The 54,421-nt window shown below is 38.3% G+C and overlaps 1 protein-coding gene across 1 annotated transcript; it reads right to left on the bottom strand.

The window, feature by feature from the left end:
- Positions 1 to 4,196: 4,196 nt before the first annotated feature.
- On the bottom strand, positions 4,197 to 52,096 carry slc9a2 (solute carrier family 9 member 2). Its single transcript, XM_028800649.2, has 12 exons — positions 51,582 to 52,096; positions 38,557 to 39,020; positions 32,864 to 33,114; positions 32,443 to 32,660; positions 26,475 to 26,674; positions 25,159 to 25,248; positions 22,828 to 22,898; positions 21,133 to 21,297; positions 17,592 to 17,691; positions 16,551 to 16,673; positions 13,946 to 14,033; positions 4,197 to 6,030 (listed from the first exon to the last, which is right to left on the bottom strand). Exons 1-12 carry the CDS (start codon positions 51,853 to 51,855, stop codon positions 5,639 to 5,641), a joined length of 2,436 nt encoding a protein of 811 aa, XP_028656482.1. The 5' UTR covers positions 51,856 to 52,096; the 3' UTR covers positions 4,197 to 5,638.
- Between the last annotated feature and the right edge of the window lie 2,325 nt (positions 52,097 to 54,421).

Below are 54,421 nucleotides of genomic sequence, written 5' to 3'. Positions count from 1 at the left end.
GAAATTGCGAAAATTTTTAATTTTGAATACAGTGGTTTAGAAAACGAGTGAAGGTATTATAGGGTGAGGGGACGGCTGAAATTAAATGGCACAATGGCGGCTTCGCCTCAAGAACCGGGCCTGCAACAGAGCAAATATTTCAAACAAAAGCACCGAGAGCCTTTTTTAGCACTACAGACTCAAATCTATAGGAATCTTAATGTACTTTTCACAGACCTGTGTCAGTGTGTGCGTTTTTCAGAATACAGTATCCCAAAAATGTACCTCAACTGGTCCAATGGAAGTGTGTTGCTGGTGCAGCAGGGTTAAGAAATGTGACATACAGTATGACGCTAGCGCTACATTTTGAGGTTAAATTTAACACTGCATCGTTAAATCTGTATGACTAGTGAAGGGTCTGTGTGCATTTACAAAATAAAAAAGGTCTAGGTTATTCCCAAGCTGAAAAGAAAACAATGAAGGATATACTGTACAATGTTTGGGCGCTGTAGCATTCACTACGCAGTGCTGGATTAACCATATAAAACAAGTAAGCACGTGCTTAGGGCATCAAGGGTAAAGGGGGCACCACAAAAATTTTTCATTGCCGAATTTATCACATAAATTATTGAATTCATTAAATTTATAGCCATTTTCAAAATTTAATGAAAAATGAATAATGCCTCCTGTACCTCCCTATCCCGTCACAGTCAAATAACATTCTTTTTATTTCTGTATTTAACAGATCCCAAGAATTAAGAACTTTATATGTGCACCATAAGTTCAGTGCAACAGAAAATGTAAAAACAGGATTCAGTCATGCAGAACTTTTCCAAATGTAGACATTGCCTTTCATATATTTTTAACATTAATGGTCACAAACTGCTCAGCTGAGCGCTCATTTTCTCAGCTGAAATATATTAAAAATCCCCTCAGAACAACCATGCATCAAGGCAGGCTGGATGCCTTATCACTATTATGTATAGAAGCAGATGTGTTATGTAAGATTGATTATGAAGATCTAACTAATCAAACTAAGAGTTTGCAAGGAAAAAAAGTAGGAGAAAATGATTAAGATAAAAATAAAATGAAGCATGCAAAAATAAATATTATTTTCCTTATTAATAATAATAATACATTTTATTTATATAGCGCCTTTCCCATGCTCAAGGCACTTAGAGAATATAATAAAGAACGGCAGCGTATACAGTATATAGCATTGTACAAACCAGATAAATAAATAAAGAAGATTATGACAGTGAATTCTGAAAAAAAAAAAAGAAACGGACAACATAATTGATGGTCTAGCACACAAACGCACAGGTTACATTAGCATCTTGACAGAGAAGTAAACTGAGAGAAGGGTAATAAAGTCAAATAGAGCTAAAAGCCTTCCTGAACAGATGAGTTTTGAGTTGTTTTTTAAAAGAATTCATGGAGTCAGCTGACCTGATTAATTTTGGTAGGTCATTCCAGAGTCTGGGCGCTATACAGCTGAAGGCCCTGTCACCCATGGAGAGTAGATTAGTGAGGGGCACAACAAGGTTGCCAGAATCAGAGGACCTTAGTGGGCGGGCAGGCACATAGTGATGGAGAAGGTCACTGATGTAGTTTGGTGCAAGGTTATTTAAGGCTTTGTAAGTTATTAGTAGGATTTTATATTCGATTCTGTAGGACACAGGGAGCCAGTGAAGACGGAGCAGGATGGGTGTGATGTGCTCGCTGCTGCTGGTTCGAGTAAGGAGTCTTGCAGCTGAGTTTTGAATAATCTGGAGCTGTGATATAAGATTAGAAGGGGCACCTGCCAGTAGGGAATTACAATAATCGATGCGGGATGTGATAAAAGCATGGACAAATTTCTCAGCATTAGAAAAGGAGAGGAAGGAGCGAACACGGGATATGTTGCGGAGGTGAAAGTAAGAAAGTTTCTTAATGTGATTTATGTGGGCGGAATAAGAGAGGGAGGAATCAAAAATGACACCAAGATTTTTTACAGTAGAGGCAGGTCTGATGAGATCACTGCCAAGATAGACTGGGAAGGAGCTCATTTTATTAAGTTGCATTTTAGTTCCAATTTGCAGGAGTTCAGTTTTATTGCAATTTAATTTTAAAGAGTTCTGCTCCATCCAGGTTTTAATTTCACTAAGGCAGGTTGTGAGCTGAGAAAGCTCTGATGAAGTTCCACTTTTAACACTGAAATAGAGTTGAGTTTCATCTGCATAAAAATGATAACCCAGTCCATAGCTACAGATAATATGGCCAAGGGGAAGCATGTAAATACAGAAAAGCAGAGGACCGAGGACAGAGCCTTGAGGGACTCCTTGTGTGACTGGCGCTGAGCTGGATCTGCTCTTGCCAAGACTAACAAACTCTTGCTTATCAGTCAGATAGGACTTGAACCACTGGAGGGCAGTGCCAGAGATACCCAGCATGTTCTCCATTCTGGACAGTAGGATGTCATGTCTGACAGTGTCAAATGCTGCACTGAGGTCTAACAGAATTAATATGCTGGTTTGTCCAGAGTCTGCTGCCATAAGCAAATCATTGGTTACCCGTAGCAGAGCAGTTTCACAGCTGTGCCGCGCCCTGAAACGAGACTGAAAGGGTTCCATCAAATTATAAGAGGTTAGGTAATTGGTGAGTTGGGAAGCTACAACACGCTCAAGAACTTTTGACAGGAAAGGTATGTGGGAAATAGGCCAGAAATTGTTAAGATTGTCAGCATCAAGACCAGACTTTTTTAACATTGGGGTTACAGAAGCAATTTTAAAGTGAGCGGCACAGAGCCAGTGTCAAGGGATGAGTTTATTATTGTTGTAACAGTCGGGATTATGGCATGAAGGCAGGATTTAAGTAGTGTGGTGGGGATGGGGTCCAGTACACAAGTAGTCGGCCTCATCTTACAAAGCAGGTTATTAACAAACGCAGATGTGACTGGTGAGAACTTAGAGAAGGAGCTGGATGGAGTGGGAAAACAGGGAGAGATATAAACAGATGATGTATTTATGTTAGTTGAATTATTTAGATCATTAATTTTGTTACGGAAAAAGTGGAGGAATTCCTCACAGACTTCAGTAGAAGAGGTAGTTGGGCCAGATGCGGCCTTCTTACTATAAGTATGTTTTTGTTTAATTTTGAATTTTCGATAATAAAATAAAATTTTATTTTCTAGTTTGTTATTGTTTTAATATTTTGAATTACTAATGTAAAGGGGCACCAAAATTACTTAGTGCTTAGGGCATCTAAAGGTCTTAATCCGGCCCTGATTACGTGTGTGACTGTGAAAAGGAAAATGCAGGTTACATATACAAGAAAGTAAGGAGGAAACAAAAACGGGGAAGATAAAGATGTGAAAGGTAAGGGTAAGAGTGAGACGTTGCCGTTCATTCTTGACAGTACAGCTGTCCCCAAACACTGACTGCCTCTGTGAGCGAGGTGAGGAATTTTCAGAATCCTAACTGACATCTGCACCCAGCATGACGTTCCTCCACAATGACATCTATTCCTGTGGTCTCCAGCCTTTCTGGGCACACATTAAAATTATTTTGAAATAGCTTTTTGATATGTCTGAACAATATACATTTATTTGTTTGTTTGTTTCATTTATTTTTATTTACATATCTATTGATTTATTGGCCTGTGAGTCTGTACCCTTGTTTTTATGTCCCTGCTGGTGTATGCCTCAGAATTTCCCCTTGGGATGATACATCTTGCCTGAAGAAGGGGCCTGATTTGCCTCGAAAGCTTGCATATTGTAATCTTTTTAGTAAGCCAATAGAAGGTGTCATTTTGCTTGACTTTTCACCACATTCATAATGGCTAACACGGTACAGCACCCTAGTACCCTTGGGATTAATAAAATTTATCTAGTATAATCTAGTCAAGTCCATTTGAAATATCATTGTTACTTGGACTGATGTCATTTCCTAATCACAAAATCTCTGCAATATGTATTAATGTGATTAATGCATTTTATATAATATATAATACCCTGTTGCTTGGAAATCAGGCATAGTTTACCATTTAATTTTAGTTTGTATCTTGTCAGTCAGACTCTGCAGCATTCCAGTTATCACAGTTTCTTCTCATATGTAAACAATGGCTGACTTCCTTTTATGTATTTAATATTAACACCAGTTACTTCAAATGACTGAAATTCGTGTTGTGACACGTGAGTTGTTGTCTTGCACTCCAAAGACAAGGCTTAGTCTCAGTACTTTAGTAAAACCAGCTTTATTCAACTCGAAACAGGAACAGCAAGGTTATTTATTGTAGTGGGATCTACCATTCTACTATACAGACACAGCAAGCAGGCAGAGTTGGGGCCAAGTGTGGCCAAGTTATAATGTTCCCTGCATCACCCATCGGGCAACCAGTGCTTTGTGCGTGGCAGCGGTCAACTTTTAGTTGCTTCTTTGGCACTGCGAACCTGCGAGCCTTGGCGACGGACAAGTAACCATCAACAGACGTGGCAGTGTCGTTCCATTGGGGAAGGTCTCAAAAGAGACAATCGCACTTCTGCGTGTCACCCTGTTGGGGAAGGTCTAAAAAGGTCTCACAATGTATACAGTGGTAAGTGAATAGGGAGAACTTATTTCAACCTTGAATTCTGAGTAGAAAAAACCCACTTGTTGCAGCCTGTGGAACAGGGAGGAGCGGGATGTTGGTGATGCACCATCACAAACCATTTTCATTGGGCATTCCTTAGCCAGCTTTCCTGTTTAACACAATGTTTAATGGTAAGGATTATGCTGTAGCAAAGTCACTCAGTCTCAGAAAATGTGACAAGCAAATCTGACATATTTAATGTGTCACTTTTGTCATACTTAAAAATATATCCATCCACCCATTTTCTAAGCCTGCTGTATACTAGGGAAGCTCCAGACAAAGTGCCAGTCCATCTCAGTTTGAACACCCTGACACACACTTCAGCCAATCTAACATCGGCAATCCACATAACAGGCATGTCTTTGGACTGAGGGTGGAAACTGGAGCACCCAGAGGAAATGAAGGTGGACATGGGGAAAACGTGCAAACTGGGCGGAGTGGTGGCTCTGAGGCTAGAGATCTGCACTGGCAATCGGAAGGTTGCCGGTTCGAATCCCGTCAATGCCATTAGGGACTCTGCTCTGTTGGGCCCTTAAGCAAGGCCCTTAACCTGCAATTGCTGAGCGCTTTGAGTAGTGAGAAAAGCGCTATATAAATGCAAAAAATTATTATTATTATTACATACAGGGTAGACTTGGGATGTGAACCTGGCCTACCTTTTGCGAGACAGTGGGTTCAAACGTCAAGACACCTATAGTGTTTTCAAAGGCCTACTACCGCTAGCATTGTCGGAGCGTTAAATCCATTCCTCCATCTCCCACATCCCAGGGTCATTACAAATATAATAAGATTATAATGCTTTGCCTTGAAAGTAAGCAGTCCTGTAGTTTAATACAGTTGTCATCTTTAATTTATGAGAACACTTTAAGGTTCATTGCTTATAAAAAAAGTTTCCATAAAACACATCTTCCTCATAGTTGTGAGCATGTTTTCTTTCTTTATATAATTATGGTAAAAACATCATAACATTTTAATCATATTTTCAGGACTTGTATGTGAGAGGAAGTGTTATACAGGAATTAAATATTATATTAAATGTAATTAAACCATTTTAAGGTTTAAACTGATCCCCTGCTCTTTTAAGCAAGGGGTGAACAGCTTCTGTGTCACTGTTTTCTTCAGATGTTCGATCTGCAGCTGCTACATGTCTTAGCTGAAGCATCTGTTCATCATCTTCATTCTGCAATGCTTTCTCGTTGACTGATCCAAACCGTCGCCTTGGTGTAAGAACTACTTTATTTGACTTTGCTAATACTGGACTTGAATCATTGCGGCGAGTACTGTTTCTTCCTTGATTCACAAAATCTACAATAGGAGCCCTTCGTGTGTCTATGCGAACTTCATCCACAGTGTCCAGTGTGTATCTCTTGGGTTGATACAAAGCTCGTGGTTGTGGGTGGGGCTTTGCAGGAGGATAGTCAATTTCAGAGTCTTCTTCATCCGCTGAAAAGAAGGTAACAAAAAATGTAAAGGAGTGTAGGGAATGCTAGTAACTTACAAATTCTAAAACTTTTTTTTTCTTCCTAACTTTCAAACACGTTTTAATTAAATAAATCAAGGTGCAACTTACAATTGAACGTTTGCCTAATTCCAGCCTTCCCTAGACAGCTGCCTTAGAAAGATTAACAGTATTGTTAAAGATTGTTTTGTGTTAATATATACTGTATATAAACCTCATGTAATCATTCAGGATGGACAGTGTTATAAGGTAAATCTAGTTATTACTTATTATCTTAGCGATTGATTCTTGACAAATATTTATCATCAGTTTCTGACATGTGGTATAGTGGGAATCATATACAGTACAATACATTCTGTAATTGCATTTTTCTTCCTACTTTCTTTGTCACCAGTTTTCTTCTGCTTTCAGCTCTTTCAGGACCTTTATTTAAAGGGTAAGCACATCATCGTGTGCTCTAATGATTTCTTTTTGCCCCTTTGCAAATTTGGCGATCATAGTGTACCAATATATGGTCACTCAGACAATATAAATGAATCAATTAAAAGTATTGTACAAGTATTCTATTTTGAAAAAAAGCACTGAGAAAGAATAATAATAATACATTTTACTATAAAACACCTTTCCCATGTTCATGGCACTAAAGTAAATATCATTTTTCTTATTTTTTTGTCTGCCTCCATTATCTTCAGTAATTTATTGAAACTGATGAAGGTGCACAAACAAGGCTCCAACTAATTAGTCTCATTAGCACCTAGAATCTGCTGATCAGTAAGCAAGAGTACTATACCTGTGAATGAAACAAGCAAGATAAATGTTATAATTAACAGCAAAAGTACCTGACCAAACCAACAGAAAAACTGCAAAATCCTTTGAGTAAAGCAAACGCCTCAACAGCTAAAAGGACATGTTGCCTCTTCTTCACACTACGTCTTGAAGAAAAAAATCAATTCCTAGTCAAAGCAATTGGGCTTGCTCAGGCTTACCTGTCCTCCCTTGCTTATCCTTCTAGCAATGTTTTTTCTGAAGTTTTTTTGTATCTAAATATATAGATATACATTTAAGGAATTAAGCTCTAATAGGGCACAAAAGAGAATGAATATATTAGCATGAAGAGTCTAGAATAATTCTCTGCACAACCACATGGATCACACTGATTGAGCAGAATTTCTTAAGTGAAATCTCATACTTGAGAGCATGGGTGGAAATTAAGCCGAAAGCTAGGAAGCACTTCTTCAATCGGAGGGTTGTGGGAATTTTTAACAAAATACCATGTCATGGAGTTAAAGCAGAAACATATTGATTAGAAATTGAAGTGGTAAACAAAAGGCAAAATCTCTTTAATAGAAATTTTAAAGACGTCATGTATAAATGGTGTATATTCACAAAAATGTTGCATACGCCCATTTCCACGCTCACTTCTAGATGTATAAAAAGTAAATTTGGTGTAAAGCCACACACATTTTCCTGGCAGCTTCACGCCATGTATATGCACTTTTCTGCTCGGTTTTCCTAACTGGTGGCACCCAGCGTCAAAGCAGTGCTACTGTTTCTGTGTTGTTTCCCTTCTTTTTCATATAATAGTTAATACACTGAAATTAATTGCATATTGTTTACAAATTTAATTAATTTGTTTGTAATCATTCTGTAACAATATAATGGTGCACAGAATGGATAAACTATTCCAGCTACCATAGCTGCTTTATCATTGTTTGAAGACAATCGCAAATGGAATAATTAGAAGAAAGTGAGTATTTATAGATGATGATGACTGGCTACTAAGTCGATTTCGATTTCCAAGAGCTATCATCTTGGAGCTGTGTGCTGAATTGGCGCAGGCCTTACAAAGGCAGACTTTGAGGAATTGTGCCGTACCTGCCCTTTGCAAGTTCTGTCGACTCTCAGGGTTTTAGCCACAGGAGCTTTTCAACGTGAACTTGCTGACCAATCGGATATTTCACAAACATCACTGAGTCATGCCATGCCAACTGTTTAGGATGATATTATGTGCTTGTCATCCAGATATTTAAAATTTCCTTACACTGTGGTTGAACTGACAAACATTAAAGTGCAATTCGCCACAATGTCTGGTATTCCAAATGTAATCGGATTGGTCAACTGCACGCACATTGCTATTGCAACAGCGCAGGACAAGAATGAGCTGGCAGTGCGTCATCCATAGCTGGAAAGCATGTAAAAACTTCAACTCCGCACAGACACAGGTGCTTTTTCCACCTAGTGTGGCAAAAGGCAATCAGTTCTTATAAGGATAGCGAGTCATCTCAAAGAGCAATGTAAAGAGCAGAGAAGGTATCCATTGTGACGCTTGGTGCCAACTCTACACTATAAAGGCGCCTTCAGAGAATGAATTTGCTTGTGTAAATAGAAAGCATTTCCACGCTATTATTGTGCTGCTCTATAGTGCACAGAAAGTGTGTCGCATTGTGCAAGCATGTAGTGTGCTGTATAATGTGGCACACAAGCATGGCTTGCCCGTACCTAAAGAGATGCGGTATAATGACCCTGACCCACCAAATGATCAGCCAAATCGGACAGTGTTACAACTTTATTTGAATGTAATTAGCAGAATGTAAAAACAGGTAATCTGATGCAGCGTTTATTTTTTAATCAATTCATTTAATTTGTGGTCAATATCATATAGTACAGCCGTTATATTCCTTAGTTCATTGGCCACATCTCTTAAAGCATCCACTATTGCATTTTGTGACTCCAGAACAGCATCTGTCAGCACACAGCCAGATAGTTGCCCAGTGGTTTCCGAGGCAGAGGTGTGTGTACAGCCAGCACTCAAAGATGTGCTCTCCACAGCAGCACCATCACCACGTGGATTTGTGTCCTGCAGCATGGGGGTCAGCTTTTGTAATATTGTCTGAAATTTAATAAACAGACGGTGGGTTGCGACTCGCTTTTCACGTCACATTTGATATCTGACCACTTCTTTTTTATTTTGGGGACTGTGCAACTTTCTGAACTTGACCTTTTGAGTGTCTCCACCACAGTGTATCACTCAATCACTTTCATTTTGTTGTTTATACCACTGCTTAAGCCAACAAATAGTATGTTTTTCTTTGCCTCCGCATTGCATTCACTGAAATTCTTATTTTTTCTTCATGCTTTTGCTGTTTTAACAAAACACTGAACAAAAGAGGCTATTTATATTGATTTGCATATTCAAATGCAAAATTCTGGGAGGAGTCGTGGTGAGGCTGTAGATGCATGCATGTTTGTTAAATTTCGTGTTCATTGGGAATTACAAAGGGGAAGTACATGGAACTCACGTTTTAAAAAGGAGATTCTGGTCCACCATACGGCGTCTCAGGAGGGGGAAGCAGTGTAGTTTCAACACTGTTTATGGTGGGGAGGGTGCGCTGCTGACCTCGACTCAGGACGTTGTGGGTCGGTGGGGGGAATACTTCGAAGACCTCCTCAGTCCCACTAACATACCTTCCAATGAGGAAGCAGAGCCTGGGGACTCAGAGGTGGGCTCCCCCATCTCTGGGACTGAGGTCACCGAGGTGGTCAAAAAACTCCTTGGTGGCAGGGCCCCGGGGGTGGATGAGATACGGCCGGAGTTCCTCAAGGCTCTGAATGTTGTAGGGCTGTCTTGGATGATGCGTCTCTGCAACATTGCATGGACATCAGGGACAGTGCCTCTGGATTGGCAGACCGGGGTGGTGGTCCCCCTCTTTAAGAAAGTGGACCAGAGGGTGTGTTCCAACTACAGAGGGATCACACTCCTCAGCCTCCCTGGAAAAGTCTATTTGGGGGTCCTGGAGAGGAGGGTCCGTTGGATAGTCAAGCCTCGGATTCAGGAGGAACAGTGTGGTTTTCGTCCTGGTCGTGGAACAGTGGACCTGCTCTACACCCTTAGCAGAGTCCTGGAGGGTGCATGGGAGTTTGCCCAACCTACATGTGTTTTGTGGACTTGGAAAAGGCATTCGACCGTGTCCCTCGGGGAATCCTGTGGGGGGTACTCCGAGAGTATGGGGTACTGGACTCCCTGATAAGGGCTGTTCGGTCCCTGTACGATCAGTGCCAGAGCTTGGTCCGCATTGCCGGCAGTAAGTCGAACCCATTTCCAGTGAGAGTTGGACTCCGCCAGGGCTGCCCTTTGTCACCAATTCTGTTCATAACTTTTATGGACAGAATTTCAAGGCGCATCCAGGGCATTGAGGGGGTCCGGTTTGGTGGACTCAGGATTGGGTTACTACTTTTTGCAGATGATGTTGTCCTGTTTGCTTCATCAAGCCGTGATCTTCAGCTCTCTCTGGATTGGTTCGCATCCGAGTGTGAAGCGGCTGGGATGGGAATCAGCACCTCCAAATCCGAGACCATGGTCCTCAGCCGGAAAAGGGTGGAGTGCCCTCTCAGGGTTGGTAGCGAGATCCTGCCCCAAGTGGAGGAGTTCAAGTATCTTGGGATCTTGTTCACAAGTGAGGGAAGAATGGAGAGTGAGATCGACAGGCGGATCGGTGCGGCATCCACAGTAAGGTGGGCTCTGCATCGGTCTGTCGTGGTGAAAAAGGAGCTGAGCCGCAAGGCAAAGCTCTGAATTTACCAGTCGATCTACGTTCCTACCCTCACCTATGGTCATGAGCTATGGGTAGTGACCGAAAGAACGAGATCGCGAATACAAGCGGCTGAAATGAGTTTCCTCCGCAGGGTGTCTGGGCTCTCCCTTAAAGATAGGGTGAGAAGCTCAGTCATCCGGGAGGGGCTCAGAGTAGAGCCGCTGCTCCTCCGCATCGAGAGGAGTCAGATGAGGTGGCTCGGGCATCTGATCAGGATGCCTCCTGGACGCCTCCCTGGTGAGGTGTTCCGGGCACGTCTAACCGGGAGGAGGCTCAGGGGAAGACCCAGGACACGCTTGAGAGACTATGTCTCTCGGCTGGCCTGGGAACGCCTTGGGATTCCCCCGGAAGAGCTAGAAGAAGTGGCCGGGGAGAGGGAAGTCTGGGTATCTCTGCTCAAGCTGCTGCCCCTGCGACCCGACCTCGGATAAGCGGAAGAGAATGGATGGATGGATGGAAGTACATGGAACCTGATGCATGCATAGTTTTATGCATTTGGATTTTTTCATGTGCACGCACATTTCTAGTTTTGTCCGTACACCGTGTTTTAGTGTGAATTCTACAACATGGCATAATATATGAGGACCCTGATCTCTTTAAGCCTCTGCCCCAGAAAGTGCTTACAGTTCATCCATGCCACATCATTAGACTTGTTATGCTACCACAGTTTTTATGATGATGGACAATAACAGTGAGGCTGTAGATATTAATGATGTAGCAGATCAGTCAGAAAGGTGCAGTGACAGCAACCTGTCCCTGAACACTGCCCAGTGTAGTGATACATGTTAGGGTCTGTGGTAGTGCACATTCTGAAAATAAAAAAAGTGTGCTTAGGTTTCAGGAGGGTGTGCATGGTTGAGGAGTTGAGCAGCTGCAGAGTGTTTGGCACTCTGCAAGGCATAATTAAGATGCCATACATACATGAGCCTGAGGTGAACAAGGAAAGAATGAGAATAAAGAATTGAGGAAGTAAGGAGGAAGAAAAGAATGGATATCAAAATCGGTTGGGGCAAGTATGAAGAGAAAGCAGCAAAGGGGTCAGGAAAAACCCCATTGTGGAGCAGTGTGATGGGTGCTCTGGTGGTAGATCAGATTGCTCCTGCTGTACTGTAGACAGTAGCAGTGATCAGGACTTCAACAGATCCCACAGATGCCAAGATAAAAGGGTAGATGGAGCCAGGCTCAGTGCATCCTGGTGGATGATGGCTGGGAGTTGAGGAGGGTCTCCTAGGGATCTAGTAGATGACAAGGTGATAGGGAAGACAGAGTCAGGCCCCTCATATCTCAGTGGACGTTGAAGAGCCCAGGACTGAAGTCAGAGGAACAGGGCCTTTGTCCCACTGAGCATATCTGGGAGGTGGGTGAATGGGGCGAGATGACAGTGAGAGAGAGCAAGCACTGGACAGATGATTTGAAAAGACTGATTCTGGCTTGTTTTTATCTTTGATTTTAATGTATTATTTATTGTTATTTCTTTGAACTTTTATTTCCTCACTGGAACAATTGTTTTTATTGGGATTATTTATTTATCTATGAAAAAGAAATTGAACTGCACTTTTGTTGTTGGACATTTTGTAAATAAAAGCACTTTGCCCCATTCAGGTTGTTCTGTGTTCTCGTTCGCCCTAGTGTATCTTGGTTTCATGATTCTCAGTGTGCCAGCTGTGGGCAACCCAGCCATCACACCCAGACAAAATTATGTATTCTTGACTTCATGACAGAGAAATCCCAATCCTGGTCAGAGTTAATTGAGCATCACTGAAAACTTTTACTTGCTAGAGATTCTTTCAGTTAAATATTGTCATCGATAAATTGCAAAATCAGTCATACAGGTAAATATTTTAGCTTTATTGAAGTCTTTGTTTTCCTTCCATTTCCCATGCATTTTTAACAGTGTTGCTAAACTCTACTTGTTTGTTTCCTTCATTATATTAGAGACTCAATGTGTACAACAGCCATTCAGGGTTATACCAACAGTTCTTAATTTAATGGCTCAGTAATGAAGAACATTGTTGAGGGTACATTTGATCATTTTTGATGTTCTTAACACTACAAGGATGTCTACATTGATGTTAAAAGTAAGTACACCTATGTTTCTTCTATAGTGTTACATTTCAAGACATGACTAACGCTCATCTGGTCTTCAGCATGTCATTCAGTCATTTAAATTTAATGACAAACAGTACATAACAAATTTTACTGTGTCATTTTTTCAGCAAAAAGTAAATCAACATGTAGAAGCATGTCTAGACAATTTAAGAACTCCCTTACTGCCTCCAAATCAGTTCATAAGGTATTTAAATACAGGTGCTGTTAATCAAGTGCACTCAGAATGTGCTGCCCCCTCAAAATCAAAGGAAAACCTTTGGCAGTTTGGTTCGGAGTAGTCAGGTCAATTACAAGGTGTACATTCACATTGGGGAAGTGATTAAGACCATTTCCCAACAATCTGAATTTCATTTTGCGGTAAGAAAGATTATATACACATGAAGAACATTCAAGACAGTTGCTAGTTTCTTTCTTCAGAAGTGGACATACCAGCAAGCCCACCCAAAGATCTAACTGTATAATTCTCAAAGAAATCAGAGATAACTGAAGCTTCTTCCAGGGATCTGTAGATCTCTTTCAACATGGTGAATGTTACAGTCCATTACTCCACTATCAGAAAAAGACTAAACAATTGTGGATTATTGAGACCACCACGAATTCCTCTCTATACCAGAGTATTCTAAAAGAAAATGTGAGTACATCTGCCCAACAGCTTTAGCTTAGCCAAAACAGAATCATAGTCCTGTTTCACAATCCAAAGCAGACCCACCTCTTTGTTGCAAATGTAGTGACAAAGCAGAGTCTGTTATGTTCTGTTTTTCGTCTGAGGTAAGATTCACAAGTATGTGAAAGCATAATTTGAAGCAGAATGTATTAACGTTTTTATGTCACAGTAAGCACATGTGCACTACATGCATGTAAAGATACAGTCTGATTGAAAACTTTGAAAAATTATTTCTTTGCATGACATAGTGCTCACTGCGACTTTGGCTTTCATCTTGACAGTGTTATTCTCTTTAACCTATTTTCTATAAGTACTGTATATTAAAGTATTTCCTGATAAATGCTATTCTTGAAGACTTCTATGAAAAAGATTATTGATGACGGTTGTAATAGAAATAATTACAATGCCACATCAAAAACTCAGTGAATTTCCATAGCCAGAGATCAAAACACATTTTTCTAAGCTATCCAAGTCAAACTGCATCTTTAAACACAATTAAATTTCTCAGTACCACTACAAAAACACATGTATTACCTGAGGAATTGATTTTTCTCTGTTTCAGTTTTTTCTGAAGACTTTGGTCCGTAGGAAGTGAAAGGTATCTCTGAGACTTCGTTGGCTTCTGAGAAGAGAGAGATTGATAATGTAAAATTCACCATAGGCAGTCAGAGAGATAAAGGCAGATGAAATACAATTTAATACAGATTCAGACAGAGTAGTTCCAGGTTTTTCACTGCAATCAATTGCTTAAATCATGGTTCAATCAATACATTAGAATGAAGACGAATAGAATTGAAATGATATACATTCTTGGATAGAGGAAAAGGTAGGAAAACATGATGATGATGAGGCTGTTCTAAACCCTCACTCCAAACATTAAGTGAAAATATTGCAGAAGAGACTGTGAATCAGGTGGTACTATTATTGTTTATAAATAACATGAAATCAAGGGGAAGCTTGCTCCATCTTAAACGTAGGTGTGTTTAATGAATTTAGACAATTTGAAATTTGCTTCCCGGGTCCTCCCTACGTGGAGTTTGCATGTTCTTCCTGTGTCTGTGTGGGTTTCGTCCCACAGTCCAAAGACATGCAAGTTAGGTTCATTGGCGATTCTAAATTGTCCTAAGTGTGTGTGTGTGTGTGTGTGTGTGTGCACCCTGCGGCGGGCTGGTGCCCTGCCTGGGGTTTGTTTCCTGCCTTGGGCCCTGTGTTGGCTGGGATTGGCTCCAGCAGACCCCCATGACCCTGTAGTTAGGATATAGCAGGTTGGATAATGGATGGATGGATAGATAAAATTTGATCGATTGTTCAAAGATAGGTTCCCCTTTTTGGAATCTTCCTTTAAAAAGTTATGCCAATCCCAAATTTTTACTGTACCATTTACCTAATCTTGGCTATACTGAACTAGTATATGCAGAGAAAAACCAACACAGACCTGCAGAGAACATGTTGTGACAGAGATTGGGCGCTCTCGCTCCCTTGAATCCATAGACAACACGTCAGACACCAGATAAAAGTCCAAATATTGACTTTATTGTAATAAATATGTGCACAAAGCACCTTCCTCTCCACAATACTCATACAATAACAATACACTAATCACAACACTCCACCACTCCCAGACGCGTTGCCACCCTTCTACCCCGCTCAGCTCAACTCTGGGATCTCCCACAGTCCATTATATAGTCCGTGACCCGGAAGTGTTTTGCTCTCTCTGTCCATGTGACTAGGAACACTTCCGGGTCAGATAAAAACCCTTCTTCTTCATGCTGGAAGTACATCATTCCTCCTGTCGCTGTGACTAAGACGTACTTCCTGGTTATAGGGCACGTAAGAGTCTCTGGGCCTCCCTGCAGCATCCTCTAGCGGCCCGCATGGTATCCAGCAGGGCTCTGGATAAAAACTCCTTTGTCCAGGATTCCCTGCTGGCCTTCGGGGCACCTCCATGCTGCAGGGAGAGCTCCACCAGGCGGCCTGGGGGTATTGGCCGGGATGAACGGCTGGCCATATATCACAATGTACATTCTGCACACACAACAACATGGGATCATACTCGAATACAAGATTCTGGATCCATGAGGCATGAGCACTAACCACTATCCTGCTATGCATAATAATAACAAAACTAATACAAGACAATGTGCTAAACAAACAACTTAACATTCTCAGACCAATTTAATCCAATTCAGGCTCACAGGGATCAAAAGCTTATCCTGGCAGCACTGGAAAGGGCACCAGGCCATGAAAGTACCCACTCAAAAAACATAGAATCCCAAATAGCAAACACTTATTTTTCTGGGACAAAAACCCCCACATTGACAAGGAGAGAATTTTGGGCGTATGCGGCAGCAGTGCTTACCCCTGAACCATATTTTCAGGGTAAAAATAAAAAAGAGTAAAACCAGACCAATATGGAGATATGCGAAACGATACTTGCAATTGTGGTTTTCAAATAAGTAATTCTTAAATGTCTTCATTTATTGAGGTTTTCTATTAATCCAGCTTCTAGGGTAATTTAGCGCCTAAGTCAATTATGGTGAAATCAGGCACAATTACAAAGTATTTATCTTAGATTAGGTACCAGTTCTTCAAAAGGCCCAATCACTCACATCGGGCTACGTTATTCCCCAGTTAATCAAACATACATTGGGAGAATGTTCAAACACCACAATGGCAGATTCTTGAAACTGTGAGCCAGTATCACTAACCATTACACCAGCATAATTGTAACATAAACCAAAATGTGATCTTACAATGTAGGACCCTTTTTCAAACTTGTATACTAGTATATAGTTTTTGTGATCGCTTTCTTTGAGCAATGAAAGAGTTTTTTTGTGTATTTCTAATAACTAGTATTATATCTGATGATCTGTTTAAGCTCTCTGAACTGTTCCCATTGCTGAGCACTATGTAGAAAAAAGTGGAATATAATTTAATTGAGTAATTCATTGACAATGAATGAGTTTTCACAGCAGAGATGCTGCATGTCACTCACATTGGTATTTAGATTTTGACATGTACTTCTTCCAGGAAAGCCGTTAAACAGACTATGGTCAGTATAAAATGAAACAGTTGTCAGTAGATGATTGTACAGTATATGCTATATCTGTGCAGCTTGTTAAATGTTCTTTATACTTACAGGCTTTTGAGCCAACATTGTGCCACTCCTCCTCAAGCTCCTTCTGATGCTTGCATGTCTGCGGATAAGGATCTCTTGTGCCCGATTTTCTTCTGGCAAAGAATGTCGAGTGTAAGACAATGTCTGAAAAAATATCAGTTATGTTTTTATTATAAAAAATCAGCACCTCCTATTATTTAGCAATAGTAAGTACACAAGCCCACAGAGTGCCACTTTGTGGCCAACTTGACCAGAGACCAATTTTAAGGCATCTCTTAACAAAAAATATTCTAAAGAAATGCAAATATTGTAGCAAACAGAACCAGATACAAATAACAACTATTGAAAAGCAAACAAAAAACTCCTACATGTCATTTTAGGTACAAACTAAATTACAGTCTACTAAATAATATATTCTTTCATAGTGATGCTCATCTCCATTCCTTTCTTCAAATAACATTGTATCAGTCTGGTCACAATACTGTTTCATTGCAGAAGCATTATCTTCAGCCTTTACCCAAGGCAAGGCAACTTGCAACATCAAGACATCTTTCAGTTATTTACAGAAGTGTTTACAATTGGGGCACAGGCAGTTTATATGACTTGCCTGAATTACACAGTGAGAGAGAGAAGAGTACTAAACCATTATCGTTGTGGTTTAGTCTGAGTTACTATATCACACTACCTTAAATTTCACAAAATTGCTTATCAGGCCAGCACATCATCATATTCCACATGGCCACAGCACATATGCAAAATCTCGGTGAACTGAGGAGTGCAGCGGACACATTGAGGCAAACCATCAGTCCTTGGCACAGCACAGCTGCATACCGCATTATGCCCCTCCTCCCATATTTGTATATTAGAAGTTTCACAAATATACTGTATGAGTCTAACAAGCTTGTCTGGTTAGATGATAGCTGAGTTCTTCCTGATAAGTTTTAAAATCTTTCAAGGTTTCTGCTTCATTTACTGTATGTAACTCTATACTTCTGTCAGATTCACATAACTCTTAGTATGAAGAAATGCCTCCTGGAGTCTGATGTTTTTCACATTACCTACCCTCTGCCGTATCTTGTACATATTTTTAGACAGTATGTCTTGCATGTTGCGTACTTCTTCAGGCAAAAATTTTCTTGGTTTAGAGGGCTTTTTTTCCAAGCTGATATTAAAAAAGAAAAGTGAAACAAATATAATTATTAAGAAAATACTCTGCATAATCTAAAACCAAATTTTTCAAAATGATATGTTTGATTTTCTTAGGGCAAAATGGTGGCAATTCTATACTTCTTAACTGAAATAGACGAAAAATGGTAGAACATTTCCTTGGCTATCTTGCGGGTGTTAAAACAATTTTGCATGTTGTTAATGTTTGCACTCTATATGACCACAAATGTATTCGACCAGTCTTTGGTTGAATGCTTTTAGTGAAACTTCATCCAGCACTAAGTTACACAAATTATATCTTTGAGAGTCTATGCAGTCCCTTCAGAAACAACTGTATTATTCAATGTGTGTCTTCAAATCATAGAGTGAACTACAAAGTGAGCAGAGTTATTACTATTGTCGAAAATACTCTGACAGACATCTCAAAGAGAGACTTTTTAAGTCAAGGCTCACAGAAACTTGTGTGGGCAACAAGGAATTGCACTATGTACATCCTGGTGCCCTTTAAAATGATCCATAACTATAACAATTGTATTTAACTACTGTGCTTTGCAAGCAATTCGACCTACAAATCAAACACAATACACACAGACAGTATACAGTATATATTTTTGTTTAAGGGGCATCCAAGTGGTAGTTTAGAAGCAGTTATGTAGTAAAAACAAATGAGGAGCAATAAGCTGAATAAGATTAAAGTAAAGTCAGCAAAAGGAAAGACTCGGCAGAAATGAGAAAAGAAAACTTGAGCTGACTAGAAATGAGAAATGACTCTATCTTTGAAGAATGAGTAACGGCCAAGGTTGAATTTCAGCATTGTTACAATTGAATAACAAGATGTTGTCAAAGAAAGAACATGTGATTATGTGCATATTATTTCCCGTGAAAAGTCTTGCATGTCATCTTCAGTTGGATCTAGTTTCTTTAAGTGTAATGCAAGAGCACCTAAAAGTCATCATTTTGCAAGACGTTAGAGATCTATTCAAATGTAACTTTATAGCAACACAATGGAAAGCTTTACATATGATATTATCAAGTCTCCATGTCTCATAATTCATTATCCTGGAGAATTAATATTGTAAAAATAGGTTCATAGGGTCAGTATCATCACTTTCCTCTAAAAATCTTTAAACCTTTTCAGTACATCCCACTATATATCAAATAATTGTTCATTAAAAAATGGAAGAAATTATAATATCACTCCTTTGGATTACAAAGAGGTCACAGATTCCTTAGCTATCTAAGGCAGAGAATACTTCGGGCTAGCAACATTCAATTCTAGTATTTAGCTATTGTGGACGGTGGCCCGGACACAGACAGGCAGACACCGATGGTTTAGCCAACACACGTTTATTATACATATTTACAACAATAAAGTGCACACTCATCCCCAAAACTCCCCCAAAGTCCAGGCCTCACAATGCCTTTGCCTCTTCAGGTCCGCCTCCACTCCTCTCCACCTAGACTTTGTCCTTCTTCCACCCGACTCCAGCCATCAAATGGAGGGAGGCGGCCCCTTTTATACACACCCGGATGTGCTCTAGGTGCCTCCCGATTAGCTTCCGCCAGCACTCCCCAGTGTGGCGGAAGTACCGGCTGTGTACCTGGAAGCACTCTGGGTGTCCCTGGTCCTCTTCCCTCCAGCACTTCCGGGTGTGGCAAAAGTGCTGAGGGCCAGGGCACCCCCTGGTGGTGACCACTGGCCCCTATAGGGTTGAGCTTCTAATCTCAGTTCCCGTGGTCCCCAAAGCCACCAGGGTGGTCGCCCCCTCGTGGTCTGGAGGAGGGGTAAGCCCTCCTCCGGTCCTTCTGGGTGTCCCGGCTGGGTACCACCCCCAGCCACTTGCCACACTATTAATTATATATTGTACCTTATTATGAGACTGTGGAAGGAATCAAACAGAAATTAACTTTTACCCACTACACACTTTAGAGACTAATTCCTTCCTTAACTCTGCATATCGTTTATCATTTTTTACTGCAAACTGGTTCTAAAATTTAAGTGACTCTGTATACACTTAGATTATGATACCAGTGAAGGAGATGCTTTATGGCTATTCTCAATTCCCAGCATCCCAAAACTACGCAGTATATAAGATGATATACTGTTGCTATTGGGACCTTTACAGATTTTTATATATTTGAATCCTTTGAACAACTATGCATAAGATATAAATATTTCTTTTATTACATCCAAGTTATAGTGGCTGCTAAAAGAAACCTGACGAGCTTCCATAACCTTTCCTCACCATCTACTGTAGAAATTATACTTTTTAGCTGTGATAAGATACAGTTAGCATCTCCAAACTATACCAGTATTTCCTGCTTGCTAAACAATCTATTGTGACAACTTTCTCTCTAGTGCTAGCATGCCTTACTATTCAGCTCAGCTAGAATTCTAACCACCTACCGTAATAAAATGGAAAAGGGGCTGCATGTTTTACTTTAAATTAAGAAAAAGAAAGTTCATTTAATGAACAACAGCTCAGATTTTCAGTTGAGTCTAGCAAATATATATTATTATTGCTCTCAGTTAATTAGGACATGCTACTGTTTCTTATTTATTTGCATTTTGCTTGTTGTAATGCAAAAGTCAATAACTAACAAAAAAGAAAATTAAAATGAGCGAGGGTTTGGTTGACAACACTGACAAATGTGCATTGGCTGTTTATTGCCTAGTATATGTCAGGTGCGTGATCAGAGATTGAAGATCTGCTCAGAATGATTACACCTCTGTGAGTGGTAAGCAGTCCAAAAATACAGAGCAACTTCAGCTACCAAATAGCAAAGGACTATGAATTTTTAGCTCTTTCAATACAGATGAAAGCTCATAGTTACACTGGAGGTCAGCACAATCAGAAGACACTGGTGCTTTGTAGGCATCACTTAAACCCCAACACAACATATAGCTGACTGCTCCTTGCTAGAGCACAACAGTTTTAGAGATGAGAAGGAGTTTGATTATTTATCATTTATCTTGTATATGGCAGGTCAGAAAAATAGACGAGTTGTTCCACTTTGAAGTAAGAGAAGTTTGTTGCCTAGCTGTGACAATATGGAGCATTTTTGCGTATCATAATTGTTGTTGCTGTTAGAATAGGCTCTAACATCAGCAACTCTGGGTTGGATTAATCTACAGATGGATGCATTGCATGAATTACTGTTAACTTCTTTGATGGTTTTCTCCCTAATATGTATGGTAATCTACATGCTTTAACAGAGAACAAAAAGGTGAGGCTTTGGATCAGTTATAAACGATATAGAAAGTTGCTTCTGATGGGCACCACAACGCATGCCGGATTCTTTTTCTTCTTACTTAACTTAAACTGATGTTGTTAATCTCTTTTCTCCATTAAAAAATATAGCCATTTTATTTGTGCCTTTTGGTTCAATTTTTTGCACAATATACATTCAATAGCTAAACAGGGAAACAACTTACTGTAGTGATGTAAGAGAAGGTGCAGCGCTAATTTCACCTGCGGTTTCAAGTAGCTCAAGAGCATTTTGCAGTTCAAGCTTTTTATAAAGAGAAACAATACTGGATTGAGGCTTGTTCTCCTTGATTAAAATCCGTCGTAAAAATTTGTCATTGAATTTTTTGAACCTAAACAAGAAAACATGTTTTGAGCAAAATTATTTCATGTGCAATATCAGTATAATCAACTGTTGAATAATTTAGACAAAAATTAAAGGTAATAGCATTTTATACTATACAAGATAAACCAAAAATGTTAATGTAAAATATGTGATTACTACTGCATTTGAATCAATATCATTTTATAATCCAAGCTAGAATACTATTTTAGAGTTGAGGTAAACTGGGCATTCCTTTTCAGTGTCTTTTGCAAAATATATATGAGACATGGACCACTATAAGGGGACCCAGGATATTCTGGTGAAATTATAATATTTCAGTGATTATCTGGGAATTCTCCAGCAGGTCCTAGAAACCTTTTAGGAATTTAGAGGTCTAGTCACTCTTGTTTAGTCTGTCATCCTCTTCAGGACAAACCATAGAAAATACGAGATGAGATCAGAATATAGGCACTGTAGAAATTAAACTGATATTCCTTTGCATTGGGGTTATTAATACTTTAGTTTTTATTATCACTTACATAAATTAAAACTTGAGGTGATTTAAAACACACAATAATATGTCTCCTAATGATTCTATTCACCTGATTTCTCCAAAATAATATCAGGTCACATTTTGAAAGACTCTAAAGTCCTACTTTCTGCCACAATACTTGGTCATTTATTCCATGTGTCTTTCTAACACTTATGCGATATTTACCCCTAACAAGTTTCCACCGGTGTTATTGAATTTATTTTAAACTATCAGCTTGGATCAATTGTACTAATTCTTGTCTTCGTTTTAAAAACTTCCATCATGTCACATTTTAATCTTTGTAGCTTTTTTGTAATGAACTACAAGCTGCTTCATTAGCAATCAGGTCATTAATGCATGATCAGAGTGTCTCCAAAGTTTTTTCTTCATGTATACCATATAAAAGGGCACTTCAGGAGATGAACTAACACATAAGTAATAGGCTTCAATTGTGTCAATATGTGGTGGCTTTACAGGTTCAAGAAGCTGATTTCAGCTTTCCTGCTGCTGTTTGTATTGAGTTTGCATGTTCTCCTAATATCATCACAGGTTTCCTCATGGGCGGCACGGTGGCGCAGTGGGTAGCGCTGCTGCCTCGCAGTTGGGAGACCTGGGGACCTGGGTTCGCTTCCCAGGTCCTCCCTGCGTGGAGTTTGCATGTTCTCCCCGTGTCTGCGTGGGTTTCCTCCAGGTGCTCCAGTTTCCTCCCACAGTCCAAAGACATGCTGGTTAAGTGGATTGACGATTCTAAATAGTGTGTGCTTGGTGTGTGGGTGTGTTTGTGTGTGTCCTGCGGTGGGTTGGCACCCTGCCCGAGATTGATTCCTGCCTTGTGCCCTGTGTTGGCTGGGATTGGCTCCAGCAGACCCCCATGACCCCATGTTCGGATTCAGCGGGTTGGAAAATGGATGGATGGATGGATGGATGGTTTCCTCATGGCAGTCCACATTTCTCCCACTTCCTGTGTTAGGATAATATACAACTATACATTTCCTAAAGTAAGCAATATACAGTAAGCATGTTTACTTGTCTTTCCAGTAGTAATGGCTCCATTGTCCACACAGATCTTCAATACCTGCTACTGCATGTTCCATGAGCTATATTAAACAAAAACAAAAAATAAAACAGCAAGTGAGACTTAAACTATTTTAAAATAATATTTTTACATGCATCATCTCCTAAAAGAAGAGAAAATATTTGTTTCATTCTATCAGACAGTTTATGTGAGTTCAAATAAACCTCCTTCTTCTTCTTCTTCTTTCGTCTACTCCTGTTAGGGGTTGCCACAGCGGGTCATCTTCTTCCATATCTTTCTGTCCTCTGTATCTTGCTCTGTCACACCCATCACCTGCATGTCCTCTCTCACCACATCCATAAACCTTCTCTTAGGCCTTCCTCTTTTCCTGTTCCCTGGCAGCTCTATCCTTAGCATCCTGCTTCCAATATACCCAGCATCTCTCCACTGCATATGTCCAAACCAATGCAATCTCGCCTCTCTGACTTTGTCTCCAAACCTTCCTACCTGAGCTGACCCTCTAATGCACTCATTTCTAATCCTATCCATCCTCGTCACACCCAATGCAAATCTTAGCATCTTTAACTCTGCTACCTCTAGCTCTGTCTCCTGCTTTCTGGTCAGTGCCACCGTCTCCAACCCATATAACATAGCTGGTCTCACTACCGTCCTGTAGACCTTCCCTTCCACTCTTGCTGATACCCGTCTGTCACAAATTACTCCTGACACTCTTCTCTACCCATTCCACCCTGCCTGCACTCTCTTTTTCACCTCTCTTCCACAATCCCCATTACTCTGTACTGTTGATCCCAAGTATTTAAACTCATCCACCTTCACCAACTCTACTCCCTGCATCCTCACCATTCTACTGACCTCCCTCTCATTTACACACATGCATTCTCTTAAAAAATGTGAGCTCAAATAAACCATCACAGATGTTAAAAACAGTAAAAACTATGCACAGGTGTTCTGAGATTGAAATAAACTTATATTTCCCCTTCTATAGGATATCACTTCCTCTGTGGGTGTTTCCGGTAAGCAGAGATTAACCATATTCAGGCCTGGTACTTTCTTCTCACTCCCTATCTCTCCTTCTCATTTTGACAAAGTAAAAAGTAACAAAAACAGAACGCATTATTGACCTTGAAAAGCATCTTTCCGAACACATGGTGTATAGAACACAGGGGTCACACACTATAGACAAGATAACTTTTAAAAATTTTGTATGCAAGGGTAGGTTTTTGCTGTTTAGTAACTGAAGTGTTTGGTGTGTTCCTGTGACAGGATATAGATGTTGTGTTTGAGAGGAAGGAAGAGAAGAAAGGAATAAAATAAAGTGGTGGGCTTGTTTCAGGTTTGAGTATTATAATGATGTCTCGTGTGTGTCTTTAACCTGCCATGAATCTGTTAGCCCAGGCTGAACTAACCAATCAATTTTACGTACCCAAAATACTGTAGCCTACTTTATTTACAGAATTCAATCACAATTTTATGTTACACTGCTCTATTAGATACCACTTGCTTGGCCACTTGAAATTCAAAACCTTTACTGGGGGTCTTTCATACCTCCAGACCACTATCTCATGATAAGTGCCAGCTCTAAGTAACGATATTCACTCTTTTGATAATTCCCTTTTTGAGAGACATAACACCTGCTATACACCACCTCTTGTTTTGGCCTAACAACGGAAAGAAATACCTCTTCATTACAATCAGATTTTTTTTAAGTGGCTGAAAACCCACCTTCTGATATTTCATTCAACTGTTAAGTCCTGAAATCTGTAAGCTTTCAGTGAAGATTGATGTGATTGGCTCCTTTTTTCCTTTCTCTTTTTGTCAAACATATAGCATGTCAATGATGTCTTTACTAAACCTCGCTTTTAATTGTAGGGCTCAACCCAATTCCATTAAATTGGACAAAGGCCAGATGGAGCACCAGTCCATTAAAGCACACACACACATGCTTTCACTCTCACTTGTTCATACCAGTCAACCTAACATGCAAGATATTGTGGAAAAGAACAACCTGTTCTTATTACTTCTAATCATTGTTTAGAATAGATATAACAATAGTACTTCAAAATTTAAGGTATTATTTTACTCATGATTTTCTATAATTTGTGAAAGACTATATATTATTATCAGTATTCCTTTACTGTAAGAAATTATTTGAGGATAGTACTTATTTCTTAGCATACGTGTTCACACACTTACTATTTCTAATTCACTTTTAATTTAATCTTCTACTAAATAAATCTCGTATAAAGATGTGTTTATTGGGATTAAATGATTCCTTTAAGGTTCAGAAAAAAAAGGAAAATAGAAATAAGAAATGCACTAACCCGAGTATGAATTTCCACATTTATATTCATCTCCTTTTTATTTGTCCTTCTTATATTCAAGTACTTCACCAATGGACGAAATGTTATTCCCTGAATATAAAAGACATATATTTCTAGATACATTTAATATACATATAAAGTGTATTACTAAACAGAATGCCCACACTGAAGTAACTTTATATTGATATTTTTCATCCACCGTGTTTACTTCACGTGACAATTAATATAATGTTTTGGTTTGGGATTTATTGTGAACAGCATAATCAAAAGTATTCCTAATCATTAAGTAGCACAAGAAACATTTCTGATGATTTAAATTAAAACTTTATAACATAATATTCTCAAAGCCATTTAATCCAATTCAGCGTTGCAGGAGACTAGAATTTATACCAGCAGCATCCAGTACTGGGCAGGAACCAATCTGTTCAGATTTATTTGTCTAATCTAGAATTGAAAATAAGCTTAACGCGCCTTTATTTGGCATTGGCAATGAATCCTTTTCTGTCTCTACGCTGTCAGATACAAAGCAAAGTTGCAACGTGCTGCAACCTATTCTGACAGCATCAGAAACAAGACAAAGGACCAGCCTATGATGCCATGGCAGCTCCTCTCAGTTGTCACTCATACACACCCAACCATGCGTCTGTTTAGCCAATCTGGAAAGGCCAATTAATCTAATATACACACTATAAGACGAAAGATGGTGTATCAAAAGAAATTTTGTGTGCGGCTCAAAGAGAAAATGCAAACTGCACTCAGAAACTAAATTAAACTAATACCCCTGGAGTGTGAGGCAGCAGCACTGCTAACCACTGTGCCAAAATGGCAGGTATAAAACAGTCAAGCTTATTTTATAAAAGGACAATTCATTGGTGAATGCTGCACAAAGAAGTGGTGCAGTGGTTTGCCCTCTTGCATTACAGCTCCAGAGTGATGGATCGAAATCTTGGTATCATCTCTATATTGTTTGATAGTCTTCCCATTTGCATTTACATTCCAGAGATATTCAGGTTCGGTTCATTGCTAAGTCTAAGTTGGCCCTAAACAGGTGAATATACCCTCCACTGAACTTACACCCTGTCTAAGGTTGATTCCTGCCTTATGCCTGTTGTTCTGGTATATATTCCCACTCTCTTGACTTCGAATTTGATGAAGTGGGTTAAAAATAATGAATGTCATTCAAAACCATATTACATTTTGGCATATACTGTTATATATGCTGTCAACCCATTTGACCACTTAACTTACAAGTATCATTCAAAAAATCCCTTTTATAAAATGTGAATTTCATTTTTTTTCTGAGCAGTGCATGATACCTGCATGAAGACTGTAAATATTATGACAGCAGTGCTGGCAGTTACAAGGAGCGTCCTTCGATTGAAATTCTGTGGCAACAAAAATACGAGGGAAAAACAAATGGCTCCACGTAATCCTCCATATGCAAGACTAAACTGGTCTTTAAGATTGAATGGAATTGTACGAAACTGGTTAATGATCTGTGTCAGGACAAGTATCCCTGTAAAATAAAGAAATAAAAATGAATTTTATTGAAGCTAGAAAGTTGAATAAAGGGAAACAGTGTTATGTAACAAGACACACTACAATTCATGACATTTCTAAATAGGCCCCTCTTTCTTTAACAGAACCTTTTGTGACTTTTTGTGAATTAGAACTCTCATTACATTTAATACCTAATTTTTGAAAGCATTCCAAAGACATGAAGGTTAGGATTACTGATTGGTCTAAATTAGTTCTGTGTAGCTATCTACATTAAATGTGGCCTTCAATGGACTGGCCCCTTGTCCACTGTAGGACAAAGTGGGCATTGCCCATTCTGCTAGGTTTTAGTGGCACACCAGGCCTGTTAAGACAGCAAATTTAAAAGGGATGTAGACATCCAGCTACACCAAACCTCCACGTACATTTCAAAGTAAGGTACTGAAGCCTTTGTAGCAGGATCAGCCTATACTTCATCTGAACACAAAGGTGTAAATCGGACTTGAACTGACATCTTTGCAGAGGCCTCTTTGTTGAAACTGTTTCAGGCTCAAAGGGTTGAAGTAGAGACCCAAGAACAAAGAGCTACAATTCAGCGAATGAGAATTCTGATAGATAACATAACACACCACTGAGAAGGCACTGACTTCATAACTAAAAATGACTTCTAAATTCTCGTGCCAGAAAAAGCTTTTCCCAGTAAGTTGCAGAAAACACAACAGATAGCGAGTTGAGAAAAAGCACAGCACAGCATGGACAAAGGACCACGTCACAAAGAGAAAGAGTGAATTCCAACACAAGAAGGATCTTCCGGTTGAACCCAGAACAACAATAAAAGCATTTTTGGAAGCATTATTATAAGGGCAGAAGTTAACCTCTGCATTCTCCTTTCTACTGCAAATCAATACTATTCATCTTTCAACTTTACTTTTTCCTCAAGACCATATTTTCATTGGACATTCAGTCATGAGAGAGTGAAGAGTAGATGATAAGAATTTTAACAAAATTAGAATATCTACCTAGGTAGCATTTACAGCTGAGATAGAATCCAGTTCTCATTTACCTCATTTTGGAAAATGGTTTTAGAAAAAGGAAAGCAAGTTCGATAGAAAACCTGAAAATCTAATTTTAAAAGTTTATACTGTATGGTATATCAAAAGGAAATTAATTCATCCATTTCCTGTACTAACTCTTGACCATATGGTGCCTAAGTCCATCCTGGCAGTTATGTGGCACAAAACAGCCCTTGAATCTGGAATCCTGAACTAACCCTGGATGGGGTGAGAGTCCACTGACACACCAACACTTAGACCTTCATAGAAACACCAACAGTGTTGTATTGTAACAATGTCAAAATACAGTATTGCTGTACTTGAGTATTGCATTTTGTGTCTGTTTCCACTTTTTATTCCTTACATTTTCAAAACACAAATGACTACTTGTCCTAATTTAGGATCATTCACTTTAGGAAAATTTGCATGTATGAACAGTCTGGGATGACTGCTAAATGTACATTTTGCCTGAAGAAGGGGCCTGAGTTGCCTCGAAAGCTTGCATATTGTAATCTTTTTAGTTAGCCAATAAAAGGTGTCATTTTGCTTGACTTCTCACTACATCCATAATGGCTAACACGGTACAACACCCTAGTATTAAAATATTTGGAAAGAATCTGAAAAGAAGAAAGTGAAGGACTGAGAGTTATGAATTGTCTTCAGGCTACAAAACAATTGGATGGTATCCTTGGAAAGAAAAAATATGCTATATAAGAGTGACCTCACAAGGCAGAATGAAAACATTAACAAGCCATAAAAATAAATAATATCTGTTATTTGCAAGGATTGCTTTATAATTGAGGTAGTCTCAGTAATCCTTCACAAATAAAGCCAGTGAACAGCCTTCATAACCTTCTTTATTTACCATGGCTTTTACACACATGCATGTTTGTATGTACCACTAAATGAAAAATGTTGCCATTCCTAGTGTTTCATTACAAGATATGATTCACTGAATTTGCAACAGGCAAGTAATTTTAAAGAAAAGGTCATAGACAGACCCTGTGTTGTTGTCACAGCAGACTTTATTATTTTCTCACACTGTATATCCAGGTGCTGCATTTAGCACATGACTTGTGTACTGAAATGCAAATTCTGCATTTTTTCTGCTCATTGCACTCTATAATACTATACATTTCTAAGATTAACATCTTTACACCTGCGAAAACTAAAAGACCCTTTTTTCTAATTTTTTTTAAAAGATTGAATTATGAACTCCAAAGGATTTTTAGTCTTTTAGTTGCAAGTGTTCATGTCATCATGGAGTTTAGCAGTTTAGCACATAATTTAAATTTTAGTATGTCCTAATAAGTCTTATACAAGTTACTGTTTGTGTAAATTAAGCCAATTAAGAATGTGAAATTAACACATTTATTAAACATATGGTGATATTTCCTAATTTATTCAACACATACGCATCTCTGTCCATGGTTGGTTCCTGCCTTGATGTGCTACTTGTCATTGGAACGAGCAGGTTTGAAAATAAGTAAGTGAATGTTTAAGATGGGCCAGAGGTCCAAATGGGAGTTTTGCAAAAGGAACATATAAACTCTTGTAGATATTATTTACCTGGGACAGTGACATGTCTTTTACCTGTTGTTTCCAAATCAGAAACATCCTGTCCCTTAACACTATAATTATTCAGACCATATTTACTAAGAACTGTCTGATATAAATCCCGAAATACTACGTTCAATGAGGAAAAATGTGTTTCATCAGTATTGTAGTGCGTATTTTGTTTCTAGAGAGCATCCATTTAGGTTTTTTTAAACCTCTTAATCCAATTTCAGCCTCAGAACACCAATGGTTGCAAGGCAGAACCCAACCTTAAACAGGATGATAGCCTATAATGGGGTACTGAAAAATCTCCCCCAAATATGTGGAGGACATGCAACTTACAAACAGACAAAAACCAAACCAAGATTTAAACCCAAGACTCTGGTGCTTTGAGGCAGCAGTGATAAACAGGTGTACTATCCTTTTTATAGAGTAGTCCGACATAGTGATACATGCAACATAATAATTGTCTTTAGATACTCATATTGCCTTATAATCCATCCATCCATTTTCCAACCCGCTGAATCCGAACACAGGGTCACGGGGGTCTGCTGGAGCCAATCCCAGCCAACACAGGGCACAAGGCAGGAACCAATCCCAGGCAGGGTGCCAACCCACCGCAGGACACACACAAACACACCCACACACCAAGCACACGCTAGGGCCAATTTTAGAATCGCCAATCCACCTAACCTGCATGTCTTTGGACTGTGGGAGGAAACCGGAGCGCCCGGAGGAAACCCACGCAGACATGCAAACTCCACGCAGGGAGGACCCGGGAAGCGAACCCGGGTCTCCTAACTGCGCGGCAGCAGTGCTACCACTGCGCCAACGTGCCGCCCTTTGCCTTATAAAAAATTGTGTAATTGAATGAGCAGTATGTATTCACTCAGATAAACACATCTTGCTACAATTTTTAAATGTTTTCACTTCAACTGATTTGGACATATTGAATTATCTAAAAGAATATTTCAATAAGTACAAACCCATGGAACTGCTATTGTAGTGGTACAGCTATTTTTAAGATTAAAATTTCACACACCACGTCACCATTTCTTCAGGTGTTGTTCATGGCACATTACTTGCAGAGACTGCCCGACACAAATGCTATAAAACATGTCAGTGTTGTCTACATTGGGAATCAATAACCCATACACAAATAAAAATGTCTTAGCAATGTCATAAGGTTTGACGCATAATTTTGTAAATGGAAACTAATACTTTCAATTCAATTTCTAAACAAAATTCACAAATTTTGCAAACTTATTTGATATGCTCACTGGTGTGAGGGTCTCCATAGTCCTTCACTTAACATGACAGTTTTTTCATTTTAAGTGTGGCTGTCCATTATTATTAAACAACTAGTTATTTAATTTTTTCATATCTCCCCATTCCTCTAGCAATTTATTATCTAGATATGGTGGCAAACCCTCCTGGATAGGCTAATCCAGGTTTTTAGTTTCAGAAGCATCCTGATTTTTACATTTCTTAGTCCTTCATGTTTAGTAATCGCTTAATTGCTTCAAGTCATCTAGCCGATTTAGCTTTTCTGTCTGACTTTTTATTTCTATACTCTTATGCTTACTTTTTGTAAATGTTGTGGTAAGGGGGTTACTGAATGTTACTGCTCAATAGATGATTGAATATGTAAATGTATCTGGCATAGTGACTGACCTGAAAACACACACTCCCCTTATCTCTGCTTGCCTTGGTGAGAGATGCAGTGGCAGCATGCAGAAAGATGAGTACTCTTATTCTCAGTAATCCTTTCCACTTTTTGTCTGGACTAATAGGGTGACCCTTGACAAATTGGTCTAAATGGAGCAGACAGACAAGGGTCATTCAAAACATATGATTCCTATTATGGTTCTAAATAAATCTAAGGAAATCTCATCTGGAACAGGAATATTAGGACCCCTTCTACACCCAGACCTGGAGGTGGTGTTTGTCAGAAAAAAACTGGTGGTCCAGTCATACATTTAACTTGATCAGGCTCGGGCCAAAAAACTGTGTAGATCTACCAAACTGGATCACCACCTGCAAATTGAAAGGGTAAATATGCAATTCCAGTTGTCTGATTTGTGGAAAAGGAAATTTGAAGCTACTTTGGCCTTCCGTAGTCTGATTTACATACCCTAACACCACAAATCCTTACGGCTTAATCAAGACCAAATATATACATAGTTTGTTGATCACCCCTAAAGAGAATTGCAGTGTTTCAGTGGCTTACACATCTTAATGGCAGTTAGATCTACATAAAAACTACAAAAATATAGTAAATTCTAAACAGTAAAATAAAAATACCTATAATCTATTTAAAATTAATCTATGCAATTAACATTGTCTAGTCAGATGACAACTGATAAAAAAAGACCTTCATTAGTATTCCCTTCAGCACTGCTGTGGAATTAACTTTGTGCTGAATGTGCTGCACAGCATGACCAGGGTATCCTGCGGAGGTCTGCTAAAAGACCCTGCTTTCTACCACTAAGCTATTATCAGAATTTCACCACAAAGTGGAATAATTCTTAAGGACTCTTAGCTATCACTTAAGAATATAAGTTTGTGTACTATACACATGTCCAAATGATACTCAACACAAATTTAGACTGGAGAAATATTGTGGAACTAATATACTGCAGGTTAATGAGGAACATAAACATTCAATGGTAACAGAATGTCAGACATTACAGATCTCTACCATGATTTTTAAAAAACTGTTCACACCTAGACTTTACATAGATGAATACTTTTAGTGTATTCGTTGGAAAAACTTTATAAATCAGCAAGACAGAACTATCTGACTTTCTATGAATGGTTCCAGTTAACGCTTGGGAGTGTCCTTTAAGCAAAATTGGTATGTCTTCTTACAAATGCAGTCCCATTTAGGGGTCAAAAGACTATGATGTTGATCCAGATCTGTCATGTCAGTAATAGAGTACCAGGAGACACCATGCAGCAAATAATCATCTGTACTTAATAACCAAAAAAGTGCTCATCCATCCATTTTCCTATTTATCCGTTATCAAATAAACTTAATCCAGTTTATGGTCTTGGGGCAAAACAAAATTTTACATATTTTGAAACTGTATTTGTATGTGTAATGTAAAATATTTATTAGAAAAATTGATAATTTAAAGATTTATAGTCATATGGAAGCATGTCCTTATTTCCTTACCTAGTCCACGCCAAATGAAACAGAATAAAATTGTGAAGCAAATGTAGGCCCAGTTCCACTCATGGTCACTGGTTACTGTTGAAATACCCAGGAATAAAAAAATGAGGGTCTCACTGACACTGCTCCACATTTTCAAAAAGTGCTTAATGGTAGTGCAAGACCTTTGGGAAACATTTTCTTCCACGTAGTACTTCATAGTCAGAGCGCAAGTAATAATGCTGAAAGGATAAGAATATATGAGCACATTTATAGATAAAAAATAAACACATTTAGAAAAAATGTGTATCATCTTTTATTTGTATTTTTAAATATTTTTGCTTACAGTTGCAGAAATAGCTTTAAATAAGAACATTACCAATAAAATAAATTACATTCAGAAATGTTAGCTCCACCCATTAGACTGATTATCTACAGTACTTACGCCATGATTCCAGAAAGCTGGAAACATTCAGCTGTCAAGTAAGCCAGGTAACTGTACATAAAGACAAAAAGAGGCTCAATTTCTCTGGTGTTTTTGGTAAATCTTGTAGTAAAAGCAGCTGCAAATCCAAACAGAAATCCAAACACCATTCCACCAATGCCCACCACAAAGAATCCAACTACTCCCAGCACAACATCCACTGTGTCAACTTCATTCATTTCTGAAATATATTTGAACATGTTGTACAATACCTAGGAGGAAAGGAACAAAATTTTACAAACAAATGTGAATGACAAAAATACCTGAATGTCAAACAGGACAGTTATTCAATAAGCGAAAGAAGGTGGGCCTCTTCTGATGCAGTGTGATGTATAAATATAAAACATCCACTTGTGGATTTTCATTTATTATAACTTTTAAATCAGTTTGGAAAATTGTCCTTTTCTCATCTAAATTATAGATTGTATATTCCAGTATTTATGCATTTGTTTCAAAATTGAATCATTTATATTTATCCAATATTTAGTCCTTTTCAAGACTGACTCTTTTTTTGTATCTACCATATTATGAGACTGAAGTTGATCATCATTAGGTTTCAAAGCGCATTTAGTGTAGTCTTTTAAATTCAGACTTAACATCCAGTCATTTGTGGGGTCTTACCCTTTTTATTTCCATTTCATTTTTCACTTTCTTAAAATATCAGAAATATCAGATCTATGGTTTCCAAACTGACTAATTCACTACAGCCAGTTAGTACAGAAATAAAATGTAACTCAGCCTTGACATGTGTATACTATTCCCAGCTAAAGCTTGCAATTTTATCCATAAGTGTAAACCCTTAACCTGTCTCTTTTAGCGCCTTTACAAAACATAATGCTTGTTTTTATGAGCTCTACGATTGTGCTTTATCTGCTGACAAATACCTGATATTTTTAAGAAGTCAGAGGGGAATTCTCACTCGTATTTAACTTAATACAATGCCTTTGTGTGATTCTTACAGATGAATTTGGATTTTTGATGAGTATGATGGCAAAAATAAGGAAGAAATGTAATAAAATTACATAATCTATTCCTAGCTCTCGTACCAAATTCCTGTTACCAATTCAAGATACAGTACAATTTGCCCTGTACTCATTTTATGACCATTATGATCCACACCTTTGCAAACTCAGAACTATAAATTAGAAATTTTCCCAAAAGAAATCATGTTATTTTATTTCTGGAACTCCAGTACTCTCTCACAATATGAGTGATTGTGCTCTTTAATGAAGGTCCTACTAGTGTAATTTCTCCAAATTCATTTGGACCACCAGTCTTTGATTCTCAGAACCGCTACACTTGCTACGTTGATGCGTTGAATTGCAGTTTTCATTGCGTTTTAAAGGCCTTGAAATAGACTAATTGTGAAATGTGCTTTATTACATAATAAACAGCTTGATAGTAATTTGTTTTTCTGCATTGTAACTCTGAATCCTCAGAATCTCCTACAAAGGTATACAATTTTAATTAACATACAGTTATATGCTAGAAATACTATTTCTGAGTCACAACCATTTATTGTTAACTCTCTTTAAATTCATGGATGGTTTGCAAAAAAGATCCATAAATCTAAGAGTATCCATACATCTGGAAAACTGGCCAAATGTACCGTAATTGGACAACAATAAATAATCAATAATTTTTGGCCTGCAATAAAATATTCATGGGTTTAATTTGTCAGATCCCACTTTTCCACTCTTACATGTCAAACACACATATTAAAATTAAATCTTAGAAACACGTACAGTTATCAACCTGGTTGTCATTTCGGAATACAGTACCCAATTTTCTCAAAAAAGAAATGAAAGATGAGCACCTGGTTTAAAGTAAAGAAGTCAGAATTAACTTTGTTATAGAGAATTTGTGTTTATCTCCTAAATACATGTTATGGCCTTATTCAGTTACTTTCAGAAATTTGATGAAAATAGCAGACTATTTATTTTTGGTTAGATAACAGTTTTCATTTTCAGATTCAATGTTGCTTTTTTGTTAACTTTAAGAAGCTGTGCCAAGAAAACTCCTTATTATTATCTTGCTGCACGATGAAAGTGTACATTACATTGCTTAAAATGTTTGTTCCATATTTAATTATTGTAACAGCAAATCTGGCAAACAATTGGCCACACAATGTGCTATTACGGACTGAAATAACTACAATAAAATTTTGTATTTTTACTGGAACTAAATAGTCTTCCATCATTTTAGTTAAAACATAAGAAAATGAATATGAATTAATAATAAACTACATTAGTTCATTAAAAAACAGTCCTTCAGATGTACTATATGCCTGAAGCTGAAGCAACGTTGTACATTGTGTTCTTCATGAAATATAAAAAATGTGGGTTGGATTCATTAGAAATGGAGTTCACTGAATATAAAGTCACATACAGTATGTCAACCATGACATGGCCATTTGTCTGTACTAAGAGTGAGTTTCACCCACCATATAACCACATGTTCTCATCTTCTCAAAGAATATGGCATTGACTTCCAGTGCTGTAGAAGTTCAACATCAGCCTTATAGAACTGCTGCAACTGTCAAAGGAACCTTCAGAACTAACTTTGAAATACCAAATACCACATGTGTTTTACATGTATTGTCCACCAAGACCTACAGATCACTTTAGGAGAATAATAGGAGAAAAGTAGGAGAAAAAAACTTCCATAGCTGTATTGGTAAAATATTTTACTGTATAGTCACTGAACAAAGTTGCCAGTAGCTTTCTTGTTCTGCTTTAAACTTAATTATTTATTCACAAATTTATGACTTAAACCATCATGTTATTGTCAGGGGGTAACACGCTAAAAGTCATGTACCTTATGTAGTCAGATTACTTTTTAAAGTAACACATAACTTAATGCAATATTTATTTTATTAAAGTGAAAATACCAGCTCTGCTTTAAAAAAAAAGTCTTCCGTTTTTTCACAAAGACATTGCCTGCTGGGGTTGGTGACATTATACTGTACATGCGTGTGCTGCGGTCGTCTTATGACAGCTAGTGAAGAAGCGGTTAAGCACATGCATAGTGTGCATCAAGTGACAAAAACTGAACAAACGTTATAGGTATACATTTAATACTGCATGTGCTGAGGGGTAAATTTAATCCACCCAGTTTCAGATCACATGGAGTTTGTGACTATCATGGCAGCCCTGGATGTAAGGCAAGAAGCAAAAGTGGTGGACTATAAACTGGTCCTTGGGAGGGCACATTAACAAAGTCAAACAGGCAATTCAATAACAGAAACCTCTCAATAAAGTATCTGTTTAGTTTTAATCAGTTATTTCCTTTAGAAACTTTGAAACTGTGTGATCTGGGGGCACAGCGACAATTAAATACCTCAGGTCTTTGGGGACTCACATTGGGATGGAATAAGGGCATGGATATTTTTCAGACAGTCATTTTGAGATACTTCTATTGTGTTATACTCAATACTTTAAAGTATTCTCTTTTCCAATTCTGTTGACTAAAGTTTGACTTGGGTTTGTGACTTTATTTAAAATTGTTAAAAGGTTGTTATTAATATGTTAACAATGAGTCTTGTTAACCACTAATTTAGATTTAAAATATGTTTTACTGGAGGTCATATTCTATTGTACCCAATGCCAGAACTGACATCTTAGACATCCTATGGAACAACAAAAGCTTAAAATAAGGAGCAGTAAAAGCTGCAGAATAAAATGAATAGCCTTTAACACTGCTTTGTGTTATCATCCTGACCTGGAATGGAGTAGTAATGAATGTTGCAATATTCTTTTTCTCTTTGTTCAAAAAATAGATTTATTTTGATTAAAATTATGGGTTTCATATTTCAACTTTATGTTGAACAAGATGAAATCTCGGTAAATAGAACACAAGAAGAAAAGTGTCAAATTTGGTTTCAGTTGTCAAATTTCACTTTCATGAAGGTTCATGTATGGGCTTAAGACTTATTAACAAATCCTGGCCAGTGAAATTTACAGTTTTTCATACAAATGAAGAAAAAGTAACACAAACGTAATGCATTGTTTTTATGAGTTACATTTTTTACATATAGGTATTATCGGTTTTTTTCTACAAAAACAGACAATTCAGTCCAACTTTGCTCTTCTTCATTTTCTATTTATTTATCATTTACAAAATATGGTCCCTGAATTTTTTCCAATATACTAAAGATATAAAAGCTTAATTGATTGGTACGAGTAAATGAAGGTGTTTGATTTGTAATGGGCTGGCACCTGGCTCATGTTTGGTTACTGCTTTGCACTCAGTGTTGCTGGGATAGTTAAAATAAGCAGTTTTACAGAATGGATGGACAGGTGGATGGAAGAAACTGTTATAAAGATTTGTTTTGTTTTCTTTCAAATTATAGCTGATTTACTATGTAGGAATGAGAATCTATTTACAAAAACAGTATTTGTTCAGAATGTACTGAACTACTGCTCTTGTAAATTGGCAGGTCTTGGTGGATACTCTTTATAAACAAGGTCACATTCAGAGAATCTTGGGAAAGAAAGCCACTCTGTATAGAAACTGTTTACAGAATTGGGTGGACACCTGGCTGAGTGAATATTACATTTGGTTGATAGCAGGTGAAGATATCAGCATTTGGAAATCGGTTTTATCCTCAGTATTGGAAAGTTTACTCAGTATATAATTTTTTTCTTGTCCTGTTTGCCTTTCTGTGTATTGTCAATTTCAGGTTTCACTGTGTATTGTCGAGGTTCATATGATGGCTGCCTTCTCTCTTCTACTTTCTATTTACTAAAACTTTGCATCTTTTTGAACCCTAGAGTTATTTAAATGCTATTGCTGCCTGAACCGAAACCACTGTTACTGTGGCATATTGAATTTTTCATAAGTCATTTAATCTTAATTTTATATCTCTTTAGACAATAAGTCCCAACATGTGACATGCTTACAAACCAAACAAGGAAGCAAAACAAAACAACTCTTTAGAATAAGGAGAGTGAGAATATAATTGATGACACAAATAAATCAATGAGAAATTGTTAAGGGTTAAAATGACTCTACTTATAAGATTCCAGTCACATCTACACGGTAAATGGGCTCATTATGCTTTTTTACAGTTGTCTAGAGTTGCCAGGTGTGAGGGTTCATGTGAAATGATTTTGCAATTCAGTAAGTGACTCTGTACTTATGATTTGGCAATCACGACTGTGAAGCATTTGTCGATGCATAAGGAGGAGGACAAACTGGTCAAGTGGTGGCACGAGAGCCATACACTATATAACATGTCTTCTGAGGTATTGTGATCACTTCTTCAAATAATAAATATTCTCCTGCAGTTACATATTCCTAATGGCATTGCATGTTTGTACTATTACCACATTAACATTAAGTAATATCATAAGATACAGTGAATAAAGTGAATGCTGAGAGCAAACTTAGCCTACTATAGAAAAGAGATACAGCTAAATATCACATTATTCACCACAGTGTCAAATTGCAAGGACACCATGGCCTCACCACTCAGTTGCACAAGATTATTCAAAAAGCCTCCATCCTTTCATGAGCCCATAAAATCATGTTGTGCCTCCAGTCGCCTCTCGGTATAAATGACACATTAACTGTGAGATGGCACTTGGAATTCCCTAATGCATAAAAAAATCATATAGTGTATGATGACCCATTTTGAAACTTCTCCAGCTTACCACGGTGACTGCATCATTGAAAAGGGACTCTCCAAATACTACAATATAAAGCTGCTCATTGACACCAATTTCTTCAAACACGGTCAGGACAGCCACTGGGTCCACTGCTGAAATGATAGATCCAAAAAGTAGATTCTCCTGCAAGCTGATATCTTTCAGACCAAAAGCTTCAATCTGACAGATGGCAAACAGTGAGATTCCAATACCAACAGAGTTCCAGAGTGTCCCCACAATTGAAAACCAAAGGACTGTCCCTGCATTTTCAAAAAATGGCCGAGTGGGCATAAAATAGCCTGCATCTAGTACAATGGGGGGAAGCAAGTAGAGGAAAAAGACATTAGTGGTCAGAACTGCAGGAGATTTCTCATGAACAGAAAACATTATGCCTCCAACGATTAATCCAATGGTAATTAAAAGGCAGCTTTCTGGAATCCATATGGTTACTTTGTGATAAATATGGAAACCTAAGGAAGAAAAGAAACAGTTTAAAGTAAAAAAAAAATAATGATAGTCATATACTCAGTTTAGTAAAATGACACACAGATAAAGGTGGCAGGACAGTGGAATATTTGTTATTTAAAAATTAGGGTTAAATAACCATAGGAGGAGTTGAGAATATACCATTCAGTCCATCGTAACTCAACAATCCACATTCACTTGACTTCTTAAAAATATTCCTTAATATTTCATTGTCTACAAAGTAATACAGGATGAGTATCCTTAATCAAAAAAATCTGAGACTGGAAGTATTTTGTATTTCAGATATTTTTTGATTTTTGGATTACTTCTTTTTTTCCAGTCCGTGCAATTTAAACCACAGGGGTTTCAGGGAGAAAGCAAAAGAAACTGAAGAAAAGAGTTGATGCTGTGAGAAAATAAAAATGTAAAATACCTGTTATCCATTCAGATTCTCAGTAGCACAAGGTAACAAGCTTAATGATTAATTTGTGCATTGTAATGAGCACAACAATTGAAGATATGGACAGAAACACACTTGTAGACCACTGCAGCTACTTGGCTACTGCATTTGAGAAGTGCTTCTGCCTCCTACGATATCACTATTGCATCACTACGTGGTATAACAACATCAAACAGAGTTTAGATAAGCATTGTGGTCTACGTATACAGTATACTGTGTGTTAACGTGCTGCAGCTATAGTCTGACAGGGCATGTTTGCATTTCCAATTAGATAGTAGTGTTAACTTACTTTAGTCACTCCTTTAGGCGTACAGTTCAAAGGTGGATGTTGTGCCACCTCATCTAGGCTTCTATTGATGTTGTTAGGCACATTTACTAATTTGAAGTGTTTTTAGTACTGAAATCTGCATCTACTCTGGCTCTTCATTGTCATCTCTTTTAAAGGCAGACCTTTTCACTTCCTTTTGACAGTGTGTGACGCATCATTTACTTCTAATGCGTATGGTTTCAGTTCCCTATTTTGGAGCATTTCAGATTTGGAATTTCAGATTAGGGATGCTCATCCTGTGCTGCCTACTACATTAATAGGTTAACTTAAATTGTTGTATCTGTGGTTTTCTACATAAAAATCTATAAATGTCTGTGTGAACTTTTCTTGTTGAAAAGTTTATTTCAAAGCAATAGTTTGCATCTACGTTACTAATTTCCTTCTTTACTTTTAAACACTTATCTCATGTCACATTTTCTTCTCCCTTTGGTGAGAATGGGAAATTTTAACTCCTTCAATCTTTCCTTTTAGTTTATAACCCAAAGTCTTGGAAAAAGTCTAGTTGCTCTTCTCTGGATTGTCTGTAGTGTTGCTATGCCCTTTTTCTAACATGAAGACTTGTAGACGTGTGGGCCAAATCAGTTTTTGCCAGCATGCAAGTAAAAGCATTCAAAATGCCAGAAATAGATTTTCATTATTTTAATAGACAACACTTCTTACTAGCACAAGGACTTGTTACCCATAGCACCTCTCAGCCCCTCTCCAACCAGTAAACTAGTGCTGTGGTGCTACAGAATATTCAACACTTCATTTACTGACAGAGACATATAATAATGATTCCCTCACAGACGTTCACCCTAGTGGCATATCTTTTACATATTACATTACAGTTCTAGAGACTTGGGTTCTACTCTTAACACAATCGCTGTCTGAGTGAAGTTTGCATGTTGTTCCAGTGTCTTTGTGGGTTTTCCCCAGATAGTTCTGAGAATGACATGTTTAGGTTGATTAGCAACTATAAATTAGCCTTGTTTTGGAAGTGGAATCCCATCTGACATTGATTTCTGCTCTGTATCAAGTGCTTATACTCTCCAAGGTCCATAAACAGAATAAGTAGATGCAGACAATTATAAATACATTATATGCCAATCAGTCTTAGATTGTCATAGTTTAAGTAGCTACTGCAGTATGACCAAGGTTTGATTATTTGTTGTGAACATTAGATCTGTCACCTGATATAATTAATAGTTGGAGTAAAGTATTGGGTTTTAAAGGTGTGGTACATGAAAAATGTCTGTGCATTGTAGTTTATTTTCGAAATCAGATGGCAATTTTCTCAGTGCCACCTCTGCATCTTTCCTGGCTCTCCCAGGGAATCCCCCATCCTGTGCAATACTATGAAAGGCTTCCTCTACTTCAGCAAAACCAGTTGAATGGTTTTAGATTACTCACGTCAAGTTTGCATAGTGCCTTACCAACACTCACAAAAGCGTAAGGAGCCCTTACTTCATTTTGTACTGAATACTACTGTAATTCCTGTATTACTGCATCATTTCATAAGATTAGATGATATGAAACATATTTACAAAACAGCCAACCTACTATTAGCAACAGCTATTCATGGATCCCATTGACGTATTTTTAAAATGACAGCTTATATCCCCTCTTAATTCTGAGCTCTGGACCCTTTCAAACTGAAATCCTTAAGGCTTAATTGCCACCCTCAAGACATGAACTTCTGGACAACTATGCCTATATGGTAGCTTCTAACAAAGTTTTATACACTGCAAATACAGACCAATGGATAGATGGCTTCTCTAACTCAATGGGACCTATTGAATTCCCCAACCGGTGCTCAGCAATGCTGAAAATAAACTCAATTTTATTACTTTTCCAGATGTTGCTCTTAATTTCCTCCAACTCTCTGTGTGTCCCCTCACTCCCTTAACATCTTCAAACAAAACTGCATTGCTGAGACAATGTCGATTGTGCATGTCTGATGCTACTTATTGCTGTTTTAACACTTATTAACAGTTTTGCAAATATCTGAGACATTTAGTGCCATTTTTTTTTTATTGAAATCACCCTCAGCGTTCAGTGTAGAGTAATTACAGCAACATTTTATAAATCTAAGCCATGATGCCCATGAAAGTCATATTTATTCAATCTTCTTTTAGTGACAGAATCATGAACTGTAACATTTACCTCTGTAGATCCTTGGCTGTAGCTTTGGATTCTTTGTGATTTCTCAGAGAATCATATATTCTGATATTTGGGTGAATTTACTGGGACATCTATTTCTGTGAAGATTAATAATTATCTTGAATGCTTCTCCTGTGTGAATAATCTCTCTTAATGTGGAAAAATGATTTTCTAATTACTTAGAAATGGATTTGTAACCCTTCCTAGATGCAGATGTCTTTTAATCTTTACCAAAAACATAAGTGCTTCAAACCAGACTGACAAAGCTTCTGGCTTTCTATCAAGGCTGCAGTACTTTAATCAGTCATTTATTAATCAAGTGCACTTGGCTTTAATTAGTTGTAATTCACATACAAGCAGTAAGTGTATATTTTCACACATGTCTTCTGTTTTTAGTTTATTTTTTTCTTGAATAAACAATGAGTTGTGTTTAGCTTGCCTCACAAACTAAGATGTATGCCATTTCAGCTAAGGGTAAGGACTAGGCAGGTGTAGTTATGCCCTAATATGCACAACCACAGAACTGAAAGAGTGTGCATTCACTTTTTCCTATCACTGTACTTTTTGAAAATGTACATGCCATTTTTGCAGATTATGAAACCTGTTGAAGGTATGTAATTAAGTTACTTCTACCAATTACAAATGTTTTGGCTAAGAGTTAATAAAGATGTTAATGAAATTAGCAACAATTATAAAGAGCCTTTGAAGCTACACTTATAAATATGTTTTGATTTAAAGTAAAATGTCAATTGACCAGCATCATTGGGTCCTTGAGCAATCAGAAATTCAACTTTACCATTGTTGCTTCTGCTAAACATAGTATAGGGCCAAAGTGTACAACTTAAATCCCAGGACCCACTTGTGCCTGTGGGTCTTCCTCCTAATCAATTTCTTCTTTTAATTTAACCCCTCTGTTAATTAAAAGGCTGTTATGTCCCAGTTTGTTGTGTTTTTTTTGTGTCAACCCAGAATAATAAACTGGTTTATATCATTACTCGATGAAAAAATCATTTCTGTGTGTTAGACTGGGATGAAGTAGTTATTTTTATCTTTCTATTAAATACATTGTTATTTTTTAATGTTCAAGTTACTTGGGTCATTATTTCCTAATAAGTACACAACTGGATAACAGTGCTGCCCTTTAGTATTCAGTGTCATTTGTACCTGTCTCCGCTGCACACATCATTAATCGTCACTATTCAGATACAATTAACACTGCAAACCCACCATAAAAGGTGAATAAAAAGAAAAATAGAATTAAGCATTTAAAGCTATGGCAAGAAAGGTCATCTAATTAAAAATAAGATCAATTAAAGGTAAAAATGTCTCACTGATTGGTTGGAACAAAACCCTGCAGCCACAGGGATGCCCCAGGACTGAATTTGAAAACCCCTGCCCTAAAGCATGAATCAGCTTATATAAAATGTAAGAAAGTTACTATAGCCAGTCTTAAATAAAACCTTTTCTATGCACATCATAAGTGTGAAATAAAAAACATTTGCCATGTAATTACACAGACTGTGAATTTCAATGTCAGTTATATCTATTTAGAACCAAGTAATATTTTGTTTTTCATTGAAATGCTTATTCATTTAGGTTTAGTGCATATAAAAGCTGAGTAACATAAAAGAGCAGCACAGACAAAAGAAGTTTGTTTTGCTAGAATTTGTTGACAAACACATTTTTGTAGTGAATCCCTTTAAAAGTTGAATCCATGTTCATAGAGCATAGTGTATACATTTGCAGGTACCAGATGGACAGCTTTGTATTTTCCTAATCTGTTACCATATAAATATTAAAATATTGTGATTTTTGTTAATTATATCCATGATTGTCTTCAAACAGTTGGTTCATTTTTATCAACTGAATGCATTTTAAATACTAAAATGAACATGTAATTAAAAGAAAACTGCAAACGTAACTGTCACCAGCTTGTTTCCATCAAAATTTCATTTTATCAATAAAAATGCTTTACCTAATGACATCATTTCCCGAAAAAATAAGCTGTTGCAAAAGTTTTACTTTGAAGGTTGTTTAATGTGTTTCCATTCTGAATTCATGTATAATACTGATAATGATGACCAAATCTAAATGGACAAAATATTATCAAGCAGATGATCAATATGGGCTGATTTCTAATAATTTAAATGTCTCAGCTAACTGCTCCAATTAATAAAATCCTAATATAATGGTGCTGAAATTAAGCAATTGTTCATGTACACATACTTTACAAGAAACTGAGCCTTTTAATGCACCACAAGTCATATACATGAGAAATTCATAATGTTCTGGGAGGTTGTAGTTGAGAACAATTTTAATGAATGCCTCTGACTACAACATTTTAGAATATCAAGATCAACATTTAAAATGCTATACAGTTGCATAAAACAGCACAAATGCCATGTCGCAAAAATGTTGGTATGCCTTGAATTAATAAAGTCTGACTGTGGACATGGAGAACATGCAAAGAGAGTGCCCAGATGAGGAAAGCTGCAGTGTTAAGCATCGGATCACTGGACCATAATTATTGATTACTACGCTATCTATCTATCTACTGCAATATTTCTTAAAAAATAAACCATCATTTTTATGGTGGATGTATGTGACTGCACTTGCTGGTCTATTGTGTTCATTTAGCTCAGTAGTGGAGTATAGTTTTGATTAGAAATTTCAGTAACCTTTTTCTCTGAAAATAGCCAATAAAAGTGCACTTTTAGTAGATTGCTTGTCATCGAAGCTGTTTACATTTCAAGTTTATCTGCCTAATGCCGTATTGCTAAAATGCCTGGGATGAGTAAAACTGAAGACTAGAAGCTATTTCTTTTAGCCAGGGACATTCTTGTATGACCACACTCTTTAAAGCTCACAATTATTAACAAAAGAGTTTGTCATTTGAGAAGCTGTTATTTAGTTTTGAATGCTGTCCTCCCTATGGTTACTTCTTTTAACTCCTATCCAAAACAAAGTTATAGCGGAGCAGTCTCACCAACAATACAATATTTATTTTGCACCATTATCATGTTGTATTGCATAAAACTTAAAAAGAGCAGAACCTAGTTAAATACTTCATACATTATAACAGCAGTATATCCATTGTTTAAATAACTGGAACTACTGAAATAACTAGCAAATTGCTGTTGAGGTTGAAACAGAATGTGTGACAAACATTTTTGTATATATATATATTGTGGCAGATTGCCGGGGTCATTACCTAGCCGGGATGCCTAAAAGGACCAGAAGGTGGCAGGAATAGCTTCCGGGCCATGAGGGGGCAACCGCCCTGGAGCAGGAGAGGACCACGGGAGAAGAACAAAAAGCTTCTGGCTAGTTGAGACCTGTGGCCACCGCCAGGGGGCGCCTAAAGCCTCGTAAGGACTCTAAAATAGTTACTTCCGCCACACTCGGCAAGATGATGGAGCAACCTGTCAGGGACGCCCGGAGTGCTTCTGGGGCAAAGGGCAGCACTTCCGCCACACCAGGAAGTGCTGCCGGATGGACGTCATCAGACACCTGGAGCACATCCGGGCAGGGATAAAAGGTGCCGCCTTCCTACAGTCTGGGAGCCAGAGTCGGGAGTGAAAGCAGGATGAAGCTCCCAGGAGGAGAATAGAGGCGGCCAAGGACTGAATTAGGGTGATTATTGCTGAGTGCATTGTGTGTAGTGTTGGAACTGTCTTTATTTATGAATAATAAACGTGTGCAATTTATAAAGATGTGGTTTCCGACTGGTGGTGTCCGAGCAAATCTCACAATATATTGTAAGAAAAGGCGCTATTTTGCACCCAACCTGACACAGATTCACCCGGAGGCACGTATAAAAATAAATAAACTTTTATTTTTCTTCCCCTGTGGGCGCATGTCTTCCCCGTGACCCAGAGGCAATATGCAGTCCCAAGAACAGTACTAAGCACCACTACAACACATTCTCTTCTTCCACCACCACTCCTCACCAAGCTTTGTCCTCCTCCCACCCAACTCTGGCCGCTGAGTGGTGGACGCTGGCTCCTTTTATAGTTCACCCGGAAGTGCTCCAGGTGTTTGATCACGAGTTCCGGCTGCACTTCTAGGTGTGATGCATTTGCTTCCCACATGGGCTCAGGAGTCCCAAACACAGCACCCCCTGGCAGTGCCTGCGGGACCCAACAGGGCTGCATCCAACTCCAATTCACAGGGAGCCCTGTGGGAAACCGAGGCACTGCTCCACCCCAGGAGGGCAGCCATCTAGCATCCAGGGGGAGGTATTGCAGTGTCCGGCTGCTCCCCCTGAATATAGTGTGTGGGGGCGTCCCGGCTGGGCATGGATGTCAGCCGTCTGCCACTATGTATATATATATATATATATATATATAGAGAGAGAGAGAGAGAGAGAGAGATGGCTAAGTGAGTGTGGTCGGGGGGGGGGGGGGGGGGGGGGTGTATTGGGTGTAAAGTCTTGTTTATTATGAACATGTTTGCATATGTTGGATTTATGTCCAAGTGTCTGTTGATGGCGTTCTCATTTGATAACCAGGATTCGGCCAGCTCTCTGACACTTTTAGTATTGGCCTTAAATTTTACTTGTACATTGTCCCAGTTAAATGTATGTCCTGTTGATTTAGTATGCGTATAGATCAATGATAGTGAGTCAATTTGCGCACGGTCCTCTTTAATGCTAAAAACAAGAAATCAACAGCAGAAACACGAAACGCAGTTTATAGCATTCCATGCAGTTCTTGCCCAGCGGTATACATAGGACAGACATCAAAAAGAATTGCAACACGTATACAGGAACATCGCAACGCCGTCAGAAGAAAGGACTCACTGTCGTTGATCTATACGTGTACTAAATCAACATATACATACAGTAATTCTAAGTGATTGACAGAAACATTATTTTTCATATTTATACCTGTAAAACTGAAAAAACTCAAGGTAATGAGCTTAACAGTTAAAACATCATAGCTTGCACAGTGTGACTGGCTCACATGTTTTCCTGATAATGGAAGCTGCATTGTTTTACATAATATATTTAGGTGTCTATGTTAGTTTCAGAGATGTTTTATATATTTGAAAGGAAAATGATCAGTGCAAGCAACTGTTACAGTATAACTGCAAACAAAGTCATGGCAAAACCTGCCTTGTGCCTGATAATCATAATATGAGTAAGAGAGCAGAGCAAATAACCTGGACAAAGTCCACAGAAGATATAGTAGTTCAACTGGGGCTGGAGCACCATTGTATATATGGCATGCTAAACTAGCTAGAAAATGGCATTATTAGAAGTTTAAATAATTGGAGCTGGTGGTAATTCATCACTTAGGTTCAGAGGCAGTAAAATAATAAACACATAGCATACAATGTAAATGTGCTATGTGATGAGTGGACTTGTGGATTGACAAGTGGATTGCAGGCAGGAAGAGTTTTAAGTAAAATATTTTAAAAAAAAAGAAGAACTAAAAAAGTGAATGACACAGAATTAGTGATCTACTCAGGGTTGCAGATCCTTTGGAGGATAACCTCAGTGAGCAAGTATCAGCAATATAATAATGACCAGCTGTGGCAGAATGAAAACAATAACAAACTATAAAATTAAATAACAAGTTTCAATTAGCTTCTAATTAAGCAATTGAGTTGGAACTTTGGACGTTTGCAGCCCTTCAGGACCACACTTGAGGATCTCATCTATAGAGTTTGCACCTTCTCTGCAAAATTTTCTCTGAATTTCTTCCAGCATTCCAAAAATGTGACATAATGGGTTATTATAAATTGACCCAATATGAGTCAATGGGCCCAGCAAGGAACTGTTACTTCAGAGCTGATGCCTGGTTTGCTACTGATGCTATGGAGACAGGCTCCAATTCTGTAACTGGAGTAAACAGAATTAGAAAATGGATGAAAGGATGGTGGGCGGCACGGTGGCTCTGCTGCCTCGCAGTTGGGAGACCTGGGGACCTCCCTGCGTGGAGTTTGCATGTTCTCCCCGTGTCTGCGTGGGTTTCCTCCGGGCGCTCCGGTTTCCTCCCACAGTCCAAAGACATGCAGGTTAGGTGGATTGGCGATTCTAAATTGGCCCTAGTGTGTGCTTGGTGTGTGGGTGTGTTTGTGTGTGTCCTGCGGTGGGTTGGCACCCTGCCCGGGATTGGTTCCTGCCTTGTGCCCTGTGTTGGCTGGGATTGGCTCCAGCAGACCCCCGTGACCCTGTGTTCGGATTCAGTGGGTTGGAAAATGGATGGATGGATGAATGGATGGTTATGTTTGTGAGTATACAGCTTAGTGGGTTCATAGGAGGAGGTGTGCTTATCAGAGTAAACCTAACCTCCTGTTATCTCTGTTCATCTAGTCTGACATACCCAGCAATTCAGTCTAACCAGACTGATTTTGTCTTAAGTCATAGGGGCAGGCTCACAAATGTTTGTGAGTTGACCTAGAAGTACGATGCATGCAGTGCAGCAATGGGCAATGGACCTGACATACAGAACAGAGATACATTGGTCTGATGTTGCATGTTTCATGTACCATTACAGAGTGGAAAAGAGGGCAGAGATTGTGGCTGAACTCAGCATACTTGCAGAGCTTTGCATGGGCAACGTCTCCATCCGGCAGCACATTATTGGCTGTCAGGAAAATCAAGTTTTGTGACACTTTGAAAATGTAAAATGGGTGGTGCAGTGGGTAGCGCTGCTGCCTTGCAGTTAGGAGACCAGGGTTCACTTCCCGGGTCCTCCCTGCGTGGAGTTTGCATGTTCTCCCCGTGTCTGCGTGGGTTTCCTCCGGGCGCTCCGGTTTCCTCCCACAGTCCAAAGACATGCAGGTTAGGTGGATTGGCGATTCTAAATTGGCCCTAGTGTGTGCTTGGTGTGTGGGTGTGTTTGTGTGTGTCCTGCGGTGGGTTGGCACCCTGCCCGGGATTGGTTCCTGCCTTGTGCCCTGTGTTGGCTGGGATTGGCTCCAGCAGACCCCCGTGACCCTGTGTTCGGATTCAGTGGGTTGGAAAATGGATGGATGGATGAATGGATGGTTATGTTTGTGAGTATACAGCTTAGTGGGTTCATAGGAGGAGGTGTGCTTATCAGAGTAAACCTAACCTCCTGTTATCTCTGTTCATCTAGTCTGACATACCCAGCAATTCAGTCTAACCAGACTGATTTTGTCTTAAGTCATAGGGGCAGGCTCACAAATGTTTGTGAGTTGACCTAGAAGTACGATGCATGCAGTGCAGCAATGGGCAATGGACCTGACATACAGAACAGAGATACATTGGTCTGATGTTGCATGTTTCATGTACCATTACAGAGTGGAAAAGAGGGCAGAGATTGTGGCTGAACTCAGCATACTTGCAGAGCTTTGCATGGGCAACGTCTCCATCCGGCAGCACATTATTGGCTGTCAGGAAAATCAAGTTTTGTGACACTTTGAAAATGTAAAATGGGTGGTGCAGTGGGTAGCGCTGCTGCCTTGCAGTTAGGAGACCAGGGTTCACTTCCCGGGTCCTCCCTGCGTGGAGTTTGCATGTTCTCCCCATGTCTCCATGGGTTTCCTCCCACAGTCCAAAGACATGCAGGTTAGGTGCATTAGTGATCCTAAATTGTCCTGTGTGTGTGTGCGTGCTGGCACCCTGCCTGGGGTTTGTTTCCTGCCTTGTGCCCTGGGATTGGCTCCAGCAGACCCCCGTGACCCTGTAGTTAGGATATAGCGGGTTGGATAATGGATGGATGACAATGTAAAACTGTTTTGAAAACTTATTATGCAGTTGCCTGATTTGACATCCCCTGCGATTTCTAGCTGTATGTAACCTGACATACATAAGTGACAACTTCTGTAATCTCAGTCATCAAGTTTAATAAGCCCTCTGACTGGCAGTCTTGTAATGCGACATTGGCTTAACCTGCTCCTTGACAGGAGGAAGGACAGCCCACACAGTACCTGAAATACAAAACGCCATCCTACTCACTTCACAGTTAGAAAAAAAGGTTTATGACGCAGCAAAACTGGAATATATGTGAAATGCTAAAGAAGAGGAAAGTGTTTTTGACCTCTAAAGTACAGAATGCAACTCTGTCTAATCATTATCAGGTCTATGGCAGTTTCTTCTTTCTTTAATTGTCATTGCTGTTTGAAACTATTCCCTTATTCAAATATACTAAACCTGGGAAATATTTTCACCTGAACTGTATAGACATTATGGCTTTCTGTTTGAAATTTAGTTTCTATTTGGAGTGATACCAGTCTCTCCATCTATAAATCATGAATAAAATAAAATAATCTGAAACAGTATGCTTTCTTTGAAAACTTTATTTTCAGAGATAACGAGTTCGAAACAAGAAAATAATTTGTGCCTAAATTGACTAATCGGGTCAGTTACATTTCTTGAGTTTTGAATCCAGTTTCTGAGAATGTAAGAGCAAGTAAGACTCGTATCATTTACATTTCAAGAAACTAGCCTGACCACATTATTAATATTCTACTTAAATGCATTTAGTCACTTGCCATTGTTTACAGTGCATCTGCCAGCATGCTTCTCAAGTCACCTGCAATTAACTCTCTGTGTCAGGTAAATAAAAGGTCAAAAGTAGAAATACCTTTCAGAGTGTACCTCTGCATTAATCACCATTATGAGTCCAATGGTGTTACCAACTCTTTGTGTTTGGTTTTAAAGAAGTTTGATATAAAGTTGACTTGATCTTTACATTGTTTATCTATTTATCAATAGAATTTGAAAAAAAAATCATATAATTTTTCATGACCCAATTTTTGCATACAAATAAAGAAAATATATTTTAAACCATCCTTAATTTATTAAGAATAAAATGAATTCATAGCATTTACATGATCACCATGAAATAATGTTTTATATGATTAGCCCTTGACTCAATTTACAATTTATGTTCCTTTAAAGTTCTTGGTTCCTTTCATACGTTCTAGACCTTCACTCCTGCCACCTCTCTTTCATTCATATTAGATGTTACTACTTGGAAATCATCTTCTCATTAATGGATGAAAAGCATGAACTGTACAGCTGCTAAGATTCTACCAGGTGGCTCCTACCCCGTGCATAATACCAATGGAATAGGCTTTTGCTCCTCACGGGTTTGAAAAATGAATGAATGAACAAATACATTTTGAAAAATGCCTGAGGTTAGTAAATGTTGTATAGATGGATGAGCATTCATTCATAAAGTGGAAAGAAAATAATACAAAGAAGATTAAACAAATATGTCAATGTATGTGCTTTGTGAGTGTGTGAGTGCAGTCTCCACGAGCCTAGTGCTCCATCCATGCATTGTGCCTGATGCTGAAAGGACAGACTTCAGCATCTTCCACAGTGGGCTTAGAAAATGAATGAAATTAAAATACACATTTTTTTTAATGGAAAAGTTGTATATATAACTTGAAAGATATAATTTCAGATTGACTGATCCTTACTAGAAAATGGCTTATCTACTTAAAAAAATATATGATACACGCTTCATAGCATACACTGTGCAGCCTTAAACGGAGCTATCAAAAACAAGATATTGTCTGGTATCTCTTGTATGTAAAAGTGACATTCTTAATATCTATTAAGATAGTGTACTGTAGATTTTTAAATTCTAAATGCTGTTTTTATGTTCAGTAAATATGCATTTAATTAGCTGACTATATAAATAGTACACTTACCGATTTTCGCTAATGAGGCTAAAAGTACCCACATTGTTATTTCAAGTGGTATTTGTATCCGAGAGTAATTAATTTTGAAGATCGGCACATGGTGTTTCTCGTGCGGAGGGAGTGTGCTCAGCTGTCCTTTCGGAGTTGTGCCTTGTGGCTGTGCTGTGGTTATGACTGAATTGGAAGGATTTCCATGAGATCCATGAAGTGTAGACAGAAAGACAATCAAAAATACAAGGATGCCCAGGGTTATCCTGCGTAAAGCAAGAGATTTGTTGGCCATATCATAAGCTCTTAGAATGAAAAATCTCAGGTAATGCGACACACATCCAAATAATATACCAAGAAAGAAACTAAATAATAAATAAATAAGTTATACTCCAAGATTGGTTCCTCCTTGTGAATTCGATGAAATTAAAGTCCTTTAAGCTGTTCAGCTTAATCTCAGCTCATGCTGGATCAGACAATGACTGCTCCGTTTTTACTAAAGAACCTCTCATTTCCTTAAGGAACCTCTGTGTGGAAGTTCTCTTTGTACCTGTAGCTATTTACAGTCACTGGGGGGAGGAGTCAGCACACCTTTATCATCACCAGAAAGAAGACCAAAGCAGTTAAACCAGAAGAGGACTGAAGCCAACCAGTCTGAGGCACTCAATGCAATTACCTGCTCTGATCTCATTTTGTAACTTTTACAATAATGATAATTAAAAAGCAACTATTTTCTGCCTATTAGTAAGCAAGTTTTAGGAGTTAAACAAGGAGACAATCTGAATTCAACCTTCTCAGCTACATTTATTGTTTTGTCAATTTTATGTATATTTGCTAATGTTATGTATTTGCCTGTCTTTGTTACTATAGTGGATAGCATTTAGTCATACACAGTATTTGTTGAGAACCTGAAAGAAATTTGTTTTTGAACTTCTTGTAAGTCTAAGCCGGTTTTTGCTGGTAAACATTTTTCTCTTAGAAGCAGAACAAGGTCAGGACTAGTAGGGCTTGTTTCACTGGCAAAAGGTTTGTAGGGACAAATGCTCACTGGCAAATGAAGCTGGATTGGTAAGCTCAGTAGGTGCAATGGGTGCACCATAAGCAAATTCTTTTGGGAGAAGCCTTGAAGAACTGAAAGGTCATCACTAGAGCTTCCCTAAGCCAACATGAAACAGAAACAGCATATAGGATTGTGTCACTCAAAGAGGAGAAAGCCAGAAAGATGTCATAATGAGAATCTTCATTCTATAATTATTCCTTCCAGTATATTTTCAGTTATACCGTGTTTATATTGAGCTTTTTTGGTATTTTTTATTCAAGGAGCGTTTTCTCAAGGAAATATTCACAATAGCCACACAATCAAAAGCCACATATCAAAGCAGATTTGCCTAACAAAATGTTAGGTTTAGTAAGTTAGACATTAGGGAAATTTGTAAATTGTAAAGTGATGATTATAAAAAATAAAACTAAAAACCAGTCACTCCAACTGAAATGATAATACTGTAGCTGTGTCTTGTCCAGGATCTCAAAATCGATCTGCTACTGGGTTGGTAAGGCAGGATCAGCATGAGTCAAATGCATACAAAAGAAATTTCTCTGTCCAATAAAGTTTGTTTTAAAAGGGTTTAGTGAAAATTCAAAACAAAGCAGTTCACACAAAAATAGAGAAAAAGGTTGTTACACACCCAGAATGAAAGGCAAACAGAAAACAAAATGTATATTCTGTAAAATGTAGCTTTTTCTTATTAAACTTCAGTTGTTTTCTGTACTTAAAGGTTGTGTTATTTCTCTATGTCAAACTTATCTATACTTTACTTAAAACATTCAGTACGTTCTATACATACGGCACATTCAATTTTGTCAAAACAATACATTATGGGATACAGTGCATTCAATAGGGCAGGGGATGATTTTGTGTGCCGTCCAGGCCTTACCTACTGCAAGGCAGATCATAAACTGGGACATACTCTGTAGTCAGAGGGATAAGAAAAAGTTAAAATATGTCTAATCAGCTTGTGGGGATTATAATAGACTATTCATTAATATGTAGTTAAATATGTTAACATAACTAAGAAAATACTTCTATCGGTTTAACATAAAACTAAATAACTAACAAATGGCTCTTACTGTCACGGTTCTCTCCTACTTCCTGTAAGTCCTGGAAAGGAAGCACAGAGAAAACTCTAAGCTCACACAGAGGGACTCCAGTTACTTCCAAGCATTTTCTCTTTTTATCTCAGCTGAGGACCGGAAGTCTATAAAAAGGGGTCACGAAAGTGACACACATCTGGATCCAACCTATGAGATCCCCAGAAAGACGAAATGGGACTACCTCTTCCAGTCACATGATCAATGTCAGCTCCATAAAAGAACGCACTAGAACAGGGCTTGTCAGTTCTGGTTTGGTCGTTGACAGGCTGGTACTGGATGTGTGATTGATCTTTTATGGTACCAGGCTCATAAAGATAAAAAAGACCTTTGGACTTTTTCCATTTATGGGTAAAGGAAGGTTAACATTGTTGGTTTACTTAATTTTTTCCCTAATTATTCTCCTTTTTCCCATGAAGGTAGTGTATTCAGGTTTCACCACAATAATAGACTTAAACAGAGGCAGTTTCTGTAAACATGTCATGTCACGCTGATAAAGAAATGCTTGAATAACATCCTTGAGGTGGTGTAATTCACCAAAAGAAACAATGAAAACAGAAGATGGGATATTTGTATTGGTAATTGCCTTTATTATTATTATTTATGCACACTTACACTAATATTTTAGCATGATATTTAATGAATTGATAGGCTAAGACTTTTTAAACCTACACAAATTTGTTTTCAGGCAGGATTTGGGTACAATAACTAAA

Source organism: Erpetoichthys calabaricus, chromosome 4, assembly GCF_900747795.2.
Source record: "Erpetoichthys calabaricus chromosome 4, fErpCal1.3, whole genome shotgun sequence".
In the NCBI taxonomy this organism is placed as follows: Eukaryota; Metazoa; Chordata; class Cladistia; order Polypteriformes; family Polypteridae; genus Erpetoichthys; species Erpetoichthys calabaricus.
This window is presented reverse-complemented; position numbering and strand designations above follow the sequence as displayed.

What these genes read in the sequence shown, in the direction of transcription:
- slc9a2 (XM_028800649.2), bottom strand. Translation starts at nt 51,855, where the DNA reads ATGGCCAACAAATCTCTTGCTTTACGCAGGATAACCCTGGGCATCCTT. An exon ending in TTTCATTTGGCGTGGACTAG is followed by an intron (nt 26,675 to 32,442) that starts GTAAGGAAATAA and finishes TTTATTTTACAG; the next exon opens with GGATACTTGTCCTGACACAG. An exon ending in ATGTGGAAATTCATACTCGG is followed by an intron (nt 22,899 to 25,158) that starts GTTAGTGCATTT and finishes TGTTTAATATAG; the next exon opens with CTCATGGAACATGCAGTAGC.